At 35.9% G+C, this 72,089-nt stretch overlaps 6 protein-coding genes across 7 annotated transcripts; 4 read left to right on the forward strand and 2 right to left on the reverse strand.

Annotated features, from left to right (window-relative positions):
• Positions 1-4,397: 4,397 nt before the first annotated feature.
• LOC125201470 (membralin-like protein At1g60995) lies at positions 4,398-10,216 on the forward strand. Its single transcript, XM_048099592.1, has 14 exons — positions 4,398-4,724; positions 4,919-4,981; positions 5,119-5,547; positions 5,716-5,797; positions 6,384-6,445; positions 6,876-6,970; positions 7,397-7,476; positions 7,899-7,982; positions 8,100-8,216; positions 8,502-8,587; positions 8,673-8,779; positions 9,109-9,200; positions 9,284-9,360; positions 9,572-10,216. Exons 1-14 carry the CDS (start codon positions 4,572-4,574, stop codon positions 10,016-10,018), a joined length of 1,974 nt encoding a protein of 657 aa, XP_047955549.1. The 5' UTR covers positions 4,398-4,571; the 3' UTR covers positions 10,019-10,216.
• Positions 10,217-12,743: 2,527 nt separating this feature from the next.
• LOC125188112 (zinc-finger homeodomain protein 4-like) lies at positions 12,744-13,365 on the forward strand. The gene has a single exon (XM_048084888.1). The coding sequence runs from the start codon at positions 12,862-12,864 to the stop codon at positions 13,303-13,305; it is 444 nt and encodes a 147-aa protein (XP_047940845.1). The 5' UTR covers positions 12,744-12,861; the 3' UTR covers positions 13,306-13,365.
• Positions 13,366-15,930: 2,565 nt separating this feature from the next.
• On the reverse strand, positions 15,931-18,520 carry LOC125201423 (vesicle transport protein SFT2B-like). Its single transcript, XM_048099519.1, has 6 exons — positions 18,259-18,520; positions 18,103-18,156; positions 17,901-17,974; positions 17,200-17,317; positions 17,047-17,105; positions 15,931-16,219 (listed from the first exon to the last, which is right to left on the reverse strand). Exons 1-6 carry the CDS (start codon positions 18,397-18,399, stop codon positions 16,141-16,143), a joined length of 525 nt encoding a protein of 174 aa, XP_047955476.1. The 5' UTR covers positions 18,400-18,520; the 3' UTR covers positions 15,931-16,140.
• A 107-nt stretch (positions 18,521-18,627) lies between these two features.
• On the forward strand, positions 18,628-21,571 carry LOC125201424 (caltractin-like). The gene is made up of 7 exons (XM_048099520.1): positions 18,628-18,746; positions 19,969-20,089; positions 20,177-20,213; positions 20,320-20,347; positions 20,934-21,086; positions 21,167-21,269; positions 21,413-21,571. Exons 1-7 carry the CDS (start codon positions 18,744-18,746, stop codon positions 21,475-21,477), a joined length of 510 nt encoding a protein of 169 aa, XP_047955477.1. The 5' UTR covers positions 18,628-18,743; the 3' UTR covers positions 21,478-21,571.
• An 80-nt stretch (positions 21,572-21,651) lies between these two features.
• LOC125201422 (peroxidase 47-like) lies at positions 21,652-27,173 on the reverse strand. Of its 2 annotated transcripts, XM_048099517.1 has the most exons (5): positions 26,569-27,173; positions 25,858-25,984; positions 25,450-25,665; positions 24,005-25,366; positions 22,615-22,706 (listed from the first exon to the last, which is right to left on the reverse strand). In XM_048099517.1, the coding sequence occupies exons 1-4, from the start codon at positions 26,888-26,890 to the stop codon at positions 24,043-24,045; spliced, it is 1,989 nt and encodes a 662-aa protein (XP_047955474.1). In that variant the 5' UTR covers positions 26,891-27,173; the 3' UTR covers positions 22,615-22,706; positions 24,005-24,042. The 2 variants fall into 2 exon arrangements, with proteins under 2 accessions (XP_047955475.1, XP_047955474.1); XM_048099518.1 differs by lacking the exons at positions 24,005-25,366; positions 25,450-25,665; positions 25,858-25,984; positions 26,569-27,173 and adding exons at positions 21,652-22,181; positions 22,265-22,430; positions 22,809-23,051 and having other exon boundaries at positions 22,518-22,706.
• Positions 27,174-33,268: 6,095 nt separating this feature from the next.
• LOC125186741 (GDSL esterase/lipase At5g08460) lies at positions 33,269-34,861 on the forward strand. Its single transcript, XM_048083189.1, has 5 exons — positions 33,269-33,476; positions 33,551-33,678; positions 33,763-34,005; positions 34,081-34,348; positions 34,641-34,861. The coding sequence occupies exons 1-5, from the start codon at positions 33,269-33,271 to the stop codon at positions 34,859-34,861; spliced, it is 1,068 nt and encodes a 355-aa protein (XP_047939146.1).
• The last annotated feature ends 37,228 nt before the right edge of the window (positions 34,862-72,089 follow it).

Below are 72,089 nucleotides of genomic sequence, written 5' to 3' on the forward strand. Positions count from 1 at the left end.
GGTGGCAGTTGCCATGGCGGCATGCTGATGTCTAAGCACTGTTGACATGGAGGCCAACATATAACACTTAGCCATCTCATTCGCCTTGTGCCACCGTCTATGGGCATCTCGCGCTGCCTGCGCGGCGTTAGCCGCCGGCACTGGGGGCCGAGGAGTAGTGAGCACAAATTTGTACTCATCAGCCGTGAGAACGATGTCCAAATTTTGTTTCCATTCTATGTAATTTTGGCCCTCGAGTTTGTTTTCTTTAAGAATTGCAGAAAGAGGATTGAGTGACATGTTGACGATTTAGGTTGCACTGCAAAACAGAATATTTACTATTTGTCATAAACTTATGTGAAGAAATTGAGTAGATTAAACCATAAAACTTTTCAAATTCTCACAACTGTAAAATTAAAATTTTGTACCCTCAAGCAGAGGTCAATACGCATTAAAATTTTAACATTTTTACTGGTCACAACACCGACGAATAGTCCAGAGACCGCAGCACGGCATGGCCGCCAAATGTTGCCTAAGCACGACCATCAGATTTAGCATTACAGAATCTCGTTTCTACAACACACTCCCATAACAATGCTCATGCGTTGATAACAAGACCAAGCTATCTCGTAAATTCTGTTTAGACTTCTGAAACTTGTAATTTCTTAGGATTATTGTCCCCACAGCATGGGTGGCGATAATATTGGAAACTACTTTCTAGTCCATACTATTTACAATTGAGAAGTCCACCTATATGAACTTGCTATTTCTTAGGATTATTGTCCCCACAGCATGGGTGGCGATAAGATTCAGAAATTAGCTTCATAAGTTGTGGACCAATCGATGGAGACCATATACAAACTTAGTTCGTAATTATCGCTTAGATATTTAAGTTATGGTTTTTCATTAATTATCCTTAGCCTTAGTGCAGATTAAAGGCTTAATTAAATTCTGTTGGTATTTAATTGACTGGATAATTAAATCTTTTATAATCTTTTAAACATCTTATTAAAGGATAATATATTAATTACTAAAGTTTAATCCATATTCATGTCTTCTATAAGATTTATCTAAAATAATTAATTATTTATATCTTTTACGGACATGAATAAATAAACTTAAATTAATTCCTTATTAAGATTGGGAAGAGAATATATTTTATTATTTAATGAAATCCTACATATCTATCCTTATTAGGATTCTAGATATATATAATATAATTAGGAAACTATTAAATTATTCTTGTCCACATCATCTAGGATTAGAAGATATCCCTAGATATGGTCAATAATCTAAATATTCCTAAAATCTAGGGAAATCTTCCCAAAATATTTTATTTCCTTTAAATAATAATATTTTAATGATATCTTTTAATTTAGGAATCAAATAATCATTAAAATAATATTTCATCGTTATCTCGTACATGCTTTAAATTAATTGAAACCTAAAACATACTTTTCTAAGGTTCAGCCATTATACCTTGATGATTCTCCAAAGAATCGAAGATGGCTAGCGCCTTCTCCACGTGAAGATCTTCTAGTACAAAACCACGGATCTTCTGACTGGTTCCCTGGACTGTGAACTGATTTCCGGGTGGGCTGATCTCACCAGCGCACTAGGACTTAAATAGAGAAGACAGAAATCCTTTCCCACGGAGGAGAAGAATTCGACCACTCCTAGGAATAAGGGGGGCTGAAAATTTTGAATAAAAATTAAGTGTATTTTTTGTCTCCTTTATTCTCCTATTTATAATAAGTCACATATTGGGCCCAGACAGGGGATCTATGGAAGGTTTTGTATATGGGCTCCTCCAATTAGCTTTTTACTAATTAAATTAAACCCAATTTAATATAAGCTTAAAATTGAAATATTACGAGTAGCCACTACAGAAGTAATACTGCACTCCCCATCCAAATCCGAAATTACAAGTACTTCGGGTTTCCAATACTTTATATTTATTTCCCGCGCTTAAGATAGAAACATACATTAATTAATTATTGTCTGCTATGGACTTAATTAATTAATATCTTATTTATTCCAAGAGAGGACTCAACAAAAAATCTTATTTATTATTCATAGAGTAATTAAACTCCAACTAGCTAGGTTCCGAATAATAAAACCTTATTTCAAGCTTCTCTTAAGGATGTTATCAAACGAGACTCACCTCGCGCACGATTCAACATAATATCAATCCTAACACCGCTAGATATTAATCACCACTACCCAATATACCAGGCTTATTGGGTTGCGAAAAACCCGCACCATTTGGTAAGTCAAAGTAGTGCATAATCAATACCGTATGCTCAATGATAACGTACATTGATTGAGAAATAATTTACGAGACCTCGTCTTTCAGTAGATAGCATAAAGATTGTCTCATTGTTAGATCCATTCAGTGCTATACCACACCAACGTCATCTTATTTCAGTAAGGCTTAGAAATAATCGGACTGACATTGCAACCTTTCACGATAGGTAGTCTAAGCCTATCTAGGTTGTGAAATTATTCTTTTTCTTTGTTTAGAACTGACCGTGTTACCTTAAAGTGAACGACGCCCACAACCGGTCTACTAAAACAAAGACTTAGACTTTGTTAAGTTACTTATACATTTAAATATGCAATAAACATCCATTAAATGTAAAACATAACAACATTATGACAAAAATAATCTGTTTATTCATTTGGAAAATAAAATAAGAGTTTTAACAGTATTCAATCACTCGAAAGATGATTTCTAGTATACAAACTCTAACACAAACTTCAACAACTCCAGCTCAAATCCAAAATTCCAACATCAAATTCAAAGATCAAAAGATAAGAACCACTTGCACACGAATTAACTAAAAGCGGTAGATTCAAAGATTAAACGAGAACTAAAACTGAAAACTAAGTAATCAATCCCTCGGGATTTAGGAAAACATAAATGAACAAAAGTTTCTTCTAAGATTAAACTCCCTTCTTCCTGGACAAGGAAGAAGAGAGGGATGTAGTGGTGGAACTTCTCCTTCAGTTGTTGCTATCCTCCTTGCTCCATGCTAGCTTGCGGTGTGGAATGAGTGTTGATCGACGATATATGGTGAATTGGTGATGATTTATTTCACATTTCTTCTACTATTTATAGGACGGCTTGGGGCACCAATCCCTAGGATAAGCTCGTAGGAAGACATTCTTCTTTCTCTCTCCTATGACTCATCCTTCCCTGCTACCTGATTTCGACATCTCTTGATCAACTAGTAAACCTGCCAGGTCCAGTCGCTCCGTCTGCCTTCACCTGATCGGTTTGCTTTAGTTCTGGACAATTTTTCCGCTTCTTTTCCCAATTGATCATGTCGCCCAAATACTTAGTCACTTTAATGCTTCTCAGCTCCTGCACACTTAATTTACCACTTTTTTCCAACATTAATGCTCGAATTAGTGTAACAACCACCATTAAACCATGCCTGAAACGAGCCCTATCAGGTCATTACGACACGACACGATAACGACACTATAACTACACGACTACACGACCTGATAACACGATAAAAATTTAATAACAACAAGATAAAAACTATTCATGATTTAAAATTTTTAAATCCTTGAATCTGATTAGGAACTTAAAATCTGATTACACGATCTAGTTTGTTGAATAGTAAGATCAATAGATTCATACTTCATAACAACAAAATCCAACACGAATACGATACAAATTTAGGTATTTAATATAATAGTAAAAATCAATAATATTAAAACATAATTTCTTAACGGGTAACACAAACACGACACTAAATTTTCGTGTTCTTAACATGTCGACCCGATAAGGACACGAACCCAATAAGCCTTGATCCAAATCCATTAATTTCGTGCGGGTTTGTGTCGTGTTAGCGTATCGTGCCAAAAAATTGCCAGCCCTAGTGACAGTACTCTCCTTTTCTTCTTCCAACGATTCCGGCAGGATTCAATGGATTTCCCCACTTGAGTCGGCCATACTTGAATTAAGAATGATAATAAAAAAAATTTAGAGAAATAAATAAGAGAGAGTTACTTGGTAAAAAGAAATATTACTATGTGGTGAATGAGATATTTAACCTTGAATTGTAGATAAATTGGATGATAAAAAAAAATGGAAAAAGTGGTAATAAAACAATAGTATTTGAAGAAATGGAAAATTTTATTATTTTATTATTTTTTAATTTTTTGATTCTTTTAAAGAAATAAATTAAAATGGAAAAAAATCGACACTCACTCGTAATCTGGCGAGTGAGCATCGCCGCCCAACCACAGCGCGCCAACTTTCTCTCTCCGTCTAGCCCCTCCGGGACGAGCAGTCATATGTACCAGACCACACGTAACCTTTACTCCATAAAATATTTTGTATTCATACTAATACCAAGTGATTAAATAAATGGTAGTAAAATCGAAAATTGTAGGCAGCTAATATGAATTGTGGGATAAGTCGGAAAAACAGAATAAGCTTCCAGTTTTGAGTTGAAGGACAAAAACCAATAGTCCAACTCTGACCATAATCAAAATCCCCAAAAATGGCAGCTACAGATTAGAAATTCGCCGGATAATTCGTCTTCGTTTTCGTCTCCCCCCTCCGGCAATTGAAAATGGATCCGGAGCAGACCTTTATACGGGTGCAGGAGCGCTTTTCTGAGATGCTCACCCCCAAAATCAGAGCTAAGTTGGAGTACTTTTTCCTCTTAGTGGCCATCACCCTCTTCTGTATCCTCGTTGTTATGCACGCCAATTATGTTCAGCAGGTTTCCCCCTTCATCGTCTGTTCTTCCTTTTTTTCAATTCGAGAAAAATTGTGACTCGGTGTTGTTAGTTTATCAAATTATTCACTGTTTCCAGTGGGAATTTGGGCTTAATCGTTTCAATTCCATATTGCATCACTACCCTTTTTTAATACTATGATGTAAATTTTACTCTTTATTATCATTGGATGCTGCAGCCTGGCTGTTCCAGTGAGTTCTCTAGTGCCCAAATGTCTGATGCCCAGCTTATTCAGATTAAGGTAGGAAATTATCCTTCATTTTATCGACATTTATACTCTTCTCCTAAAGTCTGGCTGCTGCTAACTTAGTACAACTTGCAAAACTTTCTTGTTCAACGGATTATGATGGCTTCTCAGTTTTACCTGCTCTCCTGCAGATCACCAGCGCTGGCTTGTGGTCGCATAACGAGCCTAATAATCAGGACATAGACGTCCATAATAAAGAAACGAGTGCTGAAAGTGAAGAACCTACCAATGTGGATGGCGGAGGTTCACCTCATTTGGCTGCAAATTCATGGTTGAGCTGGATAAACTCTGATGCAAAGATGGTGAAATCTCAATTAGAATTTTGGAAGACTGATAGTGATGTTTTAGAATCCCAAAGAGAAATTTCTATCAGCAGTGAAAGGTTTAAGCCAGCATCTGATGACATGGTGATAAAAGCCAGTGAAGATGTGCCCCGCAATAGGTTTTTTGTTTCGCCAAAAGAATCTCTTAGGGCGGCTATATTCCATATTGGTAGAAAGTGGCATGGCCGTTTGTCTTTCTTTCTGAGATTAGCAAGGCGAATTCTTGGAGGTTTATGGGTTAGATTTTGATGATAGCTTTATTTCTTTCCCTTTCTATGGATTGGTTACCAGTGGAATCTGATATGTCAGGAATCCATGTTCACTTCTTTTTTTGAGATATTATTTTTCGCGTCAGACATACTTTGCGATGCAGTTCTAAATAACTGGAGCCCCATACTCATGCAGGATGTTGCTGGTATTAATCTGAATTTCGATATTCCAAAGTGGCTAAAGATCTTACATTTGGACAGGTTCAACTCCTATGCAGGTAGATGCTTTCTCTGCCCATATCTTTACTAGATTTTTGGCGACATTTGGTGCACGGTTCTGGTCCATTCAATTTCGAATGATGAGATTTTAGATCTTTTGTTCTGCAATCCCATGGATTTAGTTATCCTTCATAACCTATTCTGTAAGCCTAGAAAATCTATGCCGGGGTGTTTTAACTTCTCTTTGAAACCTAAATTGTTCTGTTAGATTATCCTTAATCCTGACATGCTTTTGTTTCAAAGTTTTCCTAAAGTTTGGTTAAGGTTGTTACATGAGTTCTTGAATGTGTTTTACTTCAGAGAGTGTTTCCTTGTGGACATTCCAAGAGTATAATACTCCCTCTGTCAACAAAAAGGTTACTATGTTATGGATGGCACAAGTTTTAATAAAATAGTTAGTAGTGTGTGAGTGGAGTAAGGGTCACACTTTAAATGTGTGGTGGGCACTGTGAGTTGTGTGACCCTACTTCTATAAATGAAAAGCGGCAATTAATTTTGGATGGGCGAAAAGGAAAATTTTGTGGACAGAGGGAGTATATCATTCCATCTCATGCAATCTTATTGTTCTTTATGTTAATATCGCAGTGCAGTGGCTAGAGAAGAGAAGCAAGGCATTTGAACCGGCTTATTTGTATACAATGGAAAAGGTTTAACTTTATAGGTTCATTTCATTTCTTGTTTACTTTTCTCCATTGAGCCATTTTCTGTTTTCATGAAGGATATTGCTAAATTACATTTTGCATCTGAAACTTTTTACTCCCTCCGTCCCAAGATAAGCGAGTCATATTCCTTTTTGGGATGTCCCACTATAAGTGAATCATTTCCCTTTTTAGCAAAAAAATCATCTCTCTTACTTTATTCTCCTCCTAGTTTATTCTCTCTTTACTTCTCTACTTTTCTCTCTTATATTTTACTCTCTCTACTTTAACTCTTTAAATATCAATTCCTTTTAAATCCCGTGCCCAAAAGAAGTCTTCGCTTATCTTGGGACGGAGGGAGTAAGATTTACCCTTCAGGAGGCAGAGTGTCATTTACCCTTCTCTTCAGCTATTTTTTACGAGATGCATTATTTTGTAGGGTTATTTTTTGTTGCCTGAAGAGGCTAGATCAAGGCATGGAATTCGTACAATTAATATCAGTATTTCAGCTCGACATAATTGCTTTGGCAACCGGTAATATAATGTTGCTCTTTCTTACTTTCTAGATGAAAAGACTGCTCATTTGATTGATATTTTCCTTTTGCATAGTTTGAGCTAAGGTTTCAAAGTCTTTTGTCTACTCTGTACGTAGAATAGGTTTTGTTGTTACAATATTATGGAACTGTAAAAAAAGTGCCACCGGTTTATGCTGTTACTACCAACAGTCCCTCTCATTCAGGTATTAATTGATACTTTTACTGGCTAACCATGGTGAGTTGCATGTTTCTATGAGTTAGATATAAGATAGCAAGTTAACTTGATATATGTATTCTGCTTCCAGTAAATTTTATTTACTTGAAATGAAATCAAATATTGGATAATTGTGCCATTACCACATTAAGGCAACTTAGATATTATGTTTCTAGATATTAACGTTAAATTGATATGGTTTTTATTCAGGTGGCAGCAGTTGTTGATAAACAGGGTTGTAGGATATGACACTATTTTGATGAATAGTTTATTGAATTCACCTGGCCAAGGTATCAAGTATCTGTATGGCATCAGTTTTAGCATAAATTTCCACCACAACTTTGAAGTTATATTTAAACTATGTTGCAGGAAGAACTATTACAGTCACGTGCTCTTAGTTATATTTTTCAAAGCTTGAAAATTTCTCCTTTGTTTTTTGCCCTTTAATAAAACCATTCACTGGTTATTGTATAACAGACTGCCACCCCAATTTGAATCTTGCACCTCTCTTCTGCCATGTAACTGTCTCTGAGTTAATTAATGGATTTTATCAAATCAGCCGGTTCATAGTGTAACTTTATTACTTGCAACCGTTAAAACACTTATTTCATACTATGATTTTGCTATCTTAATCAAGCAAGGCATACCTAACCTCGAGTGCTGTTATATTTGTGTTTCCTTCCATTATAATAGATGTTTTGCAATTTGGCAGGTTACCTTTTTAATTACCAAACAAAGGAGTTTTATAACCTTACCTATGCTCACGAGCAGCCTGAAAGTTCTGCAAAATTTGGAGGTTTAGTGTTTTACCACTTCCTCACTAAATTCAGGCATATCTAAGCGCTGTCTTCTAAAAAGTAAATGTCACATGATGATAAAACATCACATGCTCTTCTGCTGCTGTCTTTTGCAGACTATCTTGTGACCAAGTGCGGTGTATTAATGATGTCACTATTTGTTTTCTTCACAACCACAATGTCCGTTTCATTTACATTGAGAGAGACGCAGACGCGTATGCTGAAGTTTACAGGTTTGTTTTGACAAATGAGCTTTTATTGAAATGATTATTCTCGTTTTTCTTTATACAATGTAAGACTGTAAAAGTAGTGCATCATTAATTAAGTTTCCATCATTATGAATCTGAAATATGTAACTAGTATTAGACCGGTCAACTTGGGTCTTACATTATGCTGTCATTACAAAAGTTACATGGTCGAAGAAATAGAGTTACATGACTTGTTTTGAAACATATATTGACCTTGATTAGAGTGTTGGGTGATGTATTGAAATGTTTCGTTTTGTATCCTCATTTCAGTGCAGCTCCAGCATCATGCTCGACACAGGCTTCCAACCTTTCAACTGATTTTTGTACATGTAATAGAATCGCTTGTTTTTGTACCGGTGAGCATGCAACTTCTTTTGGTGATCTTTTACTCCTTGTATCCCATTTTAAGTGAACTGACATGTCTCCTTATTCTGTATCCAGATAATGATTGGAATACTATTTTTTCTATTTGAGTTTTATGATGATCAGCTTCTGGCTTTCATGGTCTTGATTCTTGTCTGGATCTGTGAACTCTTCACGCTTATCAGGTGGTTCCCTTTCCCTAGCTTATACCTAACAACAAAAGAAATATGAAAAAAGCAAGAGAAACAAGTTAAACATGTGGATAATATTTGACTTCTAACTAATGAAAGCCACCCGATGCCGCTTTATGTTATCTATATGTCTAGGGTTGTAGTGGACTACCGTGTCTGATCCACACCTGACAACACATTTAACAGCTGCTGCCTGATAATTTTTATAAGATGTTTGGTATAAATATAGATAAAGTACTCAGACTATAATTTTAATCTTCTATATGCAACCAACTTTTGACCATTCTTTTTACTTATACAGTTTTTTCTTCTATATCTTGCAGTGTCCGTACACCAATATCAATGAAGTTCTTTCCTCGCTTCTTTTTGCTCTACTTTTTAGTGTTCCACATATACTTTTTCTCCTATACATATGGTAATATTCTAGTATCTTAGCATCAGATGATGACATTGTCCAAGTCATGATTATTCACTGACATGCCATTGTTGTGCATGCAGGGTTTTCTTATTTAGCTCTCTCAACTTCTGCTGCTTTTATGCAACACCTTGTCCTCTATTTCTGGAATAGATTTGAGGTATAACATGCTTCAATCAGTATATGCTCTTTTAGTTATAATGCAGCATCTTGGAAGGTAGAATTTGAGTTTTGAGTTTGAGGGAAAAACAATGTGAAAATACTAGTATGGAAAAATTTGTTGCTAGATACCGGTAAATTAATATGGTTGAATTTTTATTCATGTCCTCACATTAGTTTAGGGATTGATTTCTAATAAACTATCCTGGCAGGTTCCTGCTTTGCAGAGGTTTATGCAAAATCGTCGGTCACATTTTCAGCATCATCCAGATTTTCATATCACATCCTCTACTATTCTGGCATCAACATTACGCATCACAAGATTAAATACAAGGAACCCCGGAGCTGTGAACACAGATATGGCATCTGTGCCAGTAGCTCGAGGTGGAGGAACGCCTAGAAATGCTGCAGCTGGTCCTGAGGAACAGCCCACTAATACGTTAGGCAATCCTCCAAATGCTGGCGAGCAACCCGTCATTCGTCAGCCAGAGGGCGGAGGGAATCCTGGGGCCATGAGCTCGTTTAGTTCGCTGCTGTTGTGGATCCTTGGGGGAGCTTCATCAGAGAGCCTCAACTCCTTCCTGTCCATATTTCGAGACTTGAGAGATCAAGGTCAGGTTTATGCAGAACCTCCACGGGCACGACAGAACAATGAATGAGGTATCCCTGGATATCTAATACTTGTGAAAGAGAGGATTAGCATTAACACATGGAGCCAAATTCGATAGAGAAAGCAATATACCTAATACAAATGTTATTACTGCAATACCATGTACATAACAAGTGTGACTGCTTTTCCAGAACTTCCAAGTAAAGAAGGCAGTTTCTATGAGCAAATCCAACTCAGTTTTGTGTTGTGACTTTGAATTACAAAAATAGGAATGAATAACTCAGTTTGTTTGATGTAGTAACAAAGACTTGATTTTTGAGAAAATTCAAAAAGCCATAGACAAAAAGTAGGGACTTGTTTAGAGAGAGGGAGAATTGCGTGGGTTACTTCAGCGCCGTAGCGCCTGGTGCTCAAACATCGGCTCGAGGCATTTTCTCTACCCCTTCTTACCCTGAAAAAACAGGGGCACCTTACATTCTCTCCCAATTGGTTGGACCGAGGTGCGATGATTTACTTCATGGGCGAGGTCTCTGGTTCAAGCCCAGGATGGCCCAGCTGCGAAAGTGTTATATGTTTAGGCCCTATATTATCCTCGATGCATATTTGCGGTTCCTATACTATCCATTTTGCTCGTTTCATGTGCTTTTGCACTTTTTCAAACACCGTTTTGGACAAAAAGTCCTAGATCCATTAGGCAAAAATTTGTATGTACATTTTTACCCTTTTATATTTTGAAATGAAATTTTTTACCAGGACCGAAATGGAATTTTTTATACTATTTGGAGTAATATATACTACCTCCGTCCCCTAAATTTTGACAGAGTTTATCATTTCGGTCCGTCCTGGAAATTTGACACACTTCACTTTTACCATTTTTGGTAGTGGACCTCATATTTCACTAACTCATTCCTACTCACATTTTATTATAAAATTAATACTTTAAAAGTAGGACCCACATCCTACCAACTTTTTCAACTCACTTTCCATTACATTTCTTAAAACCCCTTGCCGGGTTAAAGTGTATCAAAATTTGGGGGACGGATGTAGTATTCAATACTAGTAGTGACTAGTGAATACTCTATGACTAATCAACATTAATTCTGTTTTCCTATTTTAATTAGTGCATAAATTTATATGCTTTAATTTATGATAAGTTTCTCTTTCGTATAAGGTTTCCGAAGTTGATATACATTAATTGGTGTATAAATTTATATGCTTTGACTAATTTACCGTCATAATCTATACTTAGTCATCTATTTATATATGCATGTACATAACTTTAGAGGATTAAATATGTTTTATGTATGTACACTTAGTATAGCTATAGCTATTTTGAAAATTATATATGTTCGTGAGAATGTGAAAATATTAATTACCGTAGCACATAAAACTTCACCGTGTCTATAGTAAAATTGGTTATATGTATACAATTTCAATTCTTTATTAAGTTCTAATTTAATAGGCATGTATACGGCTTTAGAGGATTGAATATATAGCTATTTTGAAATTCATATGTTTGCGAGAATTACATCCTATAACAATAAATTTTAATTCACAATTCATAAATCCAGCCAAACTATGGATTCATGAATTGGATTGGCTCAACTATAGATTAATGAATTGCACTATAACCATTCCAAATAATAATTCGTAAGTAATTCGAATAAATCACAAATCAAATACCCCAAAACGTACAAATTTCATTTCAGGTCCTCGCAAAACAAATCACTAAAATTTCATTTTAGTGATTGGAGAGTAAATGTACAAAAATGCCCGTAATATAGTATAAAAGCACCTGAAACGAGCAAAAATGGATAGTATAAGGACCACAAAAGTGCATCGCAGATAATATAGGTCCTAAAAATTTTGCCCGTTCTCTCTTTTGCACCCTCCTAAACTACAATATGATTCTATAGAGTGACTACAAATTTAGGACATATACTTTCATCGATGCATATTTGCAGTACCTATATTTTCAAAATGTCATTTTCGGTCTGTATACTATACTTAATGCATGTCCTATTGACTTTTTCTAATTTTTTCAAACTAAATCACCCTCTAACGGTTTGAGGGCAAAAATGTACATTTAGAATCTTTAGACGATATTTAATGCAAGTTGATTTTTTCCTCGGCTAATTTAAATTTGGGCATCTCTGAATAGGATTTCGCTGTAGTTTGGGTATGCAAAACGAATAGTCAACTGTTAATATTTCAATATCACAAATTTTTTTTTTCGCAAGCTACAATAAATTCTTTGATAAATTTATAAACGGAAAATTATCTTTTAAATCATAACTTGGTTAATTTTTGGTCAATCTCATAACTTTTAAAAATAGCAGATTAAAAATAAAGCATAACTTTTGTACTCTTCATTATTATATCTTTACCACTTACATGATATTAATATTCTAGAAATTGACTACTATAATGTAGAACAATGCCAAATTTACTTAGAAGTAACAAAAAATTATGATTTAAATGATAGATTTTAACAAAATTGTATTAGATAATCGAGAAATGTACAAAGTTAGTGTAATTTAATTCGCTTATTTTGAAAGCTATGAGATTGACTTAGTCAACTAAAAATTATGATTTGAACGAAAAATTTTCCGTTTATGAATGAAAGAGCGTCGTAATTAAAGCGGGGCATATTTATATGGTTAACGAAAACAATAGACTAAAATAGTGCTTACACATTGGCAAATAATTCCACTCCTACTAAGTTAATGAAGGGCACCTTTATGCTAATCCTGCCACTGCCTTTCAACCGCTAATTAAATGGGATTTGCTATACAATTCATCTCTCATTTGCTATATAACACCAACATCAGTAAGTATGGTTAAGAAGTAAGTGCTCTTTTCTCTGCTTAGTCATAGAATAGTAGTAGAGATATGCCAGGTGAGGAGAAGAACATGATCACCATACCAACATATATGTTCATGGAGTGCCTCAAGAACCATGCGATCGCCATTGGTAGAAGCGCCACCGATGGCTGTGGCGAGTTTATGGCTGGAGGAGAGGAAGGCACCCTGGAGGCCTTCAATTGCGCTGCTTGCGTCTGCCACCAGAACTTCCACAGGAAGGTGGAGGTCCCTCCACCAGTCCGAGAAGGGGCGAAAAAGAGGTTCAGAACCAAGTTCACCAAGGACCAGAAAGAGAAGATGCGCCTGTTTGCTCACAAAAATGGATGGAAGATATACAATGCAGGTGATGCCGAGGTGCGAAGCTTCTGTGAGGAGATTGGAGTCAGCAGGAAAGTTCTGAAGGTCTGGATGCACAACCACAAGGCCGATAAGCTTCCTGCTGCTGCTGATGCTGCTACTGCAACTGCTTAATCTCATCAGATCCAACTATTGAGTACCCTGCATCTCTTGATAATGATGTAGCATTTTGTTTCCAGTTATTTCTATGCAATAAAATAATAGTTGGATTTTCTACAGTAATAAAAAATAATATTTGGGTTTTCTGAGTGTTTTAAGTGCATAAATGCAGATTGTATGGATTCTTCTCCTAGTGCCAGAAACAAGGAGTTAGAAATTAAATTTGGTTTTCCAAATAAAGGAAAAAGCAAGGGAGGAAATCACATAGCTAAGCTACAATTTTCATTACATCCATTGGATTCAAACAATACTCAAATAGCCTAACCTCTGGATTCAATTGTCCCACACTTATTTATCTTAAATACTCCATCCGTCCGCAAACATGAGTCGTGTTTTTCCATTTCGGTTCGTCCGCCCGGATTATTATTACTGTAAATGGTAATAGGTTCTACATTCTACTAACTCATTAAACTCATATTTCATTTAAAACTAATATTCCATCCGTCCCAAAAAAATAAAGACGGGATGACACTAGAATTAATGCATAATTGGTAAAGTAAGAGAGATAAAAAGCAGAGTAATTAAAAGATGTTTTAGTGGATAGTGGGGCCCACATTATTATTAGTGTTTAATAGTGGGCCCTAGTGATATACTCCCTATGTCCACCATTTAAAGATCCTATTTGACTCGGCATGAGTTTTAATAAATTGTTTGGCTCTGTGAAGAAAAGTAAAAGGAGAAAGTGAGTGGAATGCAAGACTCATTTAAAGTATTAGTTTTATATTAGACTGTGTGTATAAAAAGTTGGTAGAATGTGAGGTTTGCAAACTGAAAGTGGAATGAAGGAAATGGTTCTATAAATCGTGGACAATCCAAAATGGCAAAATGGTTCTTTAAATAGTGGACAAATGAAGTAAGTTGTAAATAAAATTAATGTACATGGGTAATGAGTTTAGGAGAACTTTCTATAAATAGAAATGTTATACTTCCCCCGTCCATAGAAATAGGCCATTTAAGGTTGACATGGGTTTTAATGCGTAATTGGTAAAGTAAGAGAGAAAGAGAAAAAATAGTTGAAATTGTGTAAGTGGATGGTGAACTATTTCTATGAAAAGTTAAAGAGAAGAAGAAAAATGTTGTCATAAATGGATATGAACTATTTTCTATGGGACGGACGAAAAAAGAAATATGACCTATTTCTTGGGACGGAGGGCATATTTTTATGGGAAGATGAAAAAAGGAAGTTTCCCTATTTTTATGGGACAAGGGGAGTCTATTAGGAGTATCAAAACGGGTACCTGCAAGTACCGCACCCGACGAGTCGGGTACTCGCTACCCGTTCCGGACAAAATGGCAGTCCCGATACTTGTCCCACGCTGGTCAGGTTTAACCCGATACCCGAGTCGGGTATTCTGCACCCGACGCTGCGGGTACTCGACCTGACACAACTTTTTTATTTAAATCTAACTTTTTCATTTATCTATGGGTAAATGGCCAAAAAAAGCAATGAAGTTTGGTCAAATTGTCTATCCTGCAACTTTCAAATATGGCCAATTATATCATAACTTTGACAATTTTATCAAATGTCACATATAAAAAAATTTCATAATGTTACGTTTTTGAATTTATCAACGTAATGCGTATATATGTAAAAATTAAAAACATAATTTACTAAATGCATTAATGACATCGTTTAAATAGTCAAATGTATTGTTCATATGATACTTTTCATTTTCCAAAAGCGTACATAATTTCCCTCAAATCATTGACTATGAGACACTTCTGAAAATTGTCAAAGTTATATTATAATTGGTCATTTTTTAAAATTACGGGATAAACCAGAAGTTGACAAAACTTAATGATTTTTTTAGCCATTTACCCTTTATTTTTTATAATAATAAGCTTATTACTATTTTGTTATGTATGTACTACATATTTTATATGCTAACACTTTAATAATTGAATGAGTATTGTTTTTTAGTTGGAAAATGATTTAAGTTCTTATGTCTCTATGAGGTCTCTATATACTATCCAAACATTTGGAATACAGTTTTCACGTATTGCAGGAAAGAGAAGGAAGAAATGACTAAGAAAGTCTATTCATGGTAAATCAATAACTCAGATTTGCAAACATATGTTTGAACTTAATTTTTGGTGGCTAACTGGTATTGATGCTTCTTATATGATCTTTATGCCAAATCCTCCATTAAAAAGATTTGCAAATCTTTATGCTAACGGGTATAATGGAAGAAACTTTGGTCACTCAAAATAAAAAATTAAATTTTTTAATATACTTATATAAATATCGAGTAGATCGGGACTAACAGGTATACCCGATACCCCCAAAATAAAACATAAGAACATCCGATCCCATCCTGTATCCCGATTCCGTCGGATATCGGGTCAGGTTGGGAATTATCCATTACCCGCTACCCGTTTCGACACACCTAGAGTATATACAAGTGAGAGACTCATATACCACTTAACATTTTTCCACCCACTTTTTTCTTACCATTTCTTAATACCTGTGCCGAAAAGAAATGGGACTCCTCTTCGAGGACGGAGGGAGTACTCCTTATCTTAGATTAAAAGCCCAACATGCTTTTTGTGATTTGAAGCCCAAGGTATGATATCATTATAGATCCAAAATCACATCCATAAAGAAATGGAACTCAACCAAGATTATTCGAGTAACCAAAACAGTTGGATTCGATTATTAGAAATGCTAATCACCCATTACATTCTACTTTGGCAGAGAGTAATCAAAATAACCTCGACAAATTCGCTTTCTCCAGTGAACCACTCGCTCTATCATTTTGCAGCTGCAAGTTGTGAGCCTGTTGTTGTGCCCTAGAACTCTGTGTCGAAGCATGCTAACATAAGTTTTGAAACCATGGCCCTCGCAAAGGGGATGTAGCTTGCACTATACCTGTACATAACAGAAACGTCCACTAAGATATCACACCAACCAAAATACCAATTGTATGTCCTCCATATATCAAAATAATGGAGGATCCAAGTCCCTAAATAAAATGATAGGCATGGGTAGACAATTCCAGACAAGAGATATATCTTGACAATCACATGGCATGTTCGCACAAGATGATAGAGATCAAATGGTATCTCATCAAATAAAGAAGGAAGATATAGCCTTACCATCTAATTGAATAAATTAATGTTGATTTGATTTGTTTCCAAGATTAGTTTGAGTAGTTAGCATTTGATATGCTGTTGATTTGTTTTAAGATTGTAGACTCCTATAAATACACCTTGATGTTAGATAGGGATATCTTTGGAGAAGATCATTATTGATGTTTCATGTTCCTTTCTTTTCAGTTTATCAAAGTCAAGTTCTTGTTGGTGCATTTTATCAATAAGTTTCCTGCGCTTTTCCATTCTTTGCCTATCACTCCATATCACAAGAAAAGTGAGGGAGGAATCTGATGGATGCTAGAGCAATGGTTGGTTGGTACCAAATCCTTTCGAAGATAATAAAGGTGGGTTTAAGAATGTGAAGGAGCTTCAACCCACAGCCCATGGCCATCAGCAGTCAGGCTGAACAAGTCATAGTTCTACCTTACCAACACTAAGGAGATAACATTACGTTCCATAGCAACTATAGCTTCTAGAGAGATATTAGTGTTTCATGATACTAACAAGTAATAGGTCTAAGTTTCGACCTCCCTATTGCTGGGGGTGACTACAACAGATAATACAGTGCATAACCACAAGTTATGCAGATTCATCAATACATACCAAATAAGAGCACCAAACTCCAGCACAATTGCCAGAAGTGTCAATAGCTTGTTGCGGACCTGTGACATTTGAGAGACTCTTAGGAATGAGGAGAAGAAAAGGTTAAAAAAAGTTACATTCCAAAAAATTAAACTAATTATACAAGAAACTCACATATACAGCACAAAAAAGAGCAATTATGATGCTAGCAATATACATTGCTGTAGCATATATACGGACTGGGTCAAGCATCATGGTGAATTGTCTTTTAGGGCCAATAAGGAATGCTGTGCTGCCACCGAAAAACATCAAAGTTAGCATTTAAAATATACTTCTACTGGATTTGAAAATGATCATAGAAAGAGCAATGGCATAGAAACTATGTGGTGAATGGATGCTATATGATCAAAAGCAATTAAGTAAGCAAGGAATGAGAACGAAAATACAGAAAAATATCAGTCTCGTGTGATCAGTCAACAGAAACTAAGAGCTCCACAATTAGCAAAAAATCATAGTCCTTAATGGACAAGAACAGTTGTAAGCAGCACGGCAGCCGGCAGGATTTAAGAACCAAGTGCATTTCCTTGATCATCTATAACATGAAAACCTAGAGATAATCTTATATCTCTGCACCATCTTCGTAATATACCTAGAATGTGGGGGAAGGAACTGTCTTGTAAGTAGTAACAATCAAGTTATACAGAAAGAAAATGTCTAACAATACACTACAGCAACTGTTTAAGAGATGAGATCTTAACAAAAAGCATGTGATTGCCAATGCCAAAATGTGTATTCGGATGACATATTGAGAACATACATGTTAGAATGACAAAAAGCAAAGCAGATTTAGCTCGTAGTGTCATTGAAATACGGACCTTCCAAGAGCAAGCAGATTTCCTAATGAGAATGTTATCCCAAATTTGACAGGATGGAAGAAAACAAGCATCGACTGCGAGGCAGAAGACCAAAATACAAATTTGTTGATTTCAGTGCTTCACCCGTTGCAGACATGACTCGACACAAAGGCATGATTTCATCCTCTTCAATTTAGGTAATCAAAATGATTTGGAAACTTACCAAGAGTGTGCAAGTTATACCAGCTGATAAGCAAATTGCAAAACCATACAGTCTCTGTCAAAAGTAAGTAAAAATAAGCTTGCAAATTGCAAAACCCCGCTGTAATTTGCAATTGAAAATTCCAGAAAAATACTAAATGACTAAACAAAGTTTTACCTGTTTAGTTGACAAAGTGCAGTTGCGATTGAAATCATCCATGTACGAAGACTCTTGCTGCTGCCGCTGCTCCTCCTCGTCATCAACCTCCATCCCCACCAGCATTTTCATCCTCTCAAATGCTTGATTCATCTTCTCCATTTTCCTCGAATTAATCTATGCAGTCAGGAATCTAATGGAGCGGATTGATGTTTTCTGGTAGATCTGAAATTCATCAGTCAAGGCGTTGGATTTTGTGAAATCGATTTCCAAACCAACTGGGCCAAGCTCAATAGTTAGCTTCAACTTCAAACTTAAGAATTTGTAGTTTAGTCCTCTTGAATTATAAAATTATCATTCTAACCCCTCAACTTTCCTTTATATACTAACCATTCTTTTTTTACTCCAATCTAAAAAATCAGATTTCTCTCCCTCTCTCATTTCAATTCACGAGATAAAAACTTAATTCAGGAGCAGAGGCTCGAGATCGTCTTCCACAAATTGATATGGTAACGTTTCCAATTCAATCCTTTTTCAATCGATCATTTTTCCTTACTTAGCAATTTTCATCTATATTTCCCTTCCTCTGTTCGTGGTATTTGGTGAGCGCGATCTCGTATTATGTTGTTTTCACTCATTTTCCTTGTTCCGACTCTTCAGTACCGAGATTCTGGTAAAAAAAATGTTTTTTTTAGAACCAAATTAGGCGTATTTAACGAACCAAGATCGACCTTTCAATTTCTTGTGAGCGACAATCAAAGAACGAGAACCCAAAATTGGGTTTAGTAACTTGTATTTTTAGGGGTTTCCGTGATAGCTCCGTCTAGGTCAACCTAGTCAACTTCTGGATTACTCTTTATTCATTCATATGAATCGCTATTTTGCTGATTGGAAGTATAGTCTTCTTCAGATTCCAACATTTTGGGTCAATAGTTACTGTAATTGCAGGTTTTCTAATCAATGTGTGATTGTTACTACCTGAAGGGAGGTCGGACAGTGGAATTATTTGGTTTAACTGATGCAATTCCATATGAACTTATAGTGCATATTTGTCATAGGTCAGTTAGCTATCATATTGTTTATTATCAAAAAAGTCGTGATTGATAATATTTTGATCGCCTATCCCAAATATTCACTTTACCTCAAATTAAGGATTCACTTTATTTAACTTCTTTTGACATCTTTGATGGAGCTCCTATTGGTATGGTAGATGTTTATGTTGATATGGCGGGTACGCATTCTGAGAATATTTGAATAGCCTACTAATTTCTGTGGAAAAATTTGAATATCACATAATTGAACTAAATTACAACAAGAAAAGGAAAATATTTTAGCAAACATTCTTTTTTTTTGTGGTATAATCTGCTATAGCTTTAAGATTTATCATTAGAAGGTGATAAATTTTAATTTGACGGAAAGAGTTAAATTAGGTAATTAGGTTCATGCATTTGAGTACAGCCAGATGAAGCCACTTTGGTATGTGGTTGGAGATTGGATGAAGTAGGAGAACATGGCTTCTATTGACTTCTTAGATCAATTTTTATTTTACAAGTTTAACTGGATACAATGGCATTTAAAGTGCAGATTTTGAGCATGTCTGTTCCCTATCACTCCAGAAATCTCTTCAATCTCGCCTTCCATTCTTTCTTTATCTTGCCTTCCATTCTTTCTTTCTGGTTATGTTCTTCTTCAAACCATTACATGATTCCTTTTTACATTCACCTATTGCAGTCTTCTCTTTACCGGGGAATGTCCAGGAAAGACAAACCAAGAGGGCGCCCTCATGGATTAACTCAACAGAAAAAACAGGAGATTAAAGAAGCTTTTGAACTTTTTGATACGGATGGATCTGGTACTGATAAATCTATATCAAATTAATTAAATGTCAATACAGTTGTCTATTCTTAATGGTTGTATTTCTTCAACTAATTGCATGCAGGAACAATTGATGCTAAAGAGCTGAATGTTGCAATGAGGTATATTCTTCCTTCTTTTGGTGTGTGTGGACATTGGGGTTTAAGATGTACTTGCAAGTTGAAGAGTTATTACTTGCACTAAATCACTGATCTTGTTGCTTTACAGGGCTCTTGGTTTTGAAATGTCTGAAGAGGTAATGACTTATTTTTAAAATCTGTTCTGGTGGTTTTTCTCTGAACTCAGAAGTGTAATGAGTTGTGTGATTATACTTTAGGAGGATAGCATAATATGTAGTTTTGCTTCCATTATATAGTCCACAAATGCTGCATCTCTGTCAGCAAGAAAATGTTGGTGATTTTATATTTTTTCCAAAGTGGCACATGCGTACTTCAAGGATTATGCTTCTGTCGTCTTTCTATGAAACATCGCATGTAGGGTGATTGTGAATTCTGAGAGGCTCAGTGGCTTTGTAAAACATTTATGAGTTTGATCTCTATGTTTTTATCTAATGTATTAAGAATTTCTTATGATTGAATCATTTATTTATTCTATGCCTAGGTCATGTTGGCTGTTAAGTTATAATCATTGAAAGTTCATAATCGATGCCTTTCATACTTTGCATTAACAAATGATTAAGGATTTAGCCTCAATATGTTTTGCTCAGCTGATTAACCACAGCTAGTTCTTCTAGCTGTGATTATAGTATAACAATTACTATCATGTTGTGTAAATAATGAAAATGGTCCTATTGTCTGAATGTTTCTAGCTTTTTACTACAGGAAATTACTCGAATGATAGCTGAAGTCGACAAAGATGGAAGTGGTGCAATTGACTTTGATGAATTTTGTCACATGATGACTGCCAAGTTTGGAGAAAGGGACACCAAAGAAGAGCTCATGAAAGCTTTTCAAATTATTGACCAAGATAAAAATGTGAGTCCCTCTAGTATCTTAAATTCTACTTCATCTTTATTCCCATACATAGGTGCTCATCAGTTGAGACTTGAGTGCAGGGCAAGATCTCTACTGCAGATATTCAACGCATAGCCAAGGAGTTGGGTGAAAATTTCACTGAGAAAGAAATTCAGGACATGATCGACGAAGCAGATCGAGATCGTAAGCTTGCTCTACATAATTTCCTCTAGCTAGACATGACATGCAAATAACTGAGCTAATAAAATTTGCTTCTAGCATTCTGGATTTGTAATTCTACTTCAGTTTATGTATAATGTTGTGGTAATCTCCCATGAAATGTGCAGGTGATGGTGAAGTGAGTGCTGAGGAATTCATGAGGATGATGAGGAGAACATCATATGGATACTAGTAGATTCTTTTGTGTAATTTGTTACTAGTGGATGTTATATGTTGTAATATAAAATGATTTTGAATGATAAAGAAGATTATATGACTTCCTATAATACAATCTTAAGTTGAACTGACTTGGCAACATATAATAGCATTATTTTGCTTAAAATTTTCATTTAAATGAATGATATGGTAAAAGAAACTTAGAAATCTCTGAATATTAACTATGGATAATATTTATTACATTACTTTGAACATTCGACGTAGTCGCATTTAGATAGTATTCTAATACAAGGATTGAGAAAACAAAGATGTTCTTGTGTGATTGATTATACAGATGAATTCAATTGATGACGTGACAATTACTTCTGATCTCTCCATTGGTGCCTTCCTTGACATCTATCTGTCCCATTTTAATCATGGCCCGCTGGAAATCCATGTTAAACATGGCTCTGTTGAAGGCATACATATTGACGAGCCCTCGAGTTGCAGGGGATTCAAACAGTGTCTGGTCGGAGAAGAGGACCCCTGCGCGTCTCTGCAGGGCGCTAAAGTAGTTAGTGTCGAAGGTGTTTCTGGTCGAATCAAAGGGCTGCTCCGTGTCATCTCCGCTGCTGCATGTCTTGGACAGGGTTTTAGCGAACGAAGTATCAATAGTGGGGTCTGCTGCATCCAGTCGGGGCTTGAAAGATGAACATCTGGCCACACCCAGCGTGTGCGCCCCTATAAAAGTAGTTGATGTTTGTAAGACATACGCTCAGCGAAAAGTGACGGTTGTTATTATGAATAAAAGCAGCGGTTAGTACCTGATAAAGCGACCATATCCTGGGTAGTGAAGCCGCGCTTGCCAAACGCGGAGATGAGCCCGGAAGCGTTTAAGGACGGTCCGGGTAAATTAAAAAAGGTGTCTTCTATCTTAGATCTCGTTCCGTCTCTTCTCCCTTTAGGAATTTCATATAATGGACCACCTGACTGCACGCAGATTTACATATCATATCATATCATATCACTGAACATGAGTAAAAATAAATAGTAGTAATGAATAAAAAGCACACATACAAAGAAAACAGCATCTCTTGCAGCCATGGCGACGATATCAGCGCAAGAAACAACACCAGGGCACTGTCTCTCCAATGCTCGCTTAGCAGCATCAATGATTTCATACCCTCTCAAGCTTAAATTCGCTGGAGAGTCCTTCTCTGCAGTGTTGCTCTTGGTCGAATCGATGAGTACTGATCCATCACACCCCTGCACCATACATGAGTTACGATTCAAACGTACTAGTACAAGTCGGAGAGAAAGGGTCTTACCAACCAACAATTAGTACTATATATTAGCAACTTGACTGACCTCTACAAAGCAGTCATGGAAATGCATCCTAACAAGGCTGGCAGCAAAAGTGGGATCAGACTGCAGAGCTGTTTGGACAGCATTCCTTACTATAATATCAGCAATTGGGCATGTCATGATGTAGTAATTCATGCTCAACCCATTTGCCATCCATCCATTTATAATCAAGATTACAACCCCAAAAACTATGTTGAGAGCCCCCATTTCGAATACGAGCGATGAGTATTAATTTATGACTTAAATGCTCACATGCATGGATTTATATAGAGCCCAGAGGAGATGCATGGGAAAAGTTGATTGGAGATTACATTAAGGGCACTAATTCTATTTATCAAATCTTGATTAGTTGAAAAACCCCCCATGGCAATGTGGTCCACATGTATTAAAAGGATTGGATAATCAAATATGCACTATGCCAATTATCTTTGTTTAATTAATTGCATGGAATGTGACATGCTAAGGGGCACTATATTCTCATATGTGACCTAGAGATCAAAATTAGTGCAGATTAAACAATGTATTAGGAAATAAAAGATTAGTCTGCCAAATTTGACTTGTTGTAACAAGATGAACAAAGTGGGGAGCATTTACAAATCACATGTACTTTAGTTTTGAGAAGAAGAGGAAACAAACAAACAAGATATGTATAAAGCACAATGAAAAATGAGAAAGTCAAAACTGAAGTGGGCAAAATAAAGGGATAATAAGCAGTGGGGTGGTGCTGCTGCATAGCTGGTTTCCATATATTTTCAAAGTGGGATGAACTCGTTTCCAACTCCCAAAAACAATAATAACCAGAAACAATAAGAGCCACAAACATCCATTAATTAGGTCATCTCCATCACGTTTCCTAGTATTCTACTTCGTTTCTGTATTGTTAATTCATACACACTTCAGATTTTTATAATTTTGAACAAGTTAAAGATATGTTATGAGATCGTTGGAGTTGGAGTGGAAGTTAAACACAAGTTACCAACACATATAATCTTTTTGAAATGATAGTAGTATTAGGTTATTGATGCAATGAGAGTGTGGTGCAACAGAAGATTAAAATTGATAAGAGGCAAAATATACACAAACTCTATTTCTGATAAGAGGAACATATACATACACATCTCATCACACTAGACAAGACCTTGGTTTGGGAAAAAAGAAGGCATATTTACAATTTACAGTGTTAGTACTTAGTAGCGTACCGGCGGCGGCATCAACAAAAACATTATCCAGCCCCCATTTATTTCCGTCTACATCTGTGGCAAAAAAACTTGACCGGAACACCATCCGAGTCCGGAATCCCACAACATCTAGTATGCTGCCATATCCCACATACGTCGCATGCCAGCATTCTCTCCCCGTCATCATCCTTTGCACCACATAAGCAATCCACTATCCATCTCTCTATCCCCCTTTCCATTCTAAACCTACTCGCACCATTTTTCCCGTGCAACTTCCCCCGGATGCGCACACGCTCCATCGACCCTAGCAATAGTCTGATTTGAGTGGATTCACCAACACCACCGTAACCAACCACCTCCTCCGCTTCAAACCTTCTCAACATCAAATACACATCTTGGAACCCCCTCATTGCTTCGACCTTCAGCTCACCAATCGTCGCATCTGCGGATAGCACCATTAGCTCTGGCGGAGGATTATCATGATTCTCCATCAGATCAACCTCACATAGTACTTGCACTGTATTTTCCTTGGAAACTTGCAGGAAATGCCCTGGCAAGTAGTCCTTCACAAATTGCTTGCAATCCAGAATCTTTGTGGCGGACCTAACTGCAACTTCTCGTTTACCTACACCCGCCATTGCTTCCGGATGGAGAAGACTCTCGTAAAAATACTTAAGATCCCCCACAAGACCTTCATTACATGGCATAGGGAAGCTGTTCAAACATGTACTGCCTGGAATGGATTCGCTTCCTGGCTCGACTCTGTACTCCATGGCACCAGAATCAGAAATGCACCGAGCAGCAACTATCATGCCGGGAGCTGCCTGTTTCCCCTTGAGTTCTTTAAGGCAGTAATCCAAAAGCTCTGGTGGACCTACTCTGCAAACAGCACCTCTAAGAGCACGCCAACTCACCCAGGTGGATCCACTAACAGCACGCAACACTTTGAACATGGCTTCCTCCACGTGTCTTACATTATCAGTAGTCCAAGAACACAAAGCACTCGAGTTAGTAGTCCTAAGTTTCTTCCGAGAAGATTCATCCGCCCTCACCGAGGACTGCTGATGGCGATCGTGAATCAAACCCGTCAAGAAAGAAAACAGGTCACGGATGTTCACAAGCTCCCTTTCAGATATGGACTGGTAAAATGATATCAAATCCTGCAGGCGAGTCCGAGGCTTCCTTCCTTGAGCCTGAAACAAAGACAGTGGCAGAGAGGAGAGATTCTCGATTGCCATATTATAGTCGTCCAGGTTCAACGAGAAACTGCCCGCACCAAACTGATAGCCCCAATCTCCATACCACGGATGGCCGTTAACCACAGCATGAAGCAATCGGAGCTCCAGACCATTCTTCTTCGACACGTCCATCACGCTGACCTTTCTGTTCATCCATAAAAGCACAAGTCAGAGGCCCCAACTGTATAGTTAGCATATGGTGGGAATGAAAAATGGAGAAATCCCCACCTGACTCCAAGCATTCTGCAAAGCCTATCCCAGAAATTCATTATATGTCGTCCCGAAAGAAGGCAGGATCCACCTTCTCTACCATTTACTCTAAGAAGATGGCCGTAGCCGTTTGCATGAACGACACCATGCAACAGATGTGTCGTGTTGTCTAGCTGCTGATACATCCAGTCTTCGACATCTTCCGTTGTCATTACATGATTGCATGACTTGCATCTGGAAGAACAATCCATATATCAGAAGAATAGGCTACAATCAAGAATCCCATAATTATTTCCCCCTAAAGATGATGATCAGTAATAGTTCGAACTTCAAAGTTTGCAATACTCAAAATAAACCCCAAATGCTATACCCAACATCTGAACAAACTCCATAAATCCATATCAGAAATAAAGAAATTATGTTTACCTGGAATCAGTCATATGAAGGGCGTCACCGCAGCCGGCACACGTCTTATTGTAGCCAGCAATCGAATTTCCATCAGCTTTGATTATGAAATGGTACCGCTTTGCGCTCACGGGATTGCTACTCCATCCTACCCAATTTCAAAAACCGACAATACCCGCGATTAATTACTACTCCATTTTATATCAAAATATATTCAATTAATAATAAGATTCAAATATGAGTACATAAAAGGCGCGAAACTAAAATTATAAAAAAAGCTTTTACGTAATTCTTTATATATCCTATAAAGTGAAAGACAATTCTACCCTAATAACAGCAAACGATTAAGGGGTACTTTAGGAAAAGCCTCCATATAAAATTCTAAGCGGATATTATAGGTTAGGCGGCTGGCGAGGCCCACTTTAATTTATTTTGTTTTGATTTATACGATTATTATTTTTAAAGTTCATTACATGGGCCTTTACTTTTTTAGGCAGTTGGCCCACTTGGGTACGGGACGGGTCCCACTTCCACCTATAATTAGCTTAAATTCTTAATTTGTGCTTTATCAAATTAAGTTTTCTCATAGTTATCCAAAAACGCATTCGAATATTCTAAACAGCTGGTGCCTTTATCAAATTGATCTTTCAATTCTTAAAAATAATTTCACTAAAAACAAATCAGTAATTAGCAGTTAATCAACTGAGTGCAGCACGTCTGCTGAGAACTCACCAACGACGCGACACTGATCGCAATAAACGGATCTAGATCTGGCAACATCCTCCTCCACGACGTCCAGGCAGACGATGGCCGGTCCGCCGTCGTCCACGGCTACGTCGCCCACGCGGAAGAGGATTTGCCAGGCGAGAAGGTGAGGGAAGAGCGTCGAAGGGGGAGGGAGAAACGCGTGCTTCGTCAGGAGCGCCCTGACGGTGGTTCTGAACGGCTTTGCGGCTGCCAGATCGCCGCCGCTCGGGAACGTGAGGAAGTCACTGAGATCGGCAGTGACTCGCCTCTTCACCAGCCGCTTCATCGGTCTCCCCGTCACCGCCATGATTCTTCCGTCTAATTAATCCTCGTCGTAGATCTGGAACGATCTCAGATCGGACGGCCAATATTAAATTCAAGAGGAATACAGTTAGTTTTTAAGGAGTAAATTACAGAGAGAAAAAAAGGAAGAAAAAAAAGAAGCTGGAGAAGAAGAGGAAGAGGAATCGTCCGATCCGTAGGAAAAGGAACCGGAGGGGAAAAAGTCGGAGAGAAGGAAGCGGAGACGAGGGAAAAGCGGAGGCGGTTCGAGAGATTTAGGGTTTGGGTGGGGGATTTGGGGGCTTTTTTGGAATTTAAAATTTTTAAGTTTCGCAATGTCCTCGATTCTCGTGATTGATTAATTTTGGTGAATTTTATAAGTCGGTCTATAGGAAGATATACACATTAATTCAATTTTAATACTATAGGAAAACAATGATATTGTACATGCATATGCATCACTTTTCATTATAGATTTATGACTTTCCTATTTCAAAACATAAATACATAATCACTGATAAATTTACATATATTGTGTATATATAATTGGATATTTTAGGTATTTTATAATTATAATAAAGTTATACTATATATATTATTTAAGAAAAGATTAAGATTCTAAACTATGGGTCCTATTCTAATGCTTATAGCACCCTAATCCAAAATCAAAACTAAATCTCCACCCTTGAATTTTAAAATGAGTGGATGAGATTAAAGCTCACAAATCTCAATAAATAGTAGACAAAATATCAACAAAAGGGTAATATCGTCATTATGTTATCATATTGATAATTTTCGTGAGTGTTTTTTTATATCAACATTGTGTATTACAAATATCAACAATATGACATTAGAATATCAACACAAGGACAAGAAAATATCAACACATTTTTATTGAGATTCAACATGCATAATATTGAAATTTTGCCTACAATATATTGAGATTTTTTGTTGCATTTGTTGATAAAAAGCTGCTTATCAACATGTACGAAAATTGAAATATAATTTATCAAATTTCATCACCCGAACATCGTCGGAACATATGCAATTGAGATCTCGTTGGAATCCTTATTAAATTATCTTTAATTTGATATATTTTTTGCGAAAAAATAATTTAAATTGGGAGAGTTACATAAATTTAAAGATTTGAGATGATTTTTAGGAGAGAGAAAGTAGTTAGTTATAATTACTACATATAGGATTTGACATTAATATCCTTTTAATTTAATTAATAATTATTCAAATTTAAAATATATTACACTTGACATTATATCAACTACAAGATCTTCTAATCTAATGGTTAAAAATTGATCTCAATTTTGGATTGATAATTACTTAGCAATTGATCACATTCCTCTACACTAAATATTAATTGTTAAGTTAGAACAACACTAATTTTTCTATTGTAAAGATATATTATAGCTATGAAAATATGAATTTATTACTGTTGTTCATCGTAAATCACCTTAAATATTGGATATATATTTGAAGAAGAGTAAATGTCAAATGTAATCCCTAATATATGACCGTTTTATCAATTTGGTCCTTAACATTATCTTTTTGATTATTTGGTCCCTCACAAATAAACTCGGACCCGAGTCGGTCCTCAGTTAACTATACCGTCAAAAAATAGACAGTGATTGCAATTTGACGATATTAAATTACTAATGGTAATTAATTATACCTAATTATAATTCTTTTCCTATTAGCAAAATTGGAAAAAAGATAGTATCAGTTGCAAAATGAAATGAATAATTGTAATTTAATAGGAATTAAGAATTATAATTTGGTACAATCAATTACCATTAGTAATTTAATATAGTCAAATTGCAATCACCGTCTATTTTTTGACGATTCTGTTAAGTGAGGACCGATTCGGGTCCGAGTTTATTTGTGAGGGACCAAATAATCAAAATGATAATGTTAAGGACCAAATTGATAAAACGGTCATATGTTAGAGACCATATTTGGCCTTCACTATTTGAAGAATATTAAAATTTTTCCAGTTTCTCAAACACTGAAACACATACAAGCTACTGATATGTAATCAAAATTTCAAATGACTAAATTGATAGAGATAACTCACATATATATTAAAAATTTGAGGTATTGACATCTAATATCATGAAACTTTTAAAAAGTTGGGTTTTTCCCACGAACTTTAAAATTGGCAAATAATATCACGAATTTTACCTTGAGTTTGTTTTTTCCCACGAATGAAAAAATTCATATTATTTTAATAGATTGAAGAACAATTTTTGAGGGTGTGCTTCAAGAAAAACTATCTTCAAATATTGAAAAACTTGAAACTTTCGAAATTGTTGTCGAGAAATTACGAAAAAAAATCGGTATCATAGTATTATTTGTGGGAATTTTTTCAATCGTGGGAAAAAACAAACACGTGGTAAAGTTCGTGATATTATTTGCCAATTTTAAAGTTTGTGGGAAAAACCCAACTTTTTGAAAGTTTCGTGATATTAGATGCCAATATCCCTAAAAATTTTAGTCACATAAATATATATTAACTTTTTAGTATTATCCTCGAACCAACTGATAACTATTTGATTTTAATTTTGTTTATTCTAAATCTTGATTTAAAAATTATGAAACAAAACTAAATACTCCATGTAATAGTAAAAAAAAAATAAAGTGAAACGATAATAATCAATCAAATCCAGCTATTTTATTATTATTAAATAATTCTTAAAATTATAATTTATAAAATAACAACTGATTATACTACAGTACTTGATTGATATTTTTAAATAATTCTACATCTTTACTCAAAGTCATGAAACGAAAATAAATTATTTACTTGTGCTATCATCCATCTAAATGATCATTTAATAGATTTACTTGTGTACTCGACATCATGACTAAAAAACATAAAACGAATTTAAATTTGATATAATAGTAAAAAATAAATTCAAACATAATAATTATTCACATCCAACTATTTATTATTAAATAATTATAAATATTATAAATTATAAAAATAAATACATTATATACACTTAATTTCTCAGTAATGTCATCTAATAGTTGATTTTAATTAAGTAAATTTTCTTGTGTAGCCTACATCTTGACTAAAAAATCATGAAATGAAAATAAATTTAATGGAGAATATAATACTAGTAAAAATTTATATAAAATGATACTCCTAGTAGGGTTTCACGTCCAACAAATTGATTATCATTAAATCGATTCCATTATGTACTCTACATCTTGAATAAAAAATCATGAAAATATTACATTTGATACAGTAAAACATAAATTTAAATAAAACTAGTTATTCGCATCAGCTATTTTACGATTAAGAAATTTTTGTAACTGTAGTAAATTATATATACTTAATTTCTTAATAACATAAAACCATCTATGTTAAATAAGGAGATATAATGATTAATAACTCCTTCATATATATAAAAATACTCATCTCTGAAAGCAAATTAAAAAAAAAAAATTCACATATGCATTTTTGGATATTTAATGGAAAAGGAAACAAGCTAAAAAAAAGAGAGTGCAGAAGAAAATTTTTCAATCATTATAACTATATTATTTATTATGCAATTCATTCAATAAATTTTATTGTTTAATCATTTTAAAGATAAATAACCATGATATTTCTCATGATAATTTGTTTTTAAAAATTAAAATAAAAAAGAAACTAGTTATGTCAGAAATATAATACAAAAGACCAACAAAAAAATAGATATTCAATGATAAAATGATTAATATAATTTTATTTTAAAAAAATATATATAGTACTCCTATTATATTAAGTTATAAAATTTCTACAATTAAATATAGTAATTAAATTGTTTAATTGTTACGAATAACTAGTTCATAATCTAAATCAATGATTTTCCCCCTCTAGAGTATATATCCAAAATTGTATAGCAAGAATAAATTAGTCATGAACTTATATTTTAAAGAGTGAACTACAAAAATGGTCTCTGAACTATGGGTTTATCTCGCCCATAGTTCCTGGACTTTAAAAATATCGCCAGTAGTCCCTGGACTAAGGGTTTATCTCGAAATTGGTCCTTTTGGCTTTTTTTGGTACGAAAATACCCTTTGATATTATTTTGGGGGGTTTGGGCAATTTGATCTTTTTACACTTTTTCATTTTAAATATGATATTATCTTAGTTACGTACTAACTTTGATATTATTTCAAAATTATCATTCTTCTTCCATTTTGTTACCTTCACTGAATTTGTTTTTTTTTATTTCAATATTAGATTTAATTTTATAAAATTAAATTTAATATTTAGATTTTAAATATCAATAAATTTTTTTAATGAAAACTATTAATTCATGGCACTATAAATGTTGATTAAAACTATTAATTTTTGTTATTTAATATAATATTCAATTGAATTGAAGAAGTACAGAAAAATAATATTAATCATGATGGAAAAATAAGAGTTATTCTATTTAGCCTCCGTTCGGTTGTTATAATTGCTTGTGATTAAATATTATGAAGTTGACTAAAAATTTGATCATACTAAAAATTTTATATATGAGTATTTTTGTTGAAATTTTATAGTAAATTTTGATTGTTTTCAAATTAATAAACGAAAACTATATTAGTCTTACATTAGATGCATATTTATTTCAGAATAAATTGTCTTATATAATCTATTTATGATTAAAGCTACTGTATTAAATATTGATTAAAACTAAGGCGTTGTCATACCTTATTGATTACATAGTACTATACACTATCAAATATTGATTATAACTATTAATTTTTGCTATTTAATAATTTTTATAATTAAAAAAATTTATTGATATTTAAAAATTAAAATTTAAAATTTTGTAAAATTATCTCATATTGAAATAAAGAAACAAAGTGAAGGATGACAAAAGGGAAAAAGGATGATAAATTTGAAATAATATCAAAGTTAGTACATAACTGAAATAATATCAGATTTAAAATGTTAAAAGTGTAAAAAGACCAAATTGCCCAAACCCTCCCAAAATAATATCAAAGGGTATTTTCGTACCAAAAAAGCCAAAAGGACCAATTTCGAGATAAACCCTTAGTCCAGGAACTACTGACGATATTTTTAAAGTCCAGGGACTATGGGCGAGATAAACCCATAGTCCAGGGACCATTTCTGTAGTTCACTCTATTCTAAAAAACCACTAAAATTAAATGGTAGTATTATGTGTATACAATTTATATAAATTTATCTTTCTTATTACTCCCTCCGTCCCATAAAAGTTGAGACAAAACTTTTGGGCACGGAGATTAAGAATTTATATTAACTAAATAGGAGAAATGAAAAAAGTAGGAAAGATAAGAGAGAGTAAAGTAAATGATGGAATAGAGTAAGAATTACATGTTTTGTCTTTTGTTAAAAAAGGAAATGACTCAACTTTGTTGGGGCGGACTAAAAAGGAATACGACCCAACTTTTATGGGACGGAGGGAGTATTTAAAATTCAAATTTATTTGATATGGTGAGTGAAGCTGTGAGAATCAACAGATAAATAACAGAGAACTTTAGCAACTTCATTTATTAGTCTTAATGAGTGTGATAAAGGTGATATTGATCAGGTAATTGACAAAAAAAGCGACCTCATTTGAACAAATAAGTGTAAGTTAATAAATTTATTACACTTAGCATTGTCCAGCGTATTCCATGCGCTAGACATGTCTTTGAGAATGCTTTCTGCATCGAAAAGGTTCATAATGGCTCTAAACCAGGGACGGAGTCAGGAATTCTACGTAGATGGGGCAAAAATATGTATAAAGATATTTGAATGAATTAAGAAGGGGCAAAAATAAGAATATTTCATAAAAATTTAAAATTAACTATTAAAAATAGCATAAATAAAAAAAGTTTAGATGAGGCATTTGCCCCTTATAAAGTCCGTCCCTGCTCCAAACACTCATTTTTCACTAAAAAAATACAATGGACCGCACCAATTGTTTGAGATGTCAAATTCGGTGAAAGCATCGCGATTATATACTACTCTCCGGCTAACAAAATGGAAAAGAAGTTGTAATATTAAAAATGCATTACTCCGACAATTAAAATAATAACCATGTATTTCAAATCTGATCATCATGAATTGCACATTTGTGTTTTTACTTCTTGTGAGAAGCAAAAGTACCTAAAAAGTGAATAAAACAAATTGATTGACAAGAGCGTGAAGTTCTTTTGAAAAGCACGCAAGAAAATCATTGCATTGAAGGAACAAAACAACCCAAAAATAGATGGAGGATGACAAACAAGTGGTAACAGAAAAGCATGAAAACAAGCTAAAAAGCAGCACTTGAAGCCTATTTTTCCTCAATAAAAAAACATTAAGTATCATCACTTGTTAACTGAAATGAAGCAAATGATGGAGATTCAATTCACAAAGCATTGTGTAGCCATTAGTTTAACGATGATGATTCTAACTTGTGCAACAACAGCAGTATCATCATCTCATGTGACCGCGATGTTTGCCTTTGGCGACTCACTGACTGATCCTGGCAACAACAACTACTTGAGCTCATTGGCGAAGGCCAACTACGTGCCTTATGGAGTCGATTTCAACGGAGGGACGCCTTCCGGAAGATTCTGCAATGGCAAGACTTTTGTAGACTATATTGGTGAGAGCTACCTAATTTTATAGTACAACACTTAATTATCACCATTGATCTTATTTTTAGTAATTTAATTCTAGGAGAGCTGTTGGGGCTTCCTCTTCTGCTGCCTTACACAAGTCCTTTTGCAACCGGGACGAATGTTGTTCGAGGAGTGAACTATGCATCAGCTGCAGGAGGGATTCTTGAAGAGACGGGGCGACATCTTGTACTATAACATGTTCTCCAAACTGATCTATGTTTTTGTGCAATTATATTCTGTTGTTGATAAAATAAGTTGTATGAATGGCAGGGTGAAAGATTCAGCTTGTCTGCACAAGTTGTCAACTTCGAGAGCACGTTGAGTGAGCTGCGAAGCCAAATGGGAGACGAAGAAATCGTCAATTATTTGGCTAAGGCAATAGTTGTGATGTCTCTAGGCAGCAATGACTATATAAATAACTATATGCTGCCTTCATTCTATTCCAGCAGCTACGTCTACGCTCCTAAATACTTCGCGGATCTTCTCATTAATAGCTACACAAGGCAGATTTTGGTGTGACTATGATCTCACTTGTTGCATAATCAGCAAAGGCGATAGATTAAACTTGATTATTGTCCTGTTTTGCAGGCGCTGCGCAGGTTAGGCCTCCGGAAATTTCTGCTGGGAGGCGTTGGACCCCTCGGATGCATCCCTAATCAGCTGGCCGGGGGCACTGCTTCACCAGGAAAGTGCATTGCTTATGCAAACAACGTAGCAGCCATCTTCAACGAGAGACTGAAGTCTCTCGTTGATGATCTAAACACCAAGTATAATAATAATGATAGTAGAACTATATTTGCCTATGGTAATACATTTGGAGCAACTCTTGACATTCTCGACAATGCCAACACTTACGGTACAGACTCTTTTCTACGTTATTCTCTCTCTTACTTTATTCTTTCCCCACTTTAGCTATTCATTATGATTTTTATAAAATGAGTGCGGAATAGAAATGAGTCAACTATGAGGGAACAAAGATATTACTGAAAAATGAGTGCAGAAAAGAAATGAGTCAACTATGAGGGAACAAAGATATTACTGAAAAATGAGTGCAGAAAAGAAATGAGTGATAAGAAATGAGTCAACTATGAGAGGGAACAAAGATATTACTGAATTAAACCATAACTAATTATGGTTATGTTTTGCAGGATTTAATGTGACAGACAGAGGGTGTTGTGGGATAGGGAGAAACCGGGGACAGATAACGTGCCTCCCGTTCTCTGTCCCTTGCGACAACAGAAACAAGCATATTTTCTGGGACGCCTTTCATCCAACAGAAGCGGTGAATCGGATTCTGGCTCAACGCGCTTATTCCGGCTCCCCCTCCGATTGCCATCCACTCAATATACAGCAGATGGCTCTTATCTAACTAACTATTCAAATTAATATACCATCATAGTAATATGCATCTTCAATATATCTGTGAGTTTGAATAAAGTCTTCTGTAATTCTGTGGGATATCTGCTTATATATAAATACTAATATAGTACTAAAATGGACTAACCAATACACACACAACACAATGTTTTTTCAGAAAATAGATGAAAGTTGATTATCATGTGTTGATGAATGATGATCATAGCTTCTAATTGGCAAGTAGTTGTGATGGTGAATCTAAATATACAATGATGTAGGCATTAGGAGATTCACTAAGACCCCAATAATTGTTACTAGTAATTATTGTCGTTATATAATTATACTTAACGAAAATTACAAACTACTAGATTCGTAACTCGTAAGAGCATTGTAAACCTAAAAATAGGTACTACTATTTTACTCAAAAACCAAAAATGGAAGTGTTTTTGGAGGAGTATAAACCCCAAATAGTTAATTGTCTACTCCATTTTGGATTTTTAATCTAAACATATGAATTTAGAATTTTTTCTGATTTACGGGGAATGTAATTTTTCTCTAAATTGACGATGGCGTGTTCTTCGGAAGTGCCAGTGTGGCAAAAACGCCGATCACTAATATGATGCCATTTTTAGAAGAATAAGATAATTTGTCAATATGCGAAATTTTAAGATATTCTGATTTTTCCCTAAACGTTTCAAACTTTGTGTAATTTTCCAAACACTGTCGAAATCTTATTTGATTCATGATATTGATATGCCAAGTTGATTAGCAGATTCTTTTTTTTTTTCATCATGTACACCTCTACACTCCCGTTACAAACTTACTACTCCCTCCATTCCCTCGTAGTGTCATTTTTCCATTTCAGGAAGTTCCTTCGTAGTGGAGTCATTTTCATATATAGTACTCCCTCCGTCCTAACTAAGTTGAGACATAATTTTGGGCACGGAGATTAAGAAAATGTGTTGAAAAGTAAGAGAGAGGAATAAAGTAGGAAATAAAAAAAGAGTAAAGTAGATATGATATGAGCAAATCGTATCGGGGGATAACTGCGAGAGATCGTGGAGAAGATAAGATATTGGTTCGTTCGCGGGGAAATTCCCTTTGAGCAGCCAACTATCGTTCAACTAAGGTTTTTGATAAAGTAAATTGCAGAGAAAAGTAAAAGATGATAAAAGATAAATTATATTTTTTCAATGAATAATTCAAAAGATAACCGAGGCTCCTATTTATACTAGGAATAACCTAACTTAACGATCAAGAAAGATATGGGGATATTAGAAAGTTATGGAATATTAGGAAGATATGGGGATATTATGAAAATTATATAAGAAAGATATGGAAAGTCCCTATATATGGGGATATTAGGAATATGCTCGTATCAACATGCATCCACGTACACCCTTATTTAGCTATTCCCCTGCAGCGCTTATTGATTAGCTCCTTTCACGTACCATTCTTCTTCAAATCCGATTAATTGTCGATTTTGTTCCCAAATCCGATTGAAGTTCTTCGACAGAGATGGACGTTGATTTCGAAGAGGAGAACCTCTGATCCTTGATCAGATCTTTGCAGATAGAGGAGGATGTAGACAGTGATGAAATTGCCGATGTAAACTGTGCTAGGGTGTTGTAGTTGGAATTTATATAACCATAACTGTGAAAGCACATCCCTGGAATTCTCTTATCTCTCATATTTTATCTCTAGTTTATTTGCAATTACTTGTTTACTTGCTTTCAAATTGTTTTTAATTTTCAAAATTCCCAAAACTTTTGATTTTCCAAATAGCAAAAGAAGCTTAGTAGGAGGTAGACAGTCTGTGATTCTATTCCCCGTATTCGATATCCCGGTACTGACCTTTAGCTATACTATTGCTACCTTGTATACTTGCGAGTAGTTTTAGTGCTACTTTGTATACTCCCGTTGTCGAGGAGTATTATCACTTTGTGATTGATATCTTCAAATGGACGATTTTGCTAATTTGGATTTTACTGCTTTCATTTTTATTTTTATTTTTATTTTATTATTTTTATTTTTTTCAGTTGTTTCTGCAGGCTTTGCATACTTGCATATTTTGTGGAGACAACAATATGGGGGAGCCTACCAACCATGATCTTATCGTCGCTCTCCGAAAGGAGGTGGACGAGATGCGAGCAGAGAGAGCTCGGGCAAAGGCTGAAAAAGAAAAACGCGCAAGGGAGGTAGTTTCATTTATGAATATGTTTAGTCATGGTAACATTGTGGACATTCCTGCAGGTCCGCAGATTGAGGCTGACAACTTCAAGTTGGGGATACCCTTATTCAATAGGGTGAAACAAAATGTCTTTGCAGGGAGAGACACTGAGGACGCAAATCGACATCTCACCAAGTTCGTGGAAATAGCTAATACAACTAAGATCAATGGTGTTGATGATGATATTGTGAGGGTAAGACTTTTTCCCTTTTCCTTAACTGATGCTGCTAAACAATGGTATGATTGTCTGCCTGCAGATAAAACCACCAATTGGAAGGAGTTAGAGGTACTCTTCCTCGACAAGTACTACCCTTCTGGCACCATCCTAAAGCTTAAGTGTGAGATCTTTCAATTCACGCAAGGATCCAATGAGCCTCTATATGAAGCTCTCGCACGTTTCAAAGCTCTTCTCTGCAAATGCCCAAACCATGGTTTCAGAATAGACCGCCAGGTAGGAATCCTTTATAATGGGTTTAATGAAAAAATTTCTAGTTTGTTGGATTCAGAAGCGAATAAGGGATTCTTAAGTAAAGGAGGAGTTGTCGCCATGGAGGTGATAGAGAAATTAGCCACCAACAGTTGGGGTTGGTCCAAGGAAAGGCATAAAGCTGAGAGGGGAGATGCAGTGAAGAGACCATGTGGGAATGACACATATCAGGAATTGACATTCATCAAAGCAAGACTTGAAAAATTAGAAGCTCCATGCAAAAGAGGGGAATGTCATCAAAGATGTCAAATATATCCAAAATGGGAATGGTCCCAATGGGGCACATGATAATAATTACCACCCCGGGCAGGGTGGTGGTAACTTCAATAATTTCAATGGTAATCGTCCACATCCCAACCTCTCATATTCTAACAATTTTGTCCAATATCCTATAGGGTTAAACGTGAGCAAGGAGAAAGGAGTGGAATCGCATACCAAAGAAGAAAAATATGAGGCTGGGATCCAAAAGATCTTGGAGCAAATGCTTGAGGATAGAAAGAACAACGAGGCCAAGATTGGAGTTGTAGAGGAAAGACTGACCAAGCTCGAAAATGGGTTAAACACTGTTGCTTCCACTGTGTCTATCATTAAGTTACAAATGGATCAATTCCAAAAGAAGGCAGTGGAGGATGAAGGTAAGGCTGTTTCCAAGGTTGTCGGTATCAACAGGTATGAAGCCAGCACCTCCGGAACGAGTTTTGGGGACTGTACGACTCCAAGCGGACCGCTGCACACGCCGCTGCACAAGAGGCAGAAGCACCCGCGAAGAAGGAGCTAGTTCGACACAATGGGATTGTGCTTCCTTTCCAGCCTAAAAAGAAACTCAAGCTTGAAGAGCAATTTCGACATTTCTTAACTATGTTTTGTAAATGTCACATTAACCTCCCTCTCGTTAATGCATTAAATACCTAGGTACGCCAAGCTCTTGAGAGAGGCGGTGAAGAAGCAAAAGCTCCAGAAATCTGATCTAAAGCTACCTTTTCACTGTAGTGAAATCATCCAAAAGCAAAGGACTGTCAAGTAGAGGGATCTTGGCCAATTCATCATTCGCTGTTCTATTGGGAATGGTAAGGTAGAAAAGGCACTTTGTGATCTTGGAGCTAGCATCAACATAATGCCATTGGAGTACTACGAGAAGCTCAACATCAGGCCGCTCAAAAATCCAAAGATGTCTGCCTAAGGATGACCGATAACACTGCGGTAAATGCGGTAGGGGTAATTGAGGATGTATTTGTAAAGGTTGATGATTTCATATTCCCTGCCGATTTCTTTGTTTTAGACATGAAAGTTGATAAACAAGTTCCTCTGATCTTAGGCAGAAACTTTCTAGCCACATGTAAAGCTCTTATTGATGTAGATAGAGGAGAAATCACAATAAGTGACCATGGAAAAAAGTCAACTTACTACATCGAAAGTGCAATGCTCAAAGATTAAGAAGCGAGGAGATCAAAGTAAGAAGATGAATGTAGGATGGTTATGATGTGTGATAAATCTAAACCATTTGATCCGAGAAAAGGGGAAGATCCTTCTAACCTTTCTATTTTCATAGTTTATCCCGCTCTTACCTCTCAAGAAACTAAAAGGAAAGGGCCTAAGCATGATAAACCTCTTTTGCATGAACGAACCAAGAAGAAAAAGAAGAAGCCTCCTCATCATCTAGTCGATTCCGAGGTCTACGTGATGCACTAGTTTTTATCACTATAAATACCTGCAAGTATACATAGTAGGAATAGTATAGCTAAAGGTCGGTACCGGGATATCGAACACGGGAAATATAATTGCAACATGCTATTAGTGGAACTGTGAATTGGTGAAGGAGATTATGCAAAGAAACTATCATATGTATAAACCGTTTATTGCGATTGAATTGGTGTTAATTGCAATTTAATTGGATTAATTGGCCACCATCAATTTCAGGTAGAGGGAGAGAGAAACCGTTGGGGATATTATTGAAAATCAATGTGGAACTTAATTGTGTTTAATTGGGATTTAATCTTTGGATTGCTTGCAGGTTTAAATTCTGCAAAGTAGCGGATGGAGTATATGGGGTGATTTGTGAAGAAGGAGAACCTACGTGAAGAAGAATAAATCCTCATTTGGACAATTTGGGCTCAAAGAAGAATTTTGTGATGTGGGCTCACAAAAGAATTCTACTTTATTTTGAAACGATTAGGCCCAACACAAAAAAAAATAACAAAAGAAACTCCCCGCTGATAATCCATGTAGTAACCGCAATTTGAACTCCTCTTGATCGATCGTTCTATCCAATACTCCTTAAATTGAGCGTAGGAAACTAAGAAAAAATTGGCTCACAAATTCAACCTCCTTTCCAGAATGTTTAAAAGAGATGGAAAAGGTCGGGGTGTTACAAAACATTCAACTGAATCTCAGCCCCACGATTTTGTCATCTAACAGTTAGATTAATGCCACATGTCATTTAATAATGTAGATTTTCATTCTAATAATGTGCACCGACCATTATAGTCTAATAATGTAACTTATCACAATCATCCAATCCAAGGATCCAAGGGATGTGATATGTTTGAAGCTTATCACCAAAGAGCTGCGAAGGACCCTAACGCACCCATATAAATAGGGATGTATTCATATCCTTTTTCTATCTTTTGTTCTTTTTCCTTCTCAATCTCCACCATCCATTTTCAAAATCTAAGGGCCGAAAATAGGGCCTGATTTAATCCTTTTTAATCATTAAAAAAAATAGAAAATGGTGTGTAGGGTATTCACATTCACGTCGGTTATGGAAAGTGCTTGATTATCTCCATTCCAAAATATTGCAGCGGTTTTATTCAAAGATTACAGAAATATTTCTTCTCTCTCACCGATTATTCTCCCAACATTCTCCATTGAAGTTAATTGTTGCTCTAAAATTTTTGGCGAAATTATCATTGTTTTTTATTTCTCGTGCAAATTCTATTTTATTGGAGCAGACCCGCATCGTGCTCGCCATATTATCGTTTTCGTGTTCTTCAACAATGGAAGAATGTAATCTAAGTAGAATTTATGTTGAGATTAAACTGATTAGAGAACTTGAAAACCCTTTGGTTGGAGTGTTCATTAATTGCAATAAGGTTTTATGATCGTGTTTTGTTTATTCGTGTTTGTATGTTCGGCGCAAGTTTCATATATTCCCCAAGGGTTTAGCAATCCTAGGGGGCTAGGGTGTTGTAAGTAGTAAGTACCACATCTTCTCGTTAAAGTGAACGAGTTTCATTGAATCCACTATGGTTTAAATTTCGTCTGGGCTAGGGAGTACTTTTAAACCTGTAACCATAATGTACATGTAGCATTGTGTAATGGTTATTATCGACTCTATAATGAACGATTTCTGATATGTAATACATACGCTTTGGTTGGAGTGTTCGTTAATTGCAATAAGGTTTTATGATCGTTTTTTGTTTATTCGTGTTTGTATGTTCGGCACAAGTTTCATATATTCCCCAAAGGTTTAGCAATCCTCGGGGGCTAGGGTGTTGTAAGTAGTAAGTACCACATCTTCTCGTCAAAGCGAACGAGTTTCATTGAATCCTCTAGGGTTTAAATTTCGCCTGAGTTAGGGAGTACTTTTAAATCTATAACCATAATGTACATGTAGCATTGTATAATGGTTATTATCGACTCTATAATGGACGATTTCTGATATGTAATGTGCTTCGTGCATTCGTAGGTGGTGTGGAAGAACTTGGTAATTCTCTTCAAGCTGGAACTCCTACAACGTCGGCCTCTGAAAAGAGGCGAATGATTGAAGAGTTTTATGGAATGCCAAGACATGAAGTAGTCGAGGTCCATCCTCCGGATGTGGTCAAGACCAAGGGTCATGCTAGCAGCTCCGCGAGCCGTCTGATTTCAAATAGAGAAAAGACTATAAAGGAGGCAACTAGGCCTCTTAGACGTTGTAAGGCGTGCGATGAATTGGGCCATCACAACTCTAGAAACTGTCCAATGCTTAAAGAGATGGCGAAGGAGAAAGAGCTTCGTAAGGGCAAGAGGAAAGCTTGATGTTTTTTTTTACCTAATAACATTATTAGTTTTCGATTTGGGTTTAGTCTTATTATTGATGTCGTTGTCTTAACACTGTCAACAATTTATAGGTAATAATTGTTCATTTTTTATTGTTAATTGTGCATTATTATTACGACAATGTTACATTAAACATTTTAAGCACTTAGCTTATTTTACAAACTTATTAAAAAACACTGGCATTATTAGAAATACTCTGTACATTATGTATAGTAATTATGCATTATTAACATGTTACTACCCATTATTATTCTAGATTAGTACATTATTGTTCATAGGGACTTAGCTGGATGCACATTAGTATTCCATTAAAGTGCATTATTAAACATATTACTTACATTATTTGGTTACTTATATACATTATTAAGTAGTGCAGTGACATTATTCGGGTCTTTAAATCCAGTTTAAATTTGGTGCTATTCACATCATACAGTAGTACCAAAATATCTATCTGTTTGCAACAAGTTAAGGACAATACCTATTGTTCCAAAACATTCCAAGTCTTGATCGACTATTTCCCCTTCCAACATGAGTTATCAAAAAAAACCATCAAGTTCTTAGTAAAATAAATAGCAATTCCAAACACCATTCGGACGATCACTCTAGCCCATAATTCTCGACCCATTTTTCGAAGCTGAACTTTGACGGCCTATCTATCCAATGTCTGGTGGCTTGCGTTTGGTTGGTTGCACCTTTGGAGTTGTGTGGAGAAGTAAGCAGAGCCGTTGCAAACTTTATTCACAACATTTCCAAGCTCTTTGTCACTTTGGCGCTGAGTCCGCACTCCCAATCTTTCTCCCTATCGCCAAAGTGCGTCTCCATATGCCTTGGCTGTTTCGTTGCTGTCACAATATCAGTAGTGTATCGCATTAGTGCACAACATTAACTATAAAATAATCATGTAAACCATTCCCCACAATAATGTTAATATTGTAGATAACAATGCATAATATCAACATAATAATGTACATATATTATATCCCAGCAAAGCGGATGATTCAACAAAAGTATTAGTAATGCAGAAAAATAACCTAATAATGCATAACATTACCCCATTAATGTACATTTAGAAAAGAAACATTCAACCTTTACTCATACAACAAAAATCAGCAATGTATTGCGTTAATGCATAACAATAACTGTATAATGTACAAAGTTAATCTTAAAATAATGTACATAGAGCATATATTAATGCATGAGATCAAACTAATAATGTGAATCTATGATATGCATACAAACAAGAAATTAAGCATTACCACATACATCAATAATGTCCTTGACAAACCCAATAATGCAACAATTAAGCAAAAAATGGGTGCTGAATGCAATAACCTGTCCACATACATAAAAAAATAATTTTCAAAAGAAACAGATTCCAAATGCAATTAAATGGATGATAATGTATACCCAAGCTTAAATAATGCATCAGATATAATGTTTAACTCATACATCAATAATGTTTAAAGCAAACCAAATAATGCAACAATTAAACAGAATAATGGGGTCAGATTGCAAGAACCTAAACACATAAATCAAGCCACAATTAAACAGAGATGACACAGAGTACAAAATGAATAAAATGGACAATAATGTACAAATCCTATAAAATAATGCATCAAACTAAGGAAAAGAGTGAAATCAGCATTGGATAATGTAGCAGAAATATCACCTTCGCTCTGCGTTGGTTGGGTTTTGAATGGTGGGCCTCTTTTCGTCATCCCGTATCTGCGAGACACACCAAAAACCAAAAACACATTAGATTATAGACCATAAACAAATCTTCAACTCACAAAAACTACCAAAAACATTAACAACGTATAGCATCGAAAAAAAAAATGAACTGAAACTCGTTATTTGCAGCAAAATCGATGGAAACGGTATGGTTTCAGCCGCAAGATTCGAACAACAAACCAAATATAACTCAGAAACCAACTATATACTTCAAAGATAGGATAACCCTAAATGTAATGCTCACAATTTCATCTTTTTCCCAAAAAATCGAACAAATATTTTGTGCATTATTTCAACCAATAACTAAATCGACGATACAAGCTGTGGTTCGATTACTACGTGGTCTGGTAATTGACAAAAATCGACGTTTAGGAGTGTTTCTAAGTAAAAATCGGGACTTTATAAGCATACCGTTTTTGTATATAGAAGCTGAATCTTCGATCTACGGCGCTCGCGCACCAAAACCTGAAGTTTTAGATTCTGAATCGGCGATCGAAGGCGCTATTAAAGGTGAGAATCGATGGTCACGGTGGTTTCTGTCGTTGTTGAGCGGCGGCTAGGGTTTGGGGCGGTTTGAAATTAGGGAGAAAGGTTTTGATCGTGGGTGATGGGATGGAGTGAGAGAGAGTGTGAGCAGATGGAAGGTCTATGAAAATCCCGCTTAATTATCGGACCTTCCGTTTTGAAACATTTTCCAGCCATTATATTTTTACTATTACAGATTGTAAGCCCTAATTGGAACCCTAGCTGATTCGAGATTCTTGGCCAATCTGGAATCCAAGCTCATGCCAACAGGAACCTGCACACTAAGTAGACACGTTAGTAAACCAACACAAGATCCTCTCGGATCTAAGAAACAACAATAGACTAAGCAACCAAGAAAGAACAGTAATTGATACATGATAGGGAGAGATCGTGGTAAAACTTGAGTTGGATGAACATAGAACTAATTAGAATAACTAAAGAGTTAGTGAAATCATTATCCTTGAAATTCCTTTATTTGCCTAATTCTATCTTCTTTGCTTTTATGCTTTTACTTTATTTATTTTTGTTTAGTTTCAAATCCAAAACTCTTGTTTCCCTAGATAGTATTTGACGCTTAGTATATGATAGCCAGTTGCAATTATATTCCCCGTGTTCGATATCCCGGTACTGACCTTTAGCTATACTAGATCTACCCTATATACTTGCAGGTATTTTTAGTGCTAATAAAAAGTGCATCAGTCCACTGACACTCTCATTGAGGTGGAACCATCTAATGATGCTCCAGGTGAGGTGGAACACTTCTGGAATAAAAATCCCGTAACCCCTGACCTTGAACCTGAGCCTGAGCCCCAAGATGTGACTCTTCATGATGACCAAGTAGTTGAGCCTCAACATGAACCTAACCCTGTTCCAGATTTGAATGATTACCTCCTGACTAGAGATAGAGGCAGAAGTAATCCTAATCCTCCTGCTAGGTACTTAGGTCTTGTGAATTTGATTACTGTTACTTTTAATGTGCATGAATCTGATGGGGAAGAACCTCAGTCTTATAAGCAGGCTCTAAAATCTAAGTTATGGGATCTGTGGCATAAAGCCATGGAAGATGAAATGTTATCTCTTAAAGTAAATTGTACCTGGTTACTTGTTCCTCTACCTGTTGGTGCTTCTGTTGTTGATTGCAGATGGTTGTTCAAATTGAAAATTGAGGTAAGATCACCAATCGGCTATCTTCTAGTAAGCTTCGTTTACTATTTGGAGAACCAGAGAATTTTGTAAAAACAATTGAATTGAAAACAGAAAGCGGATGAGTGCAGCACAAACTAGAGATCGAATAAATGAGATAAGAGAATTCCATGGATGTGCGTTCACAACTATGGTTATACAAATTCCTTCTACAATACCTTAGCTGTAACGCCCCACTTTTTCAAACCCTAATTTTTGGGTTATAAAATTTTTGCATTAAATACCTTAAATGCTATGATATGTGGATTAATTGATGAGTGATTAACTACATGATGTCTTTGTGACCTAATTGCGTATGAGAGTTGAGATTGAGTTGAATAGTCAACTTGTTGAAAATATGACGTGGCTATTGAATAGTCAAAGATGTGGAAAATATGACGTGGCGTTGAAAAGTCAAAGATGTGGAAAATGTGAAGTGGAAGTGAAATTCGAATATGTGAATATTTGATGCGGAGTAATATAATTGTGGTGAATTATTTTCCAAAGGGTTGAGTGAGATTAAATAGGATTTTCATAAATATCCTACCCTATTATTTGAAATATTCGACCATCACTATTATTGGAGAAGGAATCCTATTTTTCTCGGATTTAATTATTTGCTTGGGATAATTATCCGAATTAAATCCAAAGTCCAATTATACTTTAATTTCACCTTGGAATTTTCGAAAACTCCACCTTTGATTTCCATGAGATTTTTGAAATCTCATATAATAGGGAAGAAGGAATTGTTTATTATATTATTTGATCCCTTATTTATTCTCTTCCATGAATAAATATAAATATGCTAGAATATCTTACCATATCTTGCCGTATCTAAGAAGATCTTACCATATCCTAATTAAATTAGGATTAGAATTTAAATTCCTTGTGGGAGAGGCATAAAAACCGCCACTTCCTATATTATTTGGGGAGGATTTATTATTTTATTCTGCTCCGTGATATATTATTCTACTCCGTGAAATATTTGAATTAAATCATAGGCTAATTAAATAGCCTAGAATTTTCGAATTCCCCTTAATTCTCTCTAAAATCACGCCAACTACTATATTCAAATCTCTCCATATCTTCTCAAATCTTTAATTTATTTAATTAAAGATATTATTTTGGCACTCTACAAATACATAAGAGATCCTAAACCCTAGCAACACAAATCAACGTCCCACTCCCCCAAATTTTCAAAATCTCTCTCTCCCACTCTCTCCAAAAAAATTTCTTCTACTTTCTTCAAGATTTCTTCATCAATTGAGAAGAATCCAAGTTGAAACTCAAGAATTTATTGAAGAATCAAGGCTATAACTTGTTTCTACCGTTCGTTCTTTTGGAAAAGGTACTTTTATTTTGATCTTCTCTTCTTCTACCGATTAATCGGTGTTCTTGAGATTTCATGCATATAGATCGAGCGAAAAGGGGAAATTAATGGATGAATGGGATGCATATAAGTGTGTGTGTGAAAACGTGTGTGTGCGTGATCGTGTGTGTGTGTGTGTGCGCACGCCTCGGCGTGCGTTCATGTGTGCGTGTGATGTGCGTGGTGAAACACTCATGCGTGACATATTTTGAGGATAAATCTGGAGTTGTTGTGTGAATAAAAACGATAAGATAATCGTACTTTGATTTTGGATGATGATATTAAAGATTTATCGATGGGAAAAAGGGAAACGTGGAAACATGCATGATTTTGAATCAATGTTCGAAACTGATTTGTGATACGCCTAATTTAAAGGTGATACTTCGCGCTCTCAGCGTGATAAACGAGGAGAAGAGAATACTTTCGAGCTAAGCCGACGAGGTGGGCTTTCTTTTAAAATAAGGACATTGTCCTAAACTGATATTGATGAGAATGAGATATGTGTTATCATGCCTTGATTTGTTTTGTCGTGCCTATCCCTCGTGGCTATGCCACTATTGATTTAATCGAATTCGGATCCTTGTAGAGCCGCAAACTCTACTTGGGTTAGTGTACACCAATATTAGACCGAGTGCTGGCGTACGGGTCGGCCGGTCTAGTGACCTGGATTGCGGCCGCATTCCTTGTCATGTAGAATGAGGATATGGTAAACGTCGATGTGAAAAATGGTTGCGCGACCGTGATATTTGATAAAGAATATATAGTGTGGTGCCTCGGGCCTTTCTAAAGATAAAACCCCGATGGACACTTGAAAATGGCATGATAACTATTTTTGTGATAAAACTGTTTTCGGCAATGAGTCCACTGAGTATGATTATAGTACTCAGCCCTGCATGTGTTTTCCCTATGTGCAGGTTGAGCGGTGACGAGCGGGCGGCGGTGTTGAGTAGGAAATAATAACATGGTCTGTTGAAACTTTAAGTGTCGTTGTGTCTCCATACATAGCTTCACTTCTCTCTTGGTCGCTTCCGCTATATTATGAAAACTTGTAAACTTTTGGTTGGGTTGAATTCTTTTATTTCGTGGGAATATTTTGGATATGAAACAGATGAGATTATTTTGGAACCTTTGCTATTTCGGAGCATTTATTGTGATAGCCTTTTGTTGGATTTCATTGCTAAGGCATTATTCTTCTCCCATTAAATTGTTCATTAAATGCTCTGGTAAATTACCTCTAAATGAGACCCTAGCCTATGATCTTTGTTGCATTTAAGTCTTCCTAGATAGCGATCACCATTATTATTGTACCCTAGAATGGCGGGTCGTTACATTAGCACAGTCTATACTTCGATAGGACGAGTCACATAAGTTCTACCCATGCGGTACAAGCGTAGATTACTAACACTAGGGGTGTCAATCCTAGATTCGTAACTCCTAGAAGCTCCTAAGACCCTTGAAAAGTCCTCACTTTCAATTAACAATGTCGTTTTAAAGGAAGCTAATTGTGGTGTCTATTAAGTGGATCTAACTCGCGGGATCTCGAGATACGCGTATGGAGGGGTTACCTATCACGCGGGGATCTCGAGATTGATCCACAGCTTCCGAGTCCTTGGAGCGAATGGACTACCCAAGCTGCATTGCCATATACGTGGTTCAGTCCGCCAGAGTACAAGCCTCGAGGCAATATAATCGGCTTGATAGGAGTGCTACTCCCAGCCATGGCAGCTGCGAGGGATAGACCGCCGCCTAGTCCTCCACCGCACAAGTATCCGCCAGGTCAGGCCCGCCGATGGAGATATCGTCGCGATAAGGAACCGCATGTTGATCGTGTCCCTACTAGGCCAAGACTTAAGGCTAATGCGGCTAACCCTTTGATCATCCATGGGAATGTGGAGGACATGCGTGCGATAACTCCACCGCCCCCGGATGTTGGTGAATATGGCGAGAATGAGGGACCGGACGAGGAAGGACCTGCTTTGGAAATGGATGAGGACGAGGACCCCGAGGAGGATATGAACGATATCGACTAGGAGTGATAGTCGTGGAATATTTGTTTTGCTTCCCCCATGTTTTTGGATTGATTTGCTTGATTTTCTACCCCCTTCATTAGTTTTTGCTACTCTTTTATCTTTCTGCATTTGATACTAAGACCTCTATGAGGCAACGTTTTTGATTAATATGCCATGGGGAGATATTATTTTTGATGCAATAGATTGCCTTTCGTACATGGTACAAATTATCTATCACTATGTTATCACGCCATCACATCATGCCTCTTATCGCACCACCATCTTTGAGTACCTTATGGCGCCCTGTACTCGCCACTTAAATTGTACAACTGCTTCTTAAGTGCAATTACCTTGATGATATGGAACATTGATCTTTTGATGACCTTGACGCAACCGATTTTTGTAATAATGATTGACACTACTCTTTGCAATCCGTCTATGTGACGAACTTTTGATATCTTGTGCTTGGCCATATACTCTAAAACAATTGACCCATGAACCTTGTTATTCAACTATACCACGTGACTATTGTTAGAATCATGGGAATATTTCGTGTGTTGATAAATCAGAATGCCGCCAAGACGCCACCGAGAACAAACTCCTCAACCGGAGGAAGAGGACAGCGTGTCACAACCCATTCCGCATCCTCCACCTCCTCCGCCTCCGCCGCCTCCGGTCGATCGAGAAATCGTGAAGCTATTTTTGGAGCAAAAGCCACCTGTGTTTGATGGATTGGGAGAACCGGCCAAGGCTGAATCTTGGATCCGGGCAATAGAGCGCATCTTCGCGATTTTGAGATGCAACGATAGAGAACGCATGAGTTGTGTGACCCATCAACTGACTGAGGCAGCCGACTTTTGGTGGGATACTAGAACGAAGACTATGCCACGAAACCAAGTAGAGGCGATGACGTGGGAAGGTTTCAAGACGGAAATATACAACAAGTATGTGCCGAAGAGCTATCGGAAAGCAAAGGCATCGGAGTTTCACAATCTGACTCAAGGACGCATGACGGTGACCGAGTACGATCGAGCGCTCAACAGCATGACCCGGTATGCCCCCGATCAAGTCGACACCGACGAGAAGCTGTCCGACAAGTTCCGTGAGGGACTAAAACCCGAGATAAGAATGTCGTTGGCCAGCCGAGGGAGACTCCCCTACACCGAAGCATTAGCACTTGCGCTAGATATTGAGGCAGCAATGCCTAAGGAGAAAGCTAAGGAGAACACTACCTCGTCTTTGCCCCCACCGCACTACTCCAGAGAGAAACGGAAGTGGGATGAGCCTAGAACTTCACACGATGGAAAACGGCACCAGTCGAGTCAGCATCGATCCCAGCACGGAGGAGGGCAGCATACGTCTAGCCAGAGAGGAGACTACCGACCTAGGGCACCACAATGCAATGTGTGCTCTAAGTACCATTTCGGAGAATGCCGGTACCAGAACGTGATCAAGTGCTACACTTGTGGAGGAAACGGTCACTTCTCTAGGGAGTGTCCAAATAACAAGGTAGGATCGGGATCGAGACAGAACGATCAGGGATCCCGTCAACAAGCGAGGGCACCGCCGAATGAATCGGGAGGAAATCGCGACCCATCATCGCGGCAACAACAACCTCACCGCCCCAGACTTCCTCCCCAAGCTAGAGCGTTCGCGCTGGAACAGAAGAAGCCGAAGAAAGAGCAAGAGGATCGTGGGAAAGGAAACTTGACAGGTATGGGCGAAATTCTCGATACCCCCGTTGTTGTGTTGTTTGACACGGGCGCATCGCACTCGTTTATATCTGAACTATGTGTGCACACTTTGAGCTTGCCTACTAGCGAATCTGAACGTAGAATGATGGTGTCCTCACCAGTAGGAGGAATGATAGAAATATCTAGAACGTGCTCGAACGTAGAAATTGTTATGGGAGAACTTAAGATAGTTGCTCACGACTTGCGAGTCATAAAAATGGAGGATATCGATATAATCTTGGGAATGGACTGGCTGACAACGAACTTTGCGACGATTCGTTGTAAGGAGAGGCAGATATCTCTACAAGCTCCGGGAAGCGAACCCACCATATACCACGGAATCTCGATGAACCGGCGAACCGCCATCATATCCGCGCTTCAAGCGACCGCAATGATGAAAAAAGGGCGAACTGCCTATCTTGTCTACCTCCATGGAGAGGAGAAGGACGAGAAGAAGATGGAAGATGTCGCTGTCGTGCAAGAATTCCCAGACGTTTTTCCAGAAGTGTTACCTGGACCACCGCCAGATCGACAATTGGAGTTCACGATTGACCTTGAACCGGGAGCCGCACCCGTATCAAAGGCACCATATCGAATGGCGCCAAAAGAGTTGGAGGAATTAAAGATACAACTCCAGGAACTCATGGACCTAGGTTTCATTAGGCCTAGCGTCTCGCCATGGGGCGCACCAGTACTTTTCGTGAAGAAGAAGGACGGGTCGATGAGAATGTGTATCGACTATAGGGAGTTGAACAAATTGACCCTAAAGAACAAGTATCCACTGCCGAGGATAGATGACTTGTTCGATCAACTTCGAGGAGCAGGCGTGTTTTCAAAGATGGACTTGAGGTCCGGATATCATCAGCTAAGAGTTCGAAGGGAGGACATACCGAAGACCGCATTTCGTACGAGATATGGACACTACGAGTTCGTTGTGATGCCGTTCGGCCTAACGAATGCCCCAGCGGTGTTCATGGACTTGATGAATCGAATATTCCATCCGTACTTGGATAAATTCGTTTTAGTCTTCATAGATGACGTACTAGTCTACTCAAAGAACGAGAAGGAGCATGAGGAGCACCTACGAATCACGTTGGAGACGTTGAGGACCGAGAAGTTGTACGCCAAATTCAGCAAGTGTGAATTCTGGCTGAAGGAAGTGAACTTTCTAGGACACATTGTGTCGGCAGAAGGAATCCGAGTGGACCCCGCCAAGGTTGAGGCGGTACAACAATGGAAGTCGCCTTCAACACCAAACGAAATTCGGAGTTTCCTAGGATTGGCAGGATACTACCGAAGATTCATTGAAGGATTCTCCAAGATAGCGAGACCAATGACGCAACAACTTAAGAAGGGAGTCAAGGTGAATTGGACCCCAGAGTGTGAAGCGAGTTTTCAACTCTTGAAGGAGAAATTGACCACCGCGCCAGTGTTAGCTGTGCCCGAGTCTGGAGTGAATTACGTAGTCTACACCGACGCTTCGAAGGTTGGATTAGGATGCGTATTGATGCAAAATAACAAAGTGATCGCCTACGCGTCACGACAATTAAGACCACACGAGTTGAACTACCCAACACACGATTTGGAGTTAGCAGCAGTGGTACATGCCCTAAAGATTTGGAGGCATCATCTCTACGGAGTTAGATGTGAAATCTTTACGGACCACAAGAGCTTAAAGTATTTCTTCGAGCAGAGAGACTTGAATATGCGACAACGAAGATGGCTCGAACTAGTGAAGGACTACGATTGTGGCATCAACTACCACCCCGGCAAAGCAAATGTGGTGGCAGATGCTTTGAGCCGTAGAGATCATTCGCAAATAGCTACTTTTCTGACGGAAGAGGAGAGCTTGATACGAGAATTTAGCAAAATGCGATTAGAAGTGATAAGAGCACCCGAAACAGTGGAAGGGCGAATTGCCACTTTGGTGGTTAAACCAGATCTGAAAACGAGAATCGTTGCAGCGCAACGGATGGATGCGGAACTAGAGGAAATCCGAATTGAAGTGAGAACCGGTGAATCCGGAAAATTTAGTGAGGAGTCCGACAACGCCCTCATCTTTGAAGGAAGGTTGTGCGTGCCAAACAACGAGGAACTTAAGAACGAGATCATGAGCGAAGCTCATGAAACTCCATACACTGCCCACCCTGGGAGCACGAAGATGTACCAAGACTTGAAAAAGTCCTTTTGGTGGAATGGCATGAAGAGAGATATCGCGGCATTTGTGGAACGTTGCTTAGCCTGCCAACAGGTGAAGGCATTACATCAACGACCACATGGAAAATTACAACCATTGGAGATACCCGAGTGGAAATGGGAGCACATCGCCATGGATTTTGTGACGGCCTTGCCGAAGACCCTAAATGGGAACACCGCAATCTGGGTGATTATAGATCGACTTACCAAGAGTGCGCATTTCATACCGATTCCGGTAACCCATGGATCGAGCAAGCTGGCTCGGATCTACATAAAGGAGATCGTGCGATTGCACGGAGTCCCAGTGACAATTACGTCCGATCGTGACCCGAAGTTCACATCGAAATTTTGGATTAGTCTACAGCGCGAGCTTGGAACACGATTGAACTTTAGCACGGCGTTTCACCCGCAATCCGATGGGCAATCCGAGAGGACGATCCAAACCCTCGAGGATATGTTGAGAGCCGTGATACTCGACCGCGGTGGAAGTTGGGAATCCGTACTACCGCTAATTGAATTTGCTTACAATAACAGCTTCCAAGCAACAATCAACATGGCGCCATATGAAGCCTTATACGGAAGAAAATGTAGATCGCCGCTCTACTGGGATGAAGTTGGAGAGCGACGGGTGCTAGGACCCGATGCGGTCGAAGAGATGGTTGAAGTCGTTCGACAAATTCGTGGGAGAATAAAGGAAGCTCAGGACAGACAAAAGTCATACGCTGACGTCCGACGAACCGACTTACAATTTCAAGCCGGTGATAAGGTTTTTCTTAAAGTGTCCCCGTCGAAAGGGATAACGCGTTTTGGTGTTAAAGGAAAATTGAAACCACGTTTTATCGGGCCTTACGAAATTCTAGAAGAAATAGGACCCGTAGCCTATCGATTGGCGCTACCGCCAAGTCTTGGAAACGTGCACAACGTCTTTCACGTATCGCAGTTGCGAAAATATGTGTTCGATCCGAAGCACGTGATTCACTACGAAGAAGTCGCGTTGAATTCCGACTTGAGCTATGAAGAGAGACCCCAAATGATCTTGGACCGAAAGGTTCAGAATTTGAGAAATAAATCCATTGCTAGCGTGAAAGTACTATGGAGGAACCACGAATATGAAGAAGCCACGTGGGAGCTTGAGGACAAGATGATGGAACTGTACCCGGAACTTTTTCCATGAGGTACCAAATTTCGGGACGAAATTTCTTTTAAGGGTGGTGGAATGTAACGCCCCACTTTTTCAAACCCTAATTTTCGGGTTATAAAATTTTTGCATTAAATGCCTTAAATGCTATGATATGTGGATTAATTGATGAGTGATTAATTACATGATGTCTTTGTGACCTAATTGTGTATGGGAGTTGAGATTGAGTTGAATAGTCAACTTGTTGAAAATATGACGTGGCTATTGAATAGTCAAAGATGTGGAAAATATGACGTGGTCGTTGAAAGGTCAATGCATTGAGAAAAGTGAAGAGAAAGTAAAGAGATGATTGATTTGGTGTGAATATTTGATGCGGAGTAATATAATTGTGGTGAATTATTTTCCCAAGGGTTGAGTGAGATTAAATAGGATTTTCATAAATATCCTACCCAATTATTTGAAATATTCGACCATCACTATTATTGGAGAAGGAATCCTATTTTCTTGGATTTAATTATTTGCTTGGGATAATTATCCGAATTAAATCCAAAGTCCAATTATACTTTAATTCCACCTTGGAATTTTCGAAAACTCCACCTTTGATTACCATGAGATTTTCGAAAATCTCATATAATAGGGAAGAAGGAATTGTTTATTATATTATTTGATCCCTTATTTATTCTCTTCCATGAATAAATATAAGTATGCTAGAATATCTTACCATATCTTGCCATATCTAAGAAGATCTTGCCATATCCTAATTACCGTTCGTTCTTTTGGAAAAGGTACTTTTATTTTGATCTTCTCTTCTTCTACCGATTAATCGGTGTTCTTGAGATTTCATGCATATAGATCGAGCGAAAAGGGGAAATTAATGGATGAATGGGATGCATATAAGTGTGTGTGTGAAAACGTGTGTGTGCATGATCGTGTGTGTGTGTGTGTGCGCACGCCTCGGCGTGCGTGCATGTGTGCGTGGTGAAGCACTCATGCGTGACACGATTTTGATGATAAATCTAGAGTTGTTGTGTGAATAAAAACGATATGATAATCGTACTTTGATTTTGGATGATGATATTAAAGATTTATCGATGGGAAAAAGGGAAACATGGAAACATGCATGATTTTGAAATCAATGATTGAAACCGATTTGTAATACGCCTAATTTAAAGGTGATACTTCGCGCTCTCAGCGTGATAAACGAGGAGAAGAGAATACTTTCGAGCTAAGCCGACGAGGTGGGCTTTCTTTTAAAATAAGGACATTGTCCTAAACTGATATTGATGAGAATGAGATATGTGTTATCATGCCTTGATTTGTTTTGTCGTGCCTATCCCTCGTGGCTATGCCACTATTGATTTAATCGAATTCGGATCCTTGTAGAGCCGCAAACTCTACTTGGGTTAGTGTACACCAATGTTAGACCGAGTGCTGGCGTACGGGTCGGCCGGTCTAGTGACCTGGATTGCGGCCGCATTCCTTGTCATGTAGAATGAGGATATGGTAAACGTCGATGTGAAAAATGGTTGCGCGACCGTGATATTTGATAAAGAATATATTGTGGTGCCTCGGGCCTTTCTAAAGATAAAACCCCGATGGACACTTGAAAATGGCATGATAACTATTTTTGTGATAAAACTGTTTTCGGCAATGAGTCCACTGAGTATGATTATAGTACTCAGCCCTGCATGTGTTTTCCCTATGTGCAGGTTGAGCGGTGACGAGCGGGCGGCGGTGTTGAGTAGGAAATAATAACATGATCTGTTATAAGAACTAGAGTGATAAAACCCAAAAGGTAGAAACCTGTAGCCTTGATCTTCACTTGACTTCGTTTTCAACCTCTTGCACAGTGATGAACTCTCAAATATTTTTGCTCTAGAATTGTGAGGCAAAGAGTGTAAAAGTTGTCTTTGAATGAAGAGGTTTAAGGGGGTATATATAAGGAGTAAGTCGAATCCTATGGAGGAAAGGAAAAGATTGGCTAATCTTGGTAAAATCTGGAGAAAATCTAATTAAATTCGTGAACCGCCTTCTCGTAGTGGACCGTTGTACCTTGGCCAGCGGTCGCTGTGCATTGTCCAAGCTTCTGCGGATTTGGGTAGCGGTCGCTGCATGTCCTACAGCGGTCGCTGCAAATTAGTCTAGTGGCTATGAGATCTTCTCGAGCGGTCGCTGCACACGTCCCAGCGGTCGCTGGGCGTCTTCAGACTTTTCAGCACAACTTTCCAGAGCGGACCGCTTCAAGCTTAGCGGTCGCTGTGGTCCACCGGTCGCTGCGACACACGCAGCGGGCTGCTGGGCGTCTTTGAACGTGCCAAAATTCCATCTTTGACTTTTTCCTATCTTTTTGGCTCAAATATGCACAATTCTCACAAAACATGTCAAAATACCAAAATAGATAAAATATGTGAAGCATGGACATGACTGTGATTCAGATACTAAAAACAGGCCAAATAAGGGCCCTAAAATAGTGCAAAATCCGAGCGTATCAGCTCCCAAAGTAGTCCAAGGTGGAGAATATTGAATATTTGTGGTCTACTTCGGTTTGGGTTGGTCCCAATAGATTAAATGCCCCAGCCCAATCTTGTATATGGGAAGCCCAGTTCTGGCTTGACCCATTACTTACCTTAACCACCCTGATTGTCGTCACGTGGAGTTCTCACTCGGATCCAGGATTGAGACCGTTGATCTTGAGCTGTGTTTGTTAAGTGAGAGGCTGACTTCTCACTTACCTCATTCGTTCAGATCTTCTCTCTCTCTCTCTCTCTACGTTAGGGTTTTCTCTCTGCCTTCTCTCTTCATTCTCTCTACATCTTAGGCGATTTTCGCCGGTGAACTCCTCAAATATTTGGTTTCCACTGAGTAATCCTTGTTTTAGTAGGATCTATCGGTTTAGATCTTGAGTTTGGAGACTCTCTCGGGTTCCATCAGAGTGTTCGGTTGATTCTGACCTAGGGTTTGAATCTGACGAAGATTGGCGTTGTAGAAGTGAGAACTGGTGAAGTGCTTGTGAGACTTGTGAGTTTCTGGTGATTGTGAGCAGAATAGACGTTCGGTGGAAGTCGGTGTGGCTAGGGTTTATGACCTATCATTCGACGGTTTCTCATCTTGTGACTTGTGGTAAAAGCGTGTGGGGAGGTCCTTGGCCTAATGCAGTCACCGTTGTGACCTGAGCAATATTCCTACTGTTATTTCTTGGTTGCTTAGTCTATTGCTGTTTCTTAGATCCAAGAGGATCTTGTGTTGGTTTATTAACGTGTCTACTTAGTGTGCAGGTTCCTATTGGCATGAGCTTGGATTCTAGATTGGTCAAGAATCTCGAATCAACTAGGGTTCCAATTAGGGCTTACAATTTGTAATAGTTAGACAATCAGTGTTGTAGATTACTTGTAATCTTGTGAGTATTTGGCTTGTAAATCTGAGATTAGCCATCTCAGAACTTTTGCAATAAAAGAGGTCCTGATAATTAGTGAATCCCGATTGATTTGATCCCTACAGTGGTATCAGAGCCCTGGTTCAGGGGCTGGGCCTGTGTGACTCGGGGCTCGGTGGTTGCGCTTGTAAGTTCTTCGATGTCTCTGCGTGAGCTCGACCAAGACATGTAGTGACCTGGTGACCTGTAACATGGTGTAGGCATGTGGTCTTGGTCTGGTGGTCTTGGTTTGAGGGGAGGATTGTGGTAGAGCAAACCATATCCCACATTGGAGAATGAATAAGAGTTGCAAGCATATATATGAGCTACCCCAATTCCATTAGTATGAGACCTTTTGGGGAGTACCCCAAAAGGAAAAACCGTGAGGGCTTTGCCCAAAGCGGACAATATCTTACTAATGTGGAGTTCGGGTGTGCACCACCGATTCCCTACAGAAATCTTCACTGGTTGGCATCTGATTGTGATGACAATCCTTTGATTTGTTGCTTTGATCTTGAAACGGAGCTTGCCAACCATTTTTCTCTTCCTCCTAGAGTTCATGGTTATGGCGGCATACTAGATGGTGGATATGGGCTATGTATTTTGGAGGATTTTCTATGTTTAGGCGATATTACAAATGATTTGCATGTTGTTATTTGGAGGATGAACAACTATGGAGATGTGAATTCTTGGTTAAAAGAATATACCTTCGACCAAAAACCATATATTCGTACTGGTTTCCCAAATGTCCCGAAATATGTTTTGCCACTTAAAGTTTTGGAAAATGGTGACTTGTTGTTTACCGTGAATATTGATGATCGACTATTTGTCTACGCCAAAAACACATAAGTTGTTGAGGTATATGGTCTTCATTAATGGGCTATTTATTGCTATGATTCCAATGTCACCATTTATAGCCCAACCTTTCTTTCACTCAAAAGTGTGGGTATTAGCAAATATTCAGTCATTAAGTTTTTATTAGGCAAATCATATTTATTATACTTTAATAGATTTTTGTAGTAGTTTTTCTTTTCAAACAGGTTCTTCTATATTTTAAATTTTGTATGTATTGGATCTTCATTAATATAATGATCTTGGTGAACGAAAGCGAGCCCTGGTTCTGGAATATATTGTAAATCACCCTCCTCTATCAGTGCGCCATGATCTAATTGGAAGCGCTTCTAGGATCTCTCTTATGATATCTTGTGGTAGATTTGTCCACATATCTTTCTTCTTCAATAACTGATATCTATATTAATACTATATTTATTTTATTTATTTACATGTATTAAAATATACGAAGAAGACAGAGAACATAGGTGAACCAATATGCCTTCTCAAAATAATTTTACCAATTTGCCTAATTAATGAATAAGACATATTCACTACAAAGATATACTATCAACACATCATAAGTCATACTAACACTAGCCATCAAATCAATTTTATTAGGGAACTCACCAAACATAATAAAAATTAACAACCAAAACTAAATTACATAATAAAAATTAACAACCAAAACTAAATTACTCCCCCTGTCTCATAAAAATATGTGCACTTTCCAATTTTATCCGTCCCACAAAAGTATGTGCATTCCATTTTTGGAAAGTTATCCCAATTTATTACCTCTATACATCATTTTATTTACAACTTATACCACCATTAAACACTACTAATAATATGAGTCTCACTATTTACTAACACTACTTTAACTACTTTTCTCATCAATTTTTTTATTTTATCAATTTTCTCTTAATTTCTATGTCAAATTAATTGCTCATATTTTTATGGAACAAATGGACTACTTCTAATCTAACCAATTGTTAAATTCAGCAACGAATACACAAATGCACCGTCTCTTTTATCTTTTATTGCGAAAAACCTATATATACAACTCATCAATTCATGATCAGCACCTATTTTTCAATTCAGCAAATTAAACATTCATTGTAAAATAATTGGTCAAATAGTTATTTTCATTTTCTTTTTCAAGTGAATATCGTTCTCCCTCTTATTGAAGTTTAATTCTAGAAAATCATCGGTGCTCTTGGAAAAATCACAAAATCACAAAAATCTAATTCCAATTTCCAGCCACACAGCAAATCTTGTGCACTAAAACGAAAATGATTATTAATTCTAATTTGATATGCTAATATGATTTTTTTGTTAAAGAAATATTGATTTTCTTTTTTAATTTTGGCAATAAAAAAAAGCAAGTAAAGATTTCACTTAAGAGGATTAACATCTTTTTCGATTCAAAATCGGATTACGTTAAAAAAAAAGTGAAATTTACTGTAAGTTGAATTAGTCAAAGTTTGTTTCTTTTATTTAGGATTTCCGTTTCTATCTTGCAGATTTAGTGGTAGTATTATTTAGGTGATTTAGTATGTATTACTAGTTGAGATATTATAGGATTCCTTTTGCTTAAATATTACTCGTTCAATTTAAGAGGGTCATCTTTCATTTTTTATTTGTCCCGATCAAGATAGTCATTTTCCAATTTTGAAAATAACCTCCCCCCTCTCTCTCTTCATTAAAATGTTCGGTACGATTTTTATAGTATTTTCTATTGTAGAAAATACTAGATTATGTATTTACGATTTTTATAGTATTTTCTATTGTAGAAAATACTAGATTATGTATTTAAATTTTCTAAATTATGTAATTTTTTATTTAATAAGTAATAGATTTCTTACATAGTTATATTAATTAATAAATTTTATTATATTATTTAATTTACTTTAAGTTTGTGATATTTCCGACGATTACCCCTTTATTAAATTAGTTTGCCTTTTGAACTAAATACCGATGGGGTTATTTGATTAAATAGTTTAAATTAATTAACAATAATTTTGCTCTTACTTTTCATTTTATTTACCACAGTACTCCCTCCGTCTATGATTAATTGTCTCATATATGATCGGCATAGGTTTTAAGAAGTTGATTGACGTTATAAAGTAAAGTGGATAGAAAAAGTTAGTAGAATGTGAGTCTTACTTTTATATATTGGTTTGTAATAAAATGTGGGTGAAATGTAGGGTTCACTTATTAAATGTAGTAAAAGTGAAATGAGACATTTATTGATAGACGGACGAAAAAAAAAAATGAGACATTTAATGGCGGACAGAGGGAGTATTACTCTAATTCCATTTCATTTAATGAATTTGTTTTCCAAATTATTGATAATTCTAATGTTGTTCGGAAAATATAATTGATACTAGTATATAGTACTCGGTGAAAAATGTTAGATACTATTTCTAATGACTGAGTCCTTTTTTCAAGATATGGATACTCATCGAAATCAAGTACCCTTTATAGTTGTACAACTATGTTCATAGCCTTGTTGAACCAAATCTTGCATTCACCACCATTTTACCGTAGGTAATTGAAGCTTGCAACTAAGAAAGTGTATAGGTAAACACAGCGCCCAAAATCGTACTATAATGATATTATTGGAGGTTCATTAAAAAATGGTTAAATAACAGATGATTAACAGAAAATTAAACCATTTTACAAATAAGGATAATGAAATAAAAATTAATAATAGTACAATATAACGCCACTGTTACAACTAAAAATATTTATGTCCCATAAAAGATGTCTTACTTTCATTTTTAGCTTGTCTTACTAAAGATGTCACATTTCAATTTTTAGAAAAAATTATGATCTCTCACAATAATGTAAATATTATATTTTTTCTTTCCACCAACACACAAAACAAAACCTTCTAAAATTCCGTGTCGTCCCATAAATCTATTTTCCTAATAAAAACGTAATGTCTGAACATTTTGAATCCCCATATTTGTGAGTGAGAGAAAGCTTGGGATATAAATGACGATATTGGAAGAATAAAAGGGAGATCGGTGAAGAAGACCATATCTCACAATACGCCCAGTGTCCTTGGAGTAGGTAAATAGTTTATTATCTATATTCACCGTAAACAACAGGTCACCATTTGCAGAAACTTTGAGCAGAAAAACAACTTCACAAAAATCTGGTCGGAACACAAATGCCTTTACCCAAGAATTCGCATCCCCGTAGATGTTCATCCTCCAAATGACAATAATACGACATACTAAAATATCACATAAACATAGCCGACCCTCCAAAACACACAATCGATATTCGCCATTCATATATAAAAGACATCTATGAATATTACCATAATAACGAGGAGGAAGAGAATAACCGGTAAAGATTTCTGTTTCAAGATCAAAGCAACAAATCAAGGGATTCCCCTCCGGATCAGATGTCAACCAGTGAAGATTTCCATTCAGATATACAGCATTTTCCCGAGGCAGTCTAGGGCGGCCTATTGTCGCTCCAATGCTTCTCCACGACCCTCCTCCTCTTCCTAGAGTGTATACATGACATGACGCAGAGTAATCGCAACATAAAATCTTGTACTGCCCACTTAATTTGCTAACTCCAAATCCGAATGCGCAGCAACGTGTAGGCGGACGAGGGAGCTCGATATATTCACTTGTAATTGGATTGCATACGAAAATAATTTCGTTCAATTTTTCCCATCCATCCCACACCAAAAGCAAACCATTTATCGAACCAACTACTGCACGATCACAAGCAGTAGTTGAATCTTGTTTGCGAGGAGAAGGCAAGCCGAACTTGCAAAGTGGCTTGCAGGCCTCGTCGCAGACCGCGTACCCCATGGCTCGATCCACAAAAGCGAAGCCGGGGTTTGGAGAATACGATGTAGCAAAGTCTCCCCCTTTTATCAGATTGCGCCATGATTTACAAACATGTGTGCATGTTATAATGCTACTAATCGGGAGTCTTCCCAAGATCTCTATCATCATCTCTTGCGGTAGATTTGTCAAGAAATCTCTCTTCTGCATCAATCTTGTACTTCTTCTGAGAACAATAGGGGCGCTTTTATTCATCATTTGAGGCTTAGTGATCTTCATCGCTAACAAGAAATAAGAAAAAAACTATTCTTCTAATTCTATTTATAACAACCAATTAGTCCTATTTCGAACGGGAAACGATGTAAGAATATTTGTTTTTTTCTTACCAATCCATATCTTTAAAAAATTGAACAGCTTTATCTAAAGAAATTTGCATATTTATCTAATGAATCTAATTAAGATTCGGTCAAATCCAAATAATTGCTTGATTCGGCTTTATCTAAAGAAATTTGCATATTTATGTAATGAATCTAATTAAGATTCGGTCAAATCCAAATAATTGCTTGATTCGGCATGGGTAGGCTATGGTGAAAAGAATGAGTGGCTTTCATATGAAAAAATTATTTAGCCCAATTTCAGTTCATCTCAATCACACAATTACTAGTTACACATCCGTTCGATCGTGGCCTATTTTATTTTCTTCGCAATAATTTTTTATGAAATGAGAAACAATAATATTATATGGAGTTTAAAAACGACAAAGGTAACCAGGAAAATGATTAATATAAAAATTGCATCTCAATTTAAAATCTAAATCAAATCCTAACATAGAGATTTGCCAAAAACATAGAGGGTTATTATTAGGTCATATTATAAAATTTGAATTTGAGTTATATGTTAAGATCATTTTAGATCATCCTTATTATAATGACATGAGAATAAACTAACAATGACCTAAAATGACTTTTGTATTACTATAATGACACGAGAATAAACTAACAATAACCTAAAATGACTTTTGTATGCTTGGTTCTGCGCTTTTATATTAAGATTGAATTTTGCAAAGATCAAAACCCAATGTAACCAAATGTAACCAAACGTAAAATTAAATAAGTTTCAAAATCAACCAATGTGCACACAAATGTTGATTAGGTACACTTTTGGACCTAAAACAACAATCAGCGTAAACATCAAACGAAAACATAATGTAAACTTCCATAGCTAAACGATTACGAATTCCACAACGATTCATAAAACAAAGCCGAGCTTTGACCAGCGAAGACTCGGGGAATTCCAAAGCAGAAATTAAAACAGAAAGCAATAAATTGTTTCTTCGCCTCGCGCGGAGACGGTGGTACACAACGGTGATCAAACTACGAACCAACCCCACGAATTTCCGGTATCCCCCTAGTGTGTGAAAAGTGAGCTAAGAGCAAAAGTGTGATCATCCCTTCCTCCGGTGTGTTGCGTGCTCTTATTTATAAGCGTGGAGTTGATCTTCTAGAATCTTCTCTTAAATTTTCCTTTTTGCCCTCTATCTAGAAATCTCCTCCGTGTGGTAACTTTTTCTTCTTCTGCTCACTTTCCCGCTAGATTTCTTCACCAGGTGGCTTCCTTCCTCTCTTCCTGGATCTAGTTTTTTCTTCTACACACCTAACTTAAAAGCTATGTTAGACCCAGGAAATTGCCAAATTTAACCCCAAAACCAATGCATGAAATTAGCCTTATCAAGTAACAATTATATTTATAATATTATTATTGTTATAATACTAAAAATTAGTAGTAATTAATAAATAATTATAGTATAATTATATAAATTATGAATCATATAATATTATGTAGTAATAAAAAAAAAAAATTTGAATTGTATTCATAATAATATGAGTTGAATATTTTTAGTTAGGTGTTTCAGCCTCAAAATGAGAATAAAGTAATTTAATAAAAAAATATTCAATTGATTTAATTACTTTAAAATAATTAGTTTAGTTAGATATTTTGTTATTGATTTATATTATGAATGCAATTAGATGTATGTATAAAAAACCAAAAAGAAAGAAGAAAATGAATATAAAAGCAAAAAGAAGGAAGAAGAAACATAAACTAAAGAGAAAACAAAAAGAAGAAAGGAAGATAAAATACTAAAGAAGAAAAAGAGAAATAAGAAATGAAGAAAAAATAATCACATTATTTAAATTATGAATAACACAATATTATTTAATAGTAATAATAATAATAATAATAATAATTATTATTATTATTATTATTATTTTACATCAAATGAATAATTAATCAACATATTCTTAATAAAAATTTAAAATTGTGTATTGTATTCATAATGATAAAGAGTTGAATATTTTAGTTAGGTGTTTCAACCCTAATATGAGTATAAAATAATTTAATAAAAAATATTTAATTGACTTAAATATTTTAAATAAATAATTTAATTAGGTGTTTTGTTCTTGATATATATTATGAATGCAATTAGATGTATGTACAAAACACTAAAAAGAAAGAAGAAAAAGAACATAAAAGAAAAAAGAGAAACATAAACTAAGGAGAAAAAGAAAGAAGAAAGGAAGATAAAATACTAAAAAGAAAGAAGAAAATGAAGAAAAAAGAAAGAAGAAGAAACTAAAGAAGAAAAAAAGAAATAAGAAAGGAAGAAAAAAGTAATCACATGTTTGGTGCTATTTAATGGAAATTTCCAAAAATATCCTCCACAACAAAAAAATCACATGTCTGGTGCCTAGAGTTATTTTTGTCACTGGGTACCAAAAACGATATAAAATAAAGATTATGTATCATTTGCGTGCGAAAGTGAAAGATCAAGTATATTTATATGTAGTTCACTCATTTATTTAACACATTCAACATTTCTTTCTTAAACTCCTTGTCAAAATGTTTCATTTCAACTATAAGGGAACGGAGGGAGGGAGTAATATACAATTAGACGTAAATGCGAACAATCATATTTATTGAGTGTCAACTATAAGGGAACGGAGGGAGGGAGTAATATACAATTAGACGTAAATGCGAACAATCATATTTATTGATTGCAATATGATAAGTACTACTCCATATTTGATTTGATTTGATTAGAGATCCCGATTTTGATCTGATTCTGTAATCATATTTATTGAGTATTTCGATCAATACATCTTTTACTTATAAGAGTATGTATATTATGAGAAAATGATCTGACAGGGGTGATATCTTTGTCTTCCCATGTAGTCTATTATACCTTATTTTCCGTTCTCTTTTTTCTTCCATAACAATACATATCTTTTTTTTATACTCCCTCCGTCCACAAAAATTACGGACCTGAGAGGAGTAGATTATTTTTATCATTTTGGGACGTCCACAAAAAGTAGACCACTTTTTAAAAATAGAAAGTTTACCTCTCATATTTTTTTCATTTTTTCTTCTCTCTCATACTTTACTCACTTTTTCTCCCTATCTCTCTTACTTTACCTACTTTTTATCCTCATCTTTCTTACTTTACCAATTCTATATTAAAACCCGTGTCGAACGACAATAGATCTATTGTCTGTGGTTTACCCGAATATATATTTATATATTTATTTACCCGAGTATATATTTATTTACCCGAATCTCTCTTCCTAGGTTTCATAAATTTCATGGGTCGGCTCTCTCTTTTCACTATTTCTTTGTCTGCATCTTTGCTTGCTCTGAGGAAACTCTCATTCTATTCCTAATGACAAGGTAAAATTTTTCTCGTCTTTATCCCATGATTCTATTGCCCTGCTGATCATATAATATTTTTTTTTTCCTTTTATCCAATAATCCCATGGCCCTATATTAATTTAAAGTAACAGAGTTTATTATTTTGATAATTTAAAATATTGGAATGCTCCTTTTTCTGTTGAGGAATTTAGATGATATCGGTGTGTCATAATATATTTATAATTGTAATGAGTATTCAAATTTTTTCTAAACTCGATAGTTAATAATAATTGATGGTTGTTGTGTCAGTATATATATGTTGAGAAATTTAGATAACATGGTTTGCCTAAAACCTTTTTCTAATGACCACATCAGTGTTAAATTTCTTTCAAATTATTTGTATCACGTTGTTTACATACATTATTTTTAATTTGTTTTCTTAGTTTATGGTGAAAATATGAACAATCAATTATACATCCTACAATCGACTGGAAGGCAGAGATTGGAAATAAATTTGCATCAATAGATTATTTGACATTATGTGTTTGAATTTACAATCCATATGCACGTTAAAATTAGATTTAGTATAAAACTAAGCAATAGTAAAAAGAATAAGATGATAAAAGAAGTTGTTTTGAAACAATTTGTATGTTTTAAAGCTGGTCAAATAAATGAAGCTTGTTAAAAAATCGAGCATCGAGTGGTGGTCCGATTAAGTTAAAAGCTCGATGTGAAGCTAATACTAATTGTAAGGCAAAAATTTTAATTATCAAGCAACGAACTGATTGACTAGGGCGTTAGTACTGCATGGAAGGTAATAATTATGGATTTTCTACTCCTTGAGAGGTTCATTTATTTTGATCACACCATAATGTTTCTGTTGTGAAGAGTATTGAATCAACAATTTTTAGAAGCTAATATACCAATTTGTTAGCAAATGCAACTATTGGTAATAGAGTGTGGTGGGCCTGAAAGTGTAGATTGCATGGAAAAAGAGATACTAATAATTTCGAGAGACAATTAAGGAATGAACAAAAAATAGATAGGTGTTGAAACTCTAATAAAGTTTTTTACATCTAAGAAAAAGAACAATTCAACATTTTTCTTTTACTACAAGACAGATTCATATAAAAGTTTAGAAAAAATTTTGGGTAGATTCTAAATAAAAAAGGGGTGTATATTTGATGATGTCGTAGTATTTGATTCTACTTATACATTAATAAGTATGGAATGTTTTATACCTTTCATAGGCACCAAACGTTAGCTCTTGGTCGTGGATTTGTAAGTGACGAGAAGATGAAATCATATATATTTTGGGTGCTTAATTAGTTTGTGGAAGCTATACTAACAGGTGCACCGAAATCAATCATCACTATTAAGATCCTACTATGATGAGAGCACTTGGACAAGTTTTGCTAAAAACAATGCACCGTTATTGTTTGAGGTACATATTGAACAAATTTCTAAACAATATTTCCGCAGTCTTTTCGAGATTAAAGCATAAGAATATTATAAAAATCATACATTTCCAGATGGAATCATAATATTTACTTTATCCATGCTCGAATTCCTCTGGAGATGTAGAATTTTTTTTAAAACATTATTTATGCTCTGATAATGTTCCTGGAAAGTCAATATATAAATCTTGTATAGAATTTTTTTCAATATGTGCCTCAAACAATAACAGTGCATTGTTTTTGGTGAAACTTATGCAAGTGTTTCCGTCATAGAAGTATCTTGATCAGTGATAATTGATTTTGATGCTCATGTTGGCATAGTTTCCTGGCACTTATTAAACAACCAAATGTATAATTCTTATCACTTGGAAATCCACAACAAAAAAACTATCGATGATGATTAACCCCTATGAAAGAGGTAAAAATCATTACCATACTGTTATAAGTGGAATCAAACACCACGACATCATCAAATACACCATTAGCCATTTTTCATTTAGAATTTGCACAAAAACATTTTTTAAACTTATTATTTGAATCTGTCTTAATTGTAAAAATGTTGAATTCCTCTCTTTCACAGATGTAAAGAATTCTATCAAAGTTCCAACATCATTCCCCTTTTACAATCTCTCAATTGTTTCTCAAAATTCAGATTATCTTTCCATGCAACTTACACTTTTTAGGCCTACCAAACTCTATTTCTAGTATTTGCATTTGCATACGAGCTAGTATATTAGCTTTTGAAAATTGTTTAGTTAACACTCTTTTCACACCAGAGACACTATGGTGTGATCGAAGTAAATGCACCTTTGAAGGAGTAGAAAATCCATTATTATGATTCTATGAAGGCACTAACACTCTAGTCTAGTTTGTCGCTTAACAATTGAAATTTTTTCCTTATAATCAATTCTAACTTCACCGAAGCTCTTAATTATCTTAATTGGACCACCATTCAATGTTTGGTTGTTTTAAACGAGCTTCATCTATTTTACTAGCTTTAAAACATATAAATTGTTTTCAAACAACTTCTTTTGCCAATTTATTCTTTTTTTTTATCATTGTTTAATCTTGCATTAAATCTAGCTTCACATGCATTATACTTCCTTCGTCCGTCATTAAGAGTCTCATTTCTTAACGACACGAGTTTTAAGAAATGTTAGAAAAAATGGATGGAAAAAAGTTAGTGGAATAGTGGTCTCACTTGTATATATTAGTTTTAAATGAAATGTGAGTGAAATGAGTTAGTGGAAGGTGAGACCTTATTACAATTTATGATAAAAGTCAACCGGGACTCCTATTCGCGGACAGAGGGAGTAATTGATTCTTCATATTTTCACCTAAACTAAAAAATAAATTCAAAACAATGTATGTAAATAAAATGATAAATTGGGACTCTAATCGTGGATGGAGGGAGTATTAGGCAAATCATATTATGTAAATTCCTATCCCGATATAGCAATCATCATATAAAAAAATAAAAATACTGAAACACACTAACATATTATCCTATTAAATGGAGTACTACTTCCTCCATCCACGAAAAATAGAGTACATTTATCATTTTTGATTATTCACGAAAAATAGAGCACATTTAAAAAAGGAAAGTTTTCAACAACTTCTCTCTTACCTTTTTTCCCTTATCTCTTAGTAATAATACGGACCCCACATTCTACTAACACTACTTCTCTCTTAGGCCATATTGTTGGAACTACCGCAGCGGAAGACACTTAAAACAAACAGGTCCTAATAGATCTATTTAGGTGATTATGCATTCGATTCCCATTTCATGCAAAAATTCTAGATCTAAGAAAAACATATCAAAATTCCACATAAACATGTTATTTGATGTAGATCTGATTGTTACCTCTCGATCCATTGAAGGATTGACGTTGCTTCTGATTCTTTGATCTTTGATTTTCGACCACAAATCTTCCATTCTATTCCCATGTCCTTGATTATTCATCCGGGTGGGCGGATCTTGAATAATCAATGATGGTGAAATGAGATCTTGGGAAAACCACACAAAGCACGAGATTGTGTTGATCTAATCCTATGAATTAGGATAGAACAAGAACAAAACCAAGAACTCTAATCTCCCTTGGGCTAGGGCACGAAAACCGAGGCAAGAGGGAGAGAGAGCGCCGGTGAAGGCGGCTAGGGTTTTGAGACCGAGGCAAGAGGGAGAGAGAACCAGTGAAGGCGGCTAGGGTTTTGAGGATGAGTTGTGAATAGTGAATTATGTGCTAGGGTTCCCCATCTCATTCTCTATTTATAAGATAGACTTGTTGGGCTAGAATGGGATCCATAGAGTGAGCCAACATCTAATTCACTCCATTGATCCTCATTCTAGCCCAACAAGTCTATCTTATAAATAGAGAATGAGATGGGAAACCCTAATACACAATACACAATTCACAACTCCTCCTCAAAACCCTAGCTGCCTTCACTGGCGCTCTCTCCCTCCCTCTTGCCTTGGTTTCCGTGCCCTAGCACAAGGGAGATTAGGGTTCTTGGTTTTGTTCTTGTTCTATCCTAATTCATAGGATTAGATCAAAACAATCTCGTGCTTTGTGTGGTTTTCCAAAGATCTCATTTCACTATCATTGATTCTTCAAAATCCGCCCACCCGGATGAATAATCAAGGACATTGGAATAGAATGGAAGATTTGTGGTCGAGAAATCAAAGATCAACGGGAGGTTCAGCAAGCAACGCCAACCTTCAATGGATCGAGAGGTAACAATCAGGTCTACATCAAATAACATGTTAATGTGGAATTTTGATATGTTTTTCTTAGATTAGAATTTTTGCATCAAATGGGAATCTAATGCATAATCACCTAAATAGATCCGTAAGGACCTGTTTGTTTTTCGTGTCATCCGCTGCGGTAGTTCCAACACATGTTTGGTTGACGGAAAAGTAAAGTTGACATGGAAAATGATTCTTGAGAAAATGAATCTCGGAAATATGATTCTCAATAACTTTACTTTCCCGTGTTTGGAAAATATTAAGATTTTAAATTTTATTTTTGATTTAAACATCAACCTAAAAATATAATTATTATATTTTTTATTTATAAAAATGAATAATAATATAAAATTTTTAATAAATTATTAATTATAAATGAGAATAATCATATTATTATATTTATTATTACGATGAATTGTTTAAATATGGATCGTCTATCATAATTATAATAATATAATTGTGACATCCCTAACTCAAAATAATAATAATAACATGATACAAAAATATATAATTAGTTTGCTAATTAAATTAGCTTAACTACATGTACGGTGTATGCGTATTATTTAGTAGATTAATTAGTTATACAAATGTGTGCATAATGTAACATTCTTAACTAAAATATATATCTCATTTTATATTATAATTATTTTGTCATTAACATGACATAACATTCATAAGCGATGGAAACAAATAATTTTTAATGATTTAGTATAGTTAAACTAAGTATATGTAATCTATAAATGTGTATATTAATTTTAAATGGTAATGAATGTGTATGCACATATGTGCAATGTTTCCGGACTTTTGTCCAATATTATAATAGTTTATACATATGTGTAGTTTGTTTTCTTTACGCAGTAGTATATATATTAACTTGTTTATTTTCTTTATGCAGTAGTATATATATTAACTTCTTAAGTTATGTAGTAGAATACTTTTTCATGTTGATATATATGGATTGGAATTTTGGACACGTGTAAGAGAAATTGTTTCATATAGTCGACGTGTGTAGTATATAGGTGAAGATGAATCAAGTTATGTTATTCATGGTAATATAAAAAGAGAAAAGTGATAATAAAGATGAGGAGAATATTATAAAACATGTTTCATAGGTTAGTAATACCAAGATAGAGAATTGTATATGGACATTTCTAATTATTTGATATCATAGTTAAGCATAACTCAAAGCCCAATATAAGACCAGGGCCCTATCTAATCTTATCAAAATTATAACATTAACCTTGTTTATGTATCCCACCAATTTGTCAAGTTAAGCCATGTTATTTAATATACAATACAAATTTAGATAATTTCTTTTCTATCAAACAACGACGGAAAAAAATCATATCTTTGCATATCTCGACATGAAGTCCGTATTTCTTATCTTGTTTTACATATCTTCTCATATCCCATCTTTCTTATCTAGTAGAAAAAGAAACATTGCGGAGGGAGGAAAATGAAAGAGTCCGAGAAAGAAAAGAAAAATGAAGAAGGCTCGATGAAAATAAACTTGGGATATATGGGTTACAGAACAGGAAAAGGTATTTGGAGTTCAGTTAAATTATCTATCTTAATCAGGTAGGTTTGTATAAATTACACTTTTACTTTTACATATTTTATGTGGTTAATTGTTATGTGTTGACTTGGAGTGAATAATTGAACTATACAGTGGCGGATGGATTTTTACGATGGAGGGTCCAAAAATAATTTATAATAAAATTAGAAAAATATAAAATTAAATAATAATGTTTAAGTATTAAAGTCAAAAACAAACATATCATAACATTTCTCTTCTATTCTTCATCTTCTGGAATCGCTGCATAATAGTTTCATTAGTGACATTAACAAAGACATCCTTTTCAATGTAAGGAACTAAGCAATCTGTAATAGTTGGTTTCCCATACCATTACATAGAGAACTCTGTTAGAGTTTGTATACTAGAAATCACGTTTCGAGTGATTGAATACTGTAAAACTCTTATTTTATTTTTCAATGAATAAAACAGATTGTTTTTGTCATAATGTTGTTATGTTTTACATTTAATGGATGTTAATACATGTTTAAATGTATAAGTTAACTTAACAAAGTCCAAGTCTTTGTTTTAGTAGACCGGTTGTGGGCGTCGTCCACTTTTAACACGGTCAGTTCTAAACAAAGAAAAAGATGAATTTCACAACCTAGATGGAATTTGACTATCCATCGAGAAAGGTTGCAATGCCAGTCCGCATATTTCTAAGCCTTACCGAAATAAGATGACATTGGTGTGGTATAGCACCGAACGAATCTAACAGCAAGACCTGACCTTAGGCTATCTACTGAAAGGCGAGGTCTTGATAAATATTTGTTTCTTAATCAATGTAGGTTAGCATTGAGCATACGGTATTGATTATGCATTACTTTGACTTATCAAATGGTGCGGGTTTTTCGTAACCCAATGATCCTGATATATTGGGTAGTGGTGATCAATATCTAGCGGTTCTAGGATTGCTATTATGTTGAATCGTGCACGAGGTGAGTCTCGTTTGATAATGTCCTCAAGAGGAGCGCGAAACAAGGTTTTATTATTCGGAACCTAACTAGTTGGAGTTTGATTACTCTATGAATAATAAATAAGCGTTTCATGCTAAGTGCACTCTTGGAATTAATAAGAAGTTAATT

This window comes from Salvia hispanica, chromosome 1 (assembly GCF_023119035.1).
Source record: "Salvia hispanica cultivar TCC Black 2014 chromosome 1, UniMelb_Shisp_WGS_1.0, whole genome shotgun sequence".
NCBI classification, from domain to species: Eukaryota; Viridiplantae; Streptophyta; class Magnoliopsida; order Lamiales; family Lamiaceae; genus Salvia; species Salvia hispanica.

Excerpts from the sequence above, each read along its gene's own strand:
- LOC125201470 (XM_048099592.1), top strand. The coding sequence starts at position 4,572 with ATGGATCCGGAGCAGACCTTTATACGGGTGCAGGAGCGCTTTTCTGAG. Across the intron at positions 5,798-6,383 it reads CAGGTTCAACTCCTATGCAG|TGCAGTGGCTAGAGAAGAGA; the intron begins GTAGATGCTTTC and ends TTAATATCGCAG. Across the intron at positions 7,983-8,099 it reads AAGTTCTGCAAAATTTGGAG|ACTATCTTGTGACCAAGTGC; the intron begins GTTTAGTGTTTT and ends TGTCTTTTGCAG.
- LOC125188112 (XM_048084888.1), top strand. The coding sequence starts at position 12,862 with ATGCCAGGTGAGGAGAAGAACATGATCACCATACCAACATATATGTTC.
- LOC125201423 (XM_048099519.1), bottom strand. The coding sequence starts at position 18,399 with ATGGAGAAGATGAATCAAGCATTTGAGAGGATGAAAATGCTGGTGGGG. Across the intron at positions 17,318-17,900 it reads AATCTGCTTGCTCTTGGAAG|CACAGCATTCCTTATTGGCC; the intron begins GTCCGTATTTCA and ends TTTCGGTGGCAG. Across the intron at positions 17,106-17,199 it reads CTCTTTTTTGTGCTGTATAT|GTCCGCAACAAGCTATTGAC; the intron begins GTGAGTTTCTTG and ends CAAATGTCACAG.
- LOC125201424 (XM_048099520.1), top strand. Across the intron at positions 20,348-20,933 it reads GTTTTGAAATGTCTGAAGAG|GAAATTACTCGAATGATAGC; the intron begins GTAATGACTTAT and ends TTTTTACTACAG. Across the intron at positions 21,087-21,166 it reads TTATTGACCAAGATAAAAAT|GGCAAGATCTCTACTGCAGA; the intron begins GTGAGTCCCTCT and ends ACTTGAGTGCAG.
- LOC125201422 (XM_048099517.1), bottom strand. The coding sequence starts at position 26,890 with ATGGCGGTGACGGGGAGACCGATGAAGCGGCTGGTGAAGAGGCGAGTC. Across the intron at positions 25,985-26,568 it reads CGATCAGTGTCGCGTCGTTG|GATGGAGTAGCAATCCCGTG; the intron begins GTGAGTTCTCAG and ends GAAATTGGGTAG. Across the intron at positions 25,666-25,857 it reads CTTCATATGACTGATTCCAG|ATGCAAGTCATGCAATCATG; the intron begins GTAAACATAATT and ends TTGTTCTTCCAG.
- LOC125186741 (XM_048083189.1), top strand. The coding sequence starts at position 33,269 with ATGATGATTCTAACTTGTGCAACAACAGCAGTATCATCATCTCATGTG. Across the intron at positions 34,006-34,080 it reads GCTACACAAGGCAGATTTTG|GCGCTGCGCAGGTTAGGCCT; the intron begins GTGTGACTATGA and ends CCTGTTTTGCAG. Across the intron at positions 34,349-34,640 it reads CGACAATGCCAACACTTACG|GATTTAATGTGACAGACAGA; the intron begins GTACAGACTCTT and ends TATGTTTTGCAG.